Source organism: Bidens hawaiensis, unplaced genomic scaffold, assembly GCF_021521415.1.
Source record: "Bidens hawaiensis isolate Kalapana, Puna unplaced genomic scaffold, B.hawaiensis_p1.1 tig00032165_1, whole genome shotgun sequence".
Lineage (NCBI taxonomy): Eukaryota > Viridiplantae > Streptophyta > Magnoliopsida > Asterales > Asteraceae > Bidens > Bidens hawaiensis.
In genome coordinates, this window is record NW_027495470.1 from 184,481 (window position 1) to 252,357 (window position 67,877).

Consider the following 67,877-nt stretch of genomic DNA (forward strand, 5'->3'; position numbering starts at 1 on the left):
TAACGGGTACATGGTAAAATGCTTCAAGGAATAAAAACAAACCATCTTAGAAAAAAGAATATATTGATTTAGTTCAGGTTAAAACAGGTTTTGACAAAAATTTAACAGTAAGCAAAGACGACTAGTAATTGATGACTACGGACAATAGTTGTGGGTGATTTCGGCTCATTTAAAAACTTTTTTAAGTTAATAATTTGTCTAAGGGCACTTTAATTTTTTTAAACATTTAATAATTTGTCTAAGGGCACTTTAATTTTTTTAAACATTTAATAATTTGAGTTGACTTATAATAAGCCCATATATAACTTTCTTAATTTCTTGAAGAATTGGTTAAGATGTTCATTCAAATAATCAAATTTTCAAGCTTTATTAATTATAGCATTATAGCACATAAGCACTAGTTGATAACTATAAGAATAGTTGATGTGGCATCATTTATTTTTCCATATCATATCATGTTTCACGAATACCCTAGCATTTTCTTGCTTCATTTTATTTTTTAAATGTGAAAATGATTTTTAAATACTAATTATATTTACGTACGTGGATCTGAACAAACCAGCAAAGCACAAACTCCCATGATAATCACATCCTACCTATTCTCCTGTGAACACATATGTTCGTTCGGATCTAAACAAGATGTTGCAAATGTCATCATTGTTAAGATCCACATCATCAAGATTAACAATCTAGACTTTTGTATGAGGTGTTTGCTTATATTCTTAAATTAATTCTGGTACTCTCCAATGCCTTGATCATATAATTGATGATGTCCCACATAGGCTCCCCAATCTTAAAGATAAGGGGATATAGAACAATTCTAGAGTCACATATTGTCACAACCCACCATGACAATGATATTTCTTGTTCATTGATTTGCACTTGACGGCCTTCTAAGAAATTTCTATTGTGTCTCTTATCCTGACAATACTCGCACCTGGTCGTACACTATGGAATTCTAATGACTCCAAATGTATGTCGAGTCTAGTGAGGTGATGCATTCCGTTAACCCATCACATCGCATGTCTATAGTAAGCTTTGTTCCTAGCGACGAAACAAGAATTTCTCAGTTGGTCATCTATAATTTTAGACTCCATGTCTAGAAATACAATACAACTTATATAACTGAACATTTCTTTTGTCTAGAAAGATAATACACATTATATAACTTGATTTGCATTTGGCGACCTTCTGAGAAACTTCTACTGTGTCCCTTATTCTGGTAGTGCTTGCACGTGGCCGCACACTATGAAATTTTGATGATTCCAAAAGTATGTCAAGTCTAGTGAGGTGTTGCCTTCTGTTAACCCATCACATCGCAAGTCTATAGTAAGCTTTGTTCCTAGCGATGAAACAGTAACTTCTCATTCGGTCATCTATAATGCTAGTACCATATTCTAAGCATGTTACGGAGTTATGATGGGATGAAATATGCTTATGGTCCCAAAAAACTTCATGTTTAGGAAGATAATACACATTATATAGCCTGACATTTCTTTTGTCTACCGTCAACATTACATTCATTTAAGGTGTTACAAATTAATATCTTGACATACTAGTTAACTGGATTGTGTTCGGGTCATGTTATATGAACCAACCAACCCAAGCATGGTGTGTACTGCCACCCTTACTGCTATTTCTTTCGTCTACCGATAACATTAAATTCATTTAAGGTGTTACAAATTAATATCTTGACAAACTAGTTAACTGTTCGGGTCATGTTATATAAACCGACCAACCCAAGCATGGTGTGTATTGCCACCCTTACTGCTATTGGGATTCATGTGTTAGTTATAGGGATATCATTGAGTATGACGTTGGATGCGATGGTGTTGTATATATATACTAGGATACCAACCTGTGTTACACACGAGCTGAAAATATTTCAAACGTTATATATATGTCGATATCATAAGAATTTTTTACCTTTTTCTTTGCAAACCACAAATGTAGGAAAAAAATGTATAAATGGTGGAATGAGAATCTATTATACAAATCATTGAATTGCTAAAATAATAGTCATACTAAAAAATAAACACAAAATCAGTTATAAATAATTAATTGTGATCAAAATCGGTTTTTAAATCACTTGAAAGGAAGTGGTTGGTTATGACTATATAAACATTAATTAGTGAGGTTATGATTCTAGAAAACATTAATTAGTGAATTATGTGACAATTCTATAAATGAAAATCAGATGAGTAGGAAGCCTATGTAAATATGCTAATTGAAGGCCATTTGGATATCTTGTAATACTTTAATAGTATAGTAAGATGATTTTATCAAAGGTGTGAGTATTTGATATGGTTTCTAAGGAAGTGAAATGGTGTCTACAAAACGATTCCATCTAATATGTCTTAGACCATATGGAAGCATGATCCCATCAATATATTTTATAACTATGTAAACCATGAAGCCATCTTGTAAGTCTAGGTCCCATATCCATTTGTCTATATCACTATACATCACCACACTTTGAATGTCGTTTATAAGACTTTGCGACGTATGATATACCCCCCCCCCCCCCCCAAATAAAATGTTGTCGTGTCTATTTCCAACCCTAATTAGACCAACGACCTTTAATACAACATTCCTTTTGAATATTAAGATTATAGAACCTTGGATATCAGGTATATAGAGGATATGAGCTTAATCATAAATCATGCCAAAAAAGGTAGATTCACCGATACCAACATTTTTTTCTCAACGAGAAACATGGATTAAAACCTTGATTATTAAGATACGTACGAGAAACTATAGATTTATCCTTTCATCCACAATCATTGTGCATAAAACTCATTGATGATATTTATAGTGAGATACTAGTTGTGAACCCAACATCTCTTCTTTTCCTGGTGATGTGGAATTTTCTAAGGATTTTACAATCACCCCTCTAAATGGACCCACGATGAGGTTTACTATATTATCCCAATCATGAATGTGGTTTGCCTGCGGCATCCCTATGTCACAGCCCCCGAACCCATACCCCAGGAGGGGAGCCGTGAACGCGAGTGGTGGTATCGGTGTTTATTATTTAGCAGCGGAAAAATTCATCAGGACCGTAGTTAGGAAATTTATCAGAGTGTAAAACACCATGATTTTCATTTCATCTGGTTGGATAAAACCCATTTATATCCTTACAAATGTTTTATAGGGAATAAACCCTATTTTACAACAAAAACATGTTTTTTTATTCTGGTGATAAGCCACTTATTTAAGCTGGAAGGCCCGCAGACACCATCCCTTTATCTTTTATCATCTCACCTGAAACATGTTTTAAAATATTTGATCAGCGGAAAATACCGGTGAGTACATTAATTTATAATGACACATATACAATTACAGCATTAAGATGTTTTTACATCTGCCTGCTTACAAATTACCGAAAGGTACTTGTCACTCGACCGTATCTATGATTGTGGTTATATTACTTATTGGCTAACACCTGTCCAATAAGTAACGTGTAATAGCCCACTAGGCAAGCCTTGTATACAAAACCCCACAATACCAGTAGTAACCATCTCGTTAGTCTATAGAGACTTAATCACTATAATGTATTTAAAATACTTTTAAAAATATATTTGAAACCATTTAGACCATCTATCATGAGTTTTATAGGTTTTGAAATCATCATGACAGTGTCAGAAAAATAGTTGTCTCACGTAAATGTGAGTGGTACAAAAACTCGAATGTCTCACCTTGCAAGTTTACGGTTTATGAGCTTCCTAGTATTAAGCACCTAGGTTAAAGACCATGTAGTTATAGCTAAGTTAATATAAACCCATAATCATAACGATAATCACGAGATTAGAAACTTTACACGATGACACAATGTCTTACCTTATTCAGGTAGAGCTTTTGGATTCGTGTATAAAAAGCTTCTTTCGATCGGATAGGATATCGTTACGACCACTCGGGTATTATACCAACATCCTTAAGAAAATTTGAGAGAGAGAAAATTTTGAGCAGCGAATGAAGGCTAATTCTGCCCCTTTTTATAGCTGGTTTTCTGACCCATCGCGTATCGCGATGGGTTCAATAAGCGGGTATCGCGTATCGCGATGGGTTGATGAGTCATCCCCATTTCTGACGTGTGTCAGGTGACGTGGCACCTCTGCGTAACTTCCACGTCGCGTATCGCGACGGGTCACATTGGGAGTTCATCGCGTATCACGATGGACACGTAAGCTTCTGGATAAGCTACACGTCATCGCGTAACGCGATGAGGCTGACTAACCCCGTCGGGTATCGTGATGGGTGGATTTATAAAAATTTTAATTTTTCACAAAAATACTAAGGCGGCCCTTGGCGATGCGAGCGTGCCAAGTGCAAAGTACGCCACAAAGCGCCACATTGCCCCATCGCACTTTGCCCGAGCCCGTGCCTGTTCGGGTGCGTAAAGCACCCTCTGCTAGGACCACTTAAGAGTGACCTATCATATAAGAATATTATTATGAAAACTCATTTTCTTATAAAGAGCTTCCAATTTTTTTCAAGTTTCCATGTGAGATCAAATTTCATTCCATATTTATTCCCATGTGGAAATTCCATATTTTTCCACCTTTCAATGTGGGATAAACCCGTCCTTTCATTTATTTAAAGTGGGGTATTTCCATTTTCTTATATTATATTTTCCATTATATGTTTTGGAAAATTTGGAAATGTTACACCCTATGAACACCTTGGGGGCTCATCATCCTTGTTATGGTTTTCCCGAACGACATGAAAGTGACTCTGATACCATTTTTCATGAATCGTCTTCTGAGGCCCGGTGGACGCTCTTGATTACTTGAGGGCCATTCTCTCTCATTGGATCTGTCCTACCATGGAGAGGCCATTTGTACCATGTGTAACATCCGGTCTTTGATACCATATTTAATATTTGGTCTCTCATACCATAAATAGTCGGTTTCGTCCATAAGTATATCACATCTTTGTTTTTTGTTTGAGAAAACAACCTTTAAAACTTTAAGACAATAAGAGAAATGATTTCATATTTATAAAACAATGTCTATGGAACTTGCAATACAGTTCATAATAAATAAACAAAGATTGTTTATGCCACGATGTTATATTAAAACTTAAGGAATATATATTTACAGCCAATCAAATAAATTATAAATATAAATTTGGATTCATCTTGTGGAAAGTCCTCAAGTATCAACCAATTAAAATACATATAAAAGAGAAATTAAAGTTAATGAGTGGCGCCAAGCTGCCAACGCCATTGTGATAGAGGTATGCAATGTAAAAACTTTTATTTAATTTCATTGACTAGTCTTGGGGTCCAACTCTTTTGGTCACATTACTGCATCTCTTGCCTTAAAGGTTTCACTGCTCTAACTAGGGTATCCCGCAGAAAGAAGTTAACTAGAAGGCAAAATCCACCTAGTCAAAATGGCAGTTACGGACTAATGTACTTGAGCCTATTTTCTCGATCGAGAAATGGCATTCTTTTATGCGCTTTATCGCTAACAAGCCAAGCAGTCCCTAGCGGGCTATCCGTCATGAACTCGAAGAAGTGCAACAAGACCAGATTGCCTCTCTTTTAATCTACGGAAGTTACTTTGTATCCCTTTCTAATGCAATATCTTCAATCAGATCTGTACGAGTGACAGGAAGAAGTCAGCTAGTTGCCATCCGCTCTGTCCCAATCTCCGGTCAATGATTGAGTCCGAACTCACCTAAAACGGCGTAGAAGGGCAAATCTATCTAGTCAAAACTCTTGTTTAGGAGCCCCTGAATTCAAGCTTCCTCGCCTTCACCCTATGAGTTCAGGGTGCTTTCCTGGCTCGCCTTCACTCATATCATAGGGTTGTGTTTAGTACAAAGTATTAGTTTAGTAATCCCTATGGTATAAAACCAAACATGTTTTTGAATTATAATCGAACGAAATGATAGACGATTAAACAAAATATACCATAATTGAACTTGATATTGATTTATAATCAAACCATAATTGAACTTATTGATCGAGAATCATAATCATAAATCACTTAAACCATAAAAAATAAATAAATAAATTAAGATTGTGTTTAGTCATAAATCGAAAACATAAATAAAAAAAAGTTGATCTATAACAAGTAGAACGGGAACAGTCGATCTGTGCCAGATTCTAATGACCCTAGCCGCTAAGACTTAGCCTATTACACCTAAATATATATGATTAATATTAAAACTAAATGTTAATTCAAGTTGACCCGAGTCCAGTACATCATATTCAAGAAACAACCCGAATTACTTTGGTTCCGATTCATGTTACTCTATACACAAGTCAAGTTTTAGTTAAAAGTGACACCACTATTCATATGTAACATCTTTCTTAAGGTCACTTATATTTATATCAAAATTATTTATATGTGGCTTTATTTATAGAAATCATATGCTCAATGTATGAAAACAACAATTCAATTGTAAGATAATCTACTAACTAGATAGTGGTCCATTGACAAAGACAAAGCCTTTAAATAGTTGAGTTTGGATGAATGAGATATTGGGTTCAGTTCTCACAAAAGATAAAATTAATACAAAATTTTTTGTTAATAAAATATTGTAACACAATCATGGTATATTAATAATACATAATACATTTTCTTCTAAAAGATTTTATACAAACAAGTAGAGTAGATAATTTGTTTATAAGAAGAAATATATGAAAGGAAACAACTTTCAAAAGTTGGATGGTACAAACAATGGTAAAAGGACGAAAGCCTACCGAATACAACCATTTGAAAGAAACACAACTAACAAGACGAGCATGCATAAATGACTTGAATGATACCTTTGAGTTCGCTTCATAGTTAAAGACAAAAACGAACAGCTAAACATATTGCCGTAAAGTCCTTCTAGTTGACCAAGTCGCACTCGATACTTCTCTACAAGTAGGGTGTTTTTCAGGCCAGTTTTGGTTTATTCGTAATTGCGATAAGATGTAAATTATATGCTTGAATCAAATTACAGGGGAAATAAAATAAATAACACGGTATGTATGTCATAAAAAATAAATAAAAATTATATATGTAAACCAAGTATGAGGAAACATTGAAGGTAATTATAGTACTTAAGGGGAGAGTAATTAATTAATTAATTAATGATTATTGAGATTAGAAGTTTACATTAACAAAAGAACAAACAACATGTTGGATGGTGAAGTCTCTTTCACTTTGGATGGTAACATCCTAAAAATCTACCTACGACAACGAGTCATACAATAACAATACTTCCCTTGCACATCACAAAATGTTTACTTTGACACAAATGTTGATTTCACTTTCAAAGTGAAAGTGACTTTACATTGATGCTTATGCATCTTCTTATATTTCAAATAAACAATCCTTTTTTAAGAAGAGCGTTCACATTAAAATAGAAAGGAAAAAGCCTACTAGTTGCACCGCTAGTTTTTTAAATAGTAAGTAGACCCGCAACCTCAAGCGTAAAAAAAGTATAGACACGTGTTAATTGTCAAAACATATTTTCTTATGCTTGGTCACCGTGAAAAAAATACTCCTCAAACTCACAAGAGGGAAAACCTGTATGATCTCCTTAGATAGACCAGTCGGACAAGAACCACACACAGTTGGTTTGGTTTACCAAGTAGTGGTGGTTGAACCGGTCCTCATTCATAAGTTTTTTCATCTTGAAATTTTTTTTAGCATATGCTTGGTATTGTGTAATCGAATAGACGAGGTACTGGAAGGAATCACACTATTTCATTGTTATGTTTGATTGACCTATAGAAATGAAATGAATCATTACTTTATATTGTTTGGTAGACACAAAAAAAATGTGCGAATGAAGTACTAATGACAAAAATACATCTATCTCAAACTATAGAAACTTTATCAAAATAAAAAAATGGCAATGGTGATGGTGGTGGTGGCCATGCAGTGAAGGTAGTGGTGGTGGCAAGGATGAAGGTGGTGGTGGTGGCCATGGTGATTGTAGTGGCGAAGAAGGTGATGGCGATGGTGTGGTTGTAATGGTGGGGGCCAAGTGATGGTGAGGACAAGGTGGTTGTGGTGACGTCAGGTGGTGGTGCAGACAAAGTAAGGTTAAAGTAGTAACATGTTCAAAATTTTCATCCTGTTTGATTTCGAAAGATAAAAAAACCAAACCAGTTGGGTTGGGTGGGTCGGTTTAGATGGTTGAATTTACCGGTTTAACGGATTGGATTTAAAATAAAAAAAATGGTTCATCATTGTAATATATACAAAACAACATAATCCAAATAAGAAGAAAAAAAAGTGAATAATAAAGGTTAAAGGCCCCGCAAACCGAACCGTTTGAATCTTACACCGGACAATCTGCCCAATTTGCTTCAGTTTGAAAGATTCGATCAATTCTAACGCTTTACAAACACCCCTAATATTTAAGGGTCTACTGCTTATGGCGTTTTCTAACTCGACACAAACAACTAGCAAATAACTTGTTCAAAATTAAACAGTTTTAAAAATAGTTTGTCATCACTACATGATTCAAAATTACAAATGCATTATTAACTTAACTCATCTATCGAAGTATCTAACTAGCTTTGACTTGTCTCAAAAACATGACCGGGCTGGGCCTTAAAACCGGCCCTAAAAGGTGAATAAGATAAACTTTTTATTCGAACCTAGCTCTAAATTTTATGGATACTATTTAGTCATAAGTAGGTATCTTGAGCCCACAAAGTGTACATTACATGACTGACCCGAGTTGACAATGTGACCCACAAAGTGCACTTAATAATACTTAGATGGAGACCCACAAGGCTTCCTTAACCAACCAAATTAGTTAGCCATGGCTGTTATGTCAATATATGAATATAACAACTTGACTTGTAAAACAACTTTATATAATTTTAGATGCTTTATTAGTCTAATGACGACAGAGATGTATAATCCAAATAAACAAGACCTTCGACTTAGTCAACTAACGATTATTCACTTTTATCAATCGGACTGAATTATTAAGAACAAAAAGTTATGCTAACTTTATTTGGAATGATATTAGTGGCATGTCCTATTGCATCTTTTCTTTAAGAGGTGACATAACAAGGGGACCAGCAAGGTTTAGTAATGGGTCAAAACGGGTTAGGCTGACCCGAAACTCTTTTTGTCTAGATATTTTTTTATAGAGTGAATTATATAAATAGTTCATGTGGTTTGGCTTGGCCTTTAAACGAATCGAGCGTTTAGTAAACTGATCGGTGGAAAGTTCGTTTATTTAATAAACAAACGAACATGAACACATGTTTCGTTCGTTCATTTATGTCCATGAACGTTCGTTTATGCATGTTTATTTATGTTCGTTTATGTATTAATAGAAAATAATTAAATATTTATCTAGATGAGTCATCACTTAAAGGTTTTATATTTGTTAATTTGTATTCATTTTAAGTGTTTTCATTTATGTCCGTTTATGTTTGTGTTCATTTACATTTGTTCATATATTTTCGTTTATTTTGTTCAGTTATGTTCGTTTAGATTTAAAACAAACGAACATACACGAACACAAATGTTCATTTGTTAAATAAATGAACATGAACATAAACACTTGTTCAATTTAGTGTTCTTGTTCATTTCATGAACATGTTCTTGTCCGTGTTCGTTCGATTCATTTACATGCTTTCATTATTCACATTGATGAATACATCGGTCTAAATCTCTAGGCTATGATGATTTTATTTGTGTACGTGAACCGTTTATAAACACATTCATTACCTTAATGAACGAACACCGAAGTAAAATCTCGTTCGGTAAGTGTTCGTGAACCGTTCGGAAACACATTATTTCCTTAACAAACGAACATGAACAAGGCCTTATTCGTGTTCCTTCGGTTCGTTTACAGCCACTTTGACCTAGTCACACCTTTGGATCATAACAACTTGCATATTTCTGTTGTATTGAAAAAACTATGTTACAACTTGAAAAAAAAAAAAACTACTTGTAATAACCCAAAAAATAACCCTCAAGGCCCATGCACACCCAAAAGTCCATGAAATATTGAACTATTCCAAATGAGATGATTTTCTGACAAGTTTCTTTGAACCCCTAAACTGAACCATCATGCACTAACCCCCTATGGTCCCAACTGGGTTAGGATTTCTAATATAGGGGAAGGACAAATATCACAACATCATTATCATCTTCGTCATGATCCATAAAAGTAATGAATTCATTGATCGAGAATTTTAAACTGGGTTAGGATTTCTAATATAGGGAAAGGACAAATATCACAACATCATTATCATCTTCGTCATGATCCATAAAAGTAATAAATTCATTGATCGAGAATTTTAACTCGATCATTAAATATTCATTAAAGTGTTGTAAAAATCGGTATTAGTCATTGATTAATCGCTAATCGGTGAGTGACCAATTCGATTTCAGCTAATATGACCCAATAACTGGTAGCAGTCAAAGCCAATCAAATTTTGGTCAAAATCCATCAATACATGTCAAAAATTTTGAAGTATTTGAAAAAATTATAATTATTAATTCAATTCGATTAATAAGTTTGAAAAACAATATATAAACTTTTGAAAAATTACATATAATATTCCAATAATAGCACCAAGCGAGTCTTACTAGTCTACGACATTGAATCAAAGTATGGGTGCAAAAAAGTTGAGCCACTCACGAGCTACTCGAGATCGATCTGTAAAAAGCTCAAAATGAGATGGGCCTTATCGAGCTTGAGCCGAACCCAAGCCTCAAATAAAGCTCGTTTAGTTATCGAGCTCGAGCTTTGTAAGGGAAGATCGTTTAGGCTCGTCGAGCTTTGTTTATTTTTAAGTTTGAACTATTTCGATCTTTTATGTATTAACTTCAAATTACACAGTCGAGCTCAAGGTTAGGCTCGTTTAAGGGTTTCTTAAAATATATAAAAATAATTCAAAACGTATGAAATTAATTAACAAATAATAAGCCTAGCCGAGGCCGAGCTTTAGAAACTCGAAACAAACCGAGCTCGAGCTCTCGTAAGTCAAAATCAGCTGACCTCGAGCTTAAATAAGCTCTGGCTCGGCTAGTCTGTTTACACCCGTACATCAAAGTACACAAATTGCAATGAATTAAACATTAATATAATAACACATATTAAATGCGTATTGAACACCATTATGCAAGTAATGTGATATTGTAAACACTTTAACCTTTAAAATTGTTCAATAGCCCGATGGATTGAACCGAGACTATTAATTTTCTTTTGAGCCCAACCCAATGTGTTCATTTTCTGTTTTCTGGTATTAAATTATTCTTTAGCATTTTATGTAAGAGTTTTAGTTAGATGTTTAAAATAGCTTAACGGTATCAACTCTCTTTACTAACGGATGATGCAATAATTTAACTATTTTTAGGCATGGTTGTTTTTAAAAATCGTTAAAGCTTTTGGGTCGCAAGAAAATATTTTGGGCTCAAGTAAAATGTGTTTTCTTAACAATTAAATTTTTAAATGTGCTTATTGAGTTATGATTTGGCTTCTGGAATGTTTTTTTTATAGAAATGGGATTGAGTGAATTGGTTATATGTGTTTAGACGTTATAAATGCATTTTTTTTCAAAAAATTGTATATGCATAATTTTTTATTAAAAAAAATAAGGGACAACTGGGACGATCATGCAGGGAGTCTTCACCCTCCCCGAATTTCAAGTAGAAGCAATTATATAAGTAGACTAGAAAAGGAAATACGTGAAAGTCCATTAACATGAAAAAATTTATTCTCTAGGTTTTAATTGAATAAAATAGAACACGTTAGTCAAAGTAAACACATAACCGTTACTTCAGACCCTTATATAAGTAGAAACAATTAATCTTTGAACATCTTTATATAGTATTTCACAATAAATTATGTTGTTACTTACAATTTTTTTTTTAATTTACAAAAAAATGTAAAACTTTTCAATATATATATATATATATTCGGAAATAATTGATAAATTTACAAATGATTGTTGGATTCTAATAATCTCTATTTATTGGTATTGAACGATAATAATCCATATTCATTTAATTGTCACTGGCGGTCTCAAATTTAAAAAATTGCCCCCTAATGCCCCCCGCTAAAAAGACCTTAACGGTGTTATACTTTTTTCCGAATTTTAAACTAATGTTTTAGAGCTTTTGATCGGAATGTGGATACGAGTCGATTAAACATGTAACCGTTACATCATACTCTTATATAAGTAGAAGCAATTAATCTTTGAACATCTTTAAATAGTATTTCACAATAAATTATATTGCTACCTACCTAATTGTCTTTTTAATTAAACAAAAAATGTAAAACGTTTCAATTTATATCTATATATATATATATATTGGAAATAATTGATGATTTTACAAATCATTTTATTGTCACTAGCGGTCTCAAATTTAAACTAGATGGCCTGCAATCCCCCCCCCCCCTCCCTCGGGTAAAAAAGGACTTATCGACGTTATATTTTTTTCCGAATTTCAAGTAGAAGCAATTATATAAGTAGACTAGAAAAGGAAATACGTGAAAGTCCATTAACATGAAAAAATTTATTAGCTAGGTTTTAAGTGAATAAAATAGGACACATTAGTCAAAGTAAACACATAACCGTTACTTCAGACTCTTATATAAGTAGAAGCGATTAATCTTTGAACATCTTTATATAGTATTTTACAATAAATTATTTTGCTACCTAGCTAATTTTCTGTTTTTAATTTGCAAAAAATGTAAAACTTTTCAATATATATATATAGGGAAGGGTTATACTAAAAAGAAGTACTTTCTTAGAAAGACTATGAATAAATCATAGCCCTTGGAGAATCTCAATCAATGGTTGAGATCTAAAATTACTAAAAACCAAAATAGTTTCCAAGAATTACTCTTTCACCACTATAACCGACATAGTTTTTTAGAATTGTATTTCATCGTATGTTGTAATGCCACTTGTCAAAAATCTATTGGTTCGTACCATTCTTACGAAACTCTTTCTTTTTATTTGAACCCTATATATATATATATATATATATATATATATATATATATATATATATATATATATATATATATATATATATATATATATATATATTTGGAAATAATTTATAATTTTACAAATGATTATTGGATTTTAATAATTTCTATTTGTTGGCATTGGCCGTTAATAATCCATATTTATTTAATTTCCACTGACGGTCTCAAATTTAAAAAGTCCCCCCCCCCCCCCAATGCCCCTGTTAAAAAGAACTTAACGGTGTTATACTTTTTTTCCGAATTTCAAACTAATGTTTTAGGACTTTAGATCGGAATGTGGATACGATTCGATTACTGTAAAACATAGTTCAAAACGATACTGCAAAATGTCTTTCGCCGGCTTTCACCGGAATAAAATGGATGAATTGGTCAAATTAAACACGTAACCGTTACGTAAGACTCTTTATTATATAAGTATTGGAGCAATTAATCTTTGATCATCTTTATAAAGTATTTCACATTAATTTATATTGATGCCTGCCTAATTTTCTTTTTAATTAAATAAAATATTTTAAACCATTCAACTTTTAAATTATTTTTAAGAATAATTGATGATTTTACAAAACAAAAATAAGGCATATCAAGAGATTACAAGTGCAAGAACAAATAAGGCATTTAGGCACTGTAAAACTAAAAAAAACAATAACATATCAGTAACATCAATATAAGTTTGTAGATTTATTATTCACATACCCAAAGTTACCACCATCCATAATTACCATAAAAAATCAAAAGAAATGTAACATCACTCACATATAACACAAAACATTACAATCAAGCCCCGACTAGAGTAGCTAACTACGCATTCACTTTCACCTTGGTCGGACGTCCTCTTCCACGTCGTTCACCACTCGTCGGCAGTGTAGCTTTTGCTTTAGACCTCCCCGCCTTTGGTGGACGTCCACGTCCTCGTTTTCGTCCAATAAAATCTTGTCCCGCAATCGTCGAAGCTGAACATGCCCTCCTTTTTGTAGGACGACCACGTTGCTTCGACGACGATGCTGCCACCAACGTAACGGGATCTTTAGCCTTTGGTGGGCGGCCACGACCACGGTTTGGAGGGACATCTGCACGGGGAATAACATAAGTTATTCCTAACCATAATAAGTTGGCCAGCATCTTTCATAAAAAGTTAGGCTGGATTAAGTTGATAAGCTTCATAAACATATATATATATAAGTGTTCAATTAACAGATTCCGGTTGAGATTTGTAAGCTTAATATAATATCTATTGTGGAGAAATGGTAATAGAAGTTTCAATTATTTAACCTCTGGGTAGTTGGCAACCATTGTAAGAGTAAGTTCTGTTTTATCCATGGAGGTTTCGTTGACAGAGAAAATAAATTAAGGAGAAGAACAAGAAGATGGTGAATAGAAAATGAAGTGTGGGAAGCTATTTATAGAGAGTGAATTGATCATAGGTGAAATGAAAATATAATAATAAAACAAAGAGAAAATCAACAAAATGATAACTTTGACTTTACAACTTTAACATAACGATGAATGAGCATTTACATATATCTCCTTTTTGACTTCTCTTATTACATATTTATCCAATGCTATACATTTAATTACATATTTTCCCTCTCTAAACCTCATATATTACATATCTCCTCATTTCATTAAAATTAACCAAATAAATGATCATTCTACCCTTAATAAACTAATTCACATATATCCCCTTGTTGTGGATGCTGGGAGTTTCAGTTTCCAATGGAGCGATTGGGTCCCGAAAAAATGTAATATTTTTATGTGGAGGGCCGTTCTGGATAGTCTTCCAACCAAGCAGGCTTTAGCTAGACGTCATTTGCATTGTGATGATCATAGTTGCGCTTTATGTGAGAGTAATGAGGAATCGCTCGAGCACTTGTTAACCGGGTGTTTCATTTCTATGGCCGTTTGGAATGCGATTGGTTCATGGTGCAACATCCCTAGATCTTTTGTTTTTCATGTCAATGATTTGGTGGAAGTGCATAAGGTTTGTGGTGCGACGGGGAACAAGAGATTGATTATTCATGGAATTGTCATCATTACTTGTTGAAGGATTTGGCGGGCTAGGAATGAAAAGATTTTTTCGGGCAAGAACACTAAGGTGGCAGAAATGGTTGCGGATATAAAATCTTTGGGTTTTCTTTGGTACAAAAATAGATCTAAGATAGGGGTAGTGGATTGGAAAAGATGGTGTTTATTTGATGTAACGTGATTGTTGTTTTTGGTTTTTGGATTTCAGCGTCTTTCTCCGTCTTGGTGATAGTCGTTGGTTGTGTTTGTTTTTAATGAAAGTCAATTTTCAAAAAAAAAATATATCCCCTTGTTAATAGTAATAATTACATGTATCCCCAATTTAAACCCAAACCAAGTTGATTTTAAAATGAACATATTGAAGCTATTAAATTTTGTTGGAGTCGAATTTTCTAATCATTAGCAAATATAAAAAGAAAATATTTCTTTACATAGCTTATAGGATAAATATTTCTAACATTCTAACGTGGGCGACATATCAACAAATTACTGGTTAGAGAGCCCGCGCATCACTTTGTGTTTGTTAGATTTTGGAGAGCCACACCTGCTTCCAAGATACAAATATAAACCAAAGTAGCTTCCATATTACTATTTAAAGTTTCAGAGTTTCCAAAAAGCCATACAAAATTGGTATTTTTACTTATATGTTCAAACCATTAATATAAGACATATATATATATATGGGATATATATATATATAGGAGATGGTTAACGTACAATAATAGGTTATCGTACATTAGGTACGCGAGAACCTGCACCACCCGATCCTAATTGCAACTAAAACTACGCGGTGGCATGATTGTAATTAAATCAAAAAATACTTCTCGCACAACAGATCGTCATTTGCTGCAAGCCTTCAACCATAATCAAATCATCCACAAAACTAAAAGCATAATCAAAATCGATAAACCCATTATCGCTATAGTTTAATAATCTTCAAATTGATAAAAAAATTGTTGATTTAATCAATTGAATTGATGTGTAAGAGGCTTTAGAATCATCAATCGATTATGAAATTGTAGAATAATACAATTAATTGAGCTATGATTAAAGTTCATGTTTAAACGTTCTGCACAAAACTTAAAACGTTCTGGACTTTTTGTACAGAACTTCTAAACTTTTTGTACAGAACTTCTAAATTTTTGTCTAGAACTTCTAAAGTAAAAAGTTTAGACCAAAATGAACACCAAAAATGAACAAAAAGTTTAAACGTTCTGGCCAAAATGAACACTAAAATGAACAAAAAGTTTAAACGTTCAACTAATACGTTCTGACCAAAACTACAAATTTAAAAGTTCTGACCAAAATGAACACTAAAATGAACAAAAAGTTTAAACGTTCAACTAATATGTTCTGACCAAAACCACAAGTTTAAACGTTTTGACCAAAATGAACACCAAAATGACACAAAAAGTTTAAACATTCAACTAATACGTTCTGACCAAAACCACAAGTTTAAACGTTCTGACCAAAATGAACTAACACGTTCAAATAATTAATCGATTGAAGCTTTAAATTGATGATCAATTAGATCAATTTTAAGGTTAATTGATCAATTAGTGTAAGGCCGCGTTACCGGTGCCTCATATTTGGACGTTGGATTTACTCATTAACATAGTTCTAATAATCAGAGTGAATAAAAGCATTCACGGTATATAAAAACTTTCAATAAAACATACATATTAATCCATAACTTGTCTTAATAAACATATTGTTTTTAAAACATAAACTATTAAACGTCTTGGGTCTTCCAATGCCAGCCTCTTATTCAATGCCACGTGTTCCCCTCAAGCGAGCCGCCTCATCCTACTCACCTGCGTGCATACTAAAAGTCAGCTACGCTGAGTGAGTTCTAGTTAATCATACAACATACAATACATTCATACTTTCGTACTTTCATTCATTCATTCTTTCATTTATACTTTCATACTTTCAATCATACTTATTTACATTCATATCTTACGTTATAAAGAGAATCGCCCTACATTCCTCAAGTATTATTAGGGCTCGGTACCCTCCTTCCTCGAGTATTATTAGGGCTCGGTACCCTCCTTCCTCGAGTATTAATAGGGCTCGGTACCCTCCTTCATCGAGTATTATTAGGGCTCGGTACCCTCTTTCCTCGAATATTAGTAGGGTTCGGTTCCCTAGTTCTCGAATATTAGAAGGGTTCGATTCCCTCTTCGTTACCATACAACCATATCTTTCCTCGAATATTATTAGGGTTCGTTTTCCCTCTTCGTTACCATACAACCATACATTAACCTTCTTTTATTAACTTTATTACTTCCATCCATATAAGCATACATATAATACTTACATTGTACATAGCATTACAACCTGACAGTACGTGCAATATCCGAAGGTCGTTCACGCATCGTCAAGCAACCATTCATACATTTCACATCATCACATAAGGCATACACTTATCACTTAGGATAAGTGTATTAACAAACACATCGAGTATGCACACAACCCCGAAAACATAACAAGAAATGGGGCTAGAAACTCACCTGGATCCTGTTGCGCTCGCCGTTTATCGTAATTCCTTTCTTTAACTGAGCTAGGCTAACTATAATATATATATTTTGTTAATTAACCTTCTACTTGATTAAGTTGGTATTTTAGTTAGCCATCATATCTCTAAGTTGGGTTTGTTTATTTAGATGGGCTATGGGCTTAAGGTTTGTGGATTTAGTTAGGCGAGGCCCAACTGTTTATTAGAGCATCTAGGCCCAGCTGGATACAGCCCAAGACCCAACAGAAGACATGGTCAGCCGAGAACCCTGTAGACCGAGAACCATCACTTGACCGAGAACTCTGTGGCCAAGAACCCTTGTTTTGACTGAGTACCTAGTCACCTAGAATTCTTTTTGACCGAGAACTCGTAATGACCGAGTTCTCGCGTTGACCGAAAACCCCATACGGAGGCTCAGGTCACCGAGACCCTTGGTCTAATGCGTTCAGCTCAGGTTCCTACCTTTAAATCCATTCTAAAACGGCTAACGGTCTATGATTATACTTTTAACCATCTATAACCCATTCTCCTTAACCGTTTTTCATTCGTTATCAACCCGTTAACCTCACGACTCCAAGATCTATCCCGTTTTGGACATAAAGCTTAAACCTTTATAGTGTTAAAACGTTATAGGCTAGATCTAAGGTTCACCTATGAGCCGTATTCTACCATATGACCACTAGGTTCATTTTAATCATCAAGTTTGCATTTTTAGGAAATATCTAAACCCGATCCACTCTAGGGTCAAGTTTCATGACAAAACGTTCATAAAAATGTAACCTTTAATCATAAAGAACATATCTTTCGATGTTTCTAGGCTACGACTAGCTAGATACTTGACCTTGGACTTGCTATTTAGCTTGTAAGATCGAAGATCCAACGTTACTATGATCGGTTTAAGGGGTTGGATGGCGGCCGGCGGCTAAGGAGGTGTTTTTTGGCTTAAGTGTGTGTGTTTTAAGGTGTGTAAGGAATATTATGGAAAAGATGGATGGAAATGGAAAGATTTAGGGTTTAATGGGGTATTTATACTCCCTTAAGCCCATGAACCTAAGGCACATCTTTCCCTTTTAGTCCATGATTATTTCCCTTTAATTAGCCTACTTATCTTCCTTTTAATATTTTATTATTTCTTTGTCAAATCAAGTAAACTCGTTTATCATGAGAAATAATATAAAATATTATTACTTGAAATCTGGGATGTTACAATTAGGTTTATGTAAACTGATCAATTCTCATTGATTTTGATTATCATATACAAGTATCTGATGTTTTGTGTGAAACCCTGTGAAACAACAGATGATGGCTGTGAATGAAATTTGATTATGTTTCTGATCTTAGTCTGCAATTTAGGAGTCGATGTATGATCGTGGTTGATGAGCGAAAGATTTAATTAGGACATAATAGGATTTGAAGAAAATTACAATCTTGCCATCGTGTATTCATAAATCGACGATCCAGACACTTGCGTACCTATTGTACGATAAGGGATTATTGTATTGGATCCTTTATCTATCTATATATATATATGTGGTTAGTATCCTTTAAAAACTCTAAAAAAGTTAAGAACTATTAGGAACTCTAAACAACCAAACATTTTAGTTATATATATATATAGAAAATGGTTCAAATAAAAAGAAATTGTTTCCTAGGAATGGTAAGAACCAATAGAATTTTGACATTTGGCATTAAAACCTATGGTGAAAGAATAATTCTAGAAAACTATATCGGTTATAACGTTGAAAGAGTAATTCTATGAAACTATGACGGTTTTTGGTATTTTTAAATCTCAACCATTGATTGATATGATTCAATGGCTATGATTTATTCTTAGTTTTCCTAGAAAACTATTTCTTTTTATTATAACCCACCCCTATATATATATATATATATATATATATATATATATATATATATATATATATATATATATATATATATATATATATATTATACACAAGAAATCTATGCATTTTTCCTCGTTTCCTCTTAATTGTTGAGGCTTGATCTTGAGATGCTGCATTTTTGCATGTCTCTTTTACGTTACCAATTCAAAATCATGGTCATTCAAAAGCTACAAGATCCATCTCCTTATTATGTGAGATTAAATGTAGAATCCGTAAGGACTATTATTCTATTTAAATTGAGTTGAATTCCTATTTTGCGAAAAGACATATCCCCTTCTCATTCGTTCATCAAGTGACGAGACCGTAAGTAAACCCTCTCATGAAATTGTTTTGATTTTTGTCCGATTTGGGTTCTAATCGAGGAAAGACCCATCCCACTTGAGGATTTGATCCAATTTTGACCCATTCTCATCCAATTGACCTAATTTTCTGGAACGCCATTTGCATAACCGGAATCGCGATCCAAGGCGTTCCCAGATCATGTTCGTATCGCATTTTGGTACGGACGATCTGGAACAAAAATCGTGGGTAGTTGAGTGATCCATGTTACTATGCTTCAGTCCTAACACATAAGGTTGAGTAAGAACAAAAGCAACTCCTCCATGCCTGCTATTAACAAGTGAATGTAAATCCTTGATAATCTTTGAGGTGGACCTGCTATTAACAAGTGAATGTAAATCCTTGATAATCCTCCTTCTCGTACCTTAACAATAACGTTAGTAATGGTTTTTAAATCGAAACCAAACCGTTGAAATTTGAAGCTGACCGAACCAAACTGTTAGTAACGATTTGGTTTCATGGTTTGGGATTAACCATTATAAAAGTTTTCAACTAGGACAGTATGTACATAAGTTTTTTCTACTGTTACAAAACATTATTTGACATTTTAAAACATTAAAAAAAAACTTTGTGAAATCTTTGTGTAACTCAGTGAAGTTCTCACCATCCATAAGCTATTTTACAACCACATAAATTGTAAAGTAAGCCATATCAAGAAACGTACCCATCAAAGCTATCGATGATAGAGCCATCTTTGAGTACTTCTACAATATTTTTGTGTGATTTTCACTCCAAAGAAGAATCGTACACGAAACTGTGACTTCCACCACAGATAAAAGAACATCATCACTGGACAAGGAATTACCATCATCGGTGGCTCAAACGAATTAAATTAATGTTATAATTTACAAATGAACAAACACAATAAAAAGAATTGAAGAGGGTAAATGGGTACTTTGATACTAAAAGGGGAAATATGTAATTAAGGTTTAAGAAGGCCGGAGATATATGTAAAAATCCCAATAATAAATATATACTTCTTTTTTGTAAAAATATCTTTTATTTTATTATTATTTTTTTTGTATTTAGTTAAAAAGGTTATTTCTGTCACTTAGAAGATTAAGTATGTCACACGCATGCCGTGCTAGGTCTACATCTGTTGCATCAACATTGAAATCTATTGTGCACCGAAACCATGTTCTACTAGCTTTTTCTTTAACAATTAGGTTACTTCAAGGTCCTCTTTCTGTTACATGAGTGTTGGTAGTCATGATTTTTAATTTTCTTTATGGATGGTAATGTTGGGTTTAGAGGACGATTAAGGGCTGGGATTGTACGTTTCAGGGATGATTTCGAGTGAGATGGTGTTGGCTTCAACCAATAAACAACGGTGATGGTTTCGACGAGTAAATTATATAGGTCCCTAGCCGGATCCGACAAGCGAACGGATTTGTTTTAGATAAAAGATCGAGACGGGTGCGGTGAAATCAAATGATCGAATAAAAAATAAACGGATAATATAATAATAAACGATCTCGTTATCGGTTTAAAAGATTTATAATATTAAACGAAATGAACCGACCCCACCCAAGGAGAGTTCTCCTTGGGTGGGTGAAAACAACATAAGAACACATAGATACATATGACTATTATTCCCTATTAGTAGCCAAACAAAAATAATCTAAAGGCTTTTCTCCGTTAAAGCTAAACGCGTGCACTGAAGCTCTCATCTCGTATCTGGATCTCTAGCCCACTTTATTTATTATCTTGACCATAAATATATGACGATATATATGACGAGTTTCGCCATATATATATCGCAAAGTCACAAATTATTGGGCTTACAATCAGCCCCTTGACTTGTGATATCAACTTTGTCAAACTGTGTCTCGCATTTTCACAAATCACCCAATAAACCGAAGCCTCTACATTTCAGTTCACATACTCAAGGTATGACCCATCTAACTTCATTCAAGAAGAAGTTCTCGCTTCTTTATCCATTCTCTCAGATTCTAAGCAATATAGGTTGAGATGAGCTCGAATATCCACAAATCAATCTCGAATTCCCAGTTTCATCGATCAAATGATTGAGAGTACGTTTAGCCTAACTCGTTTGTTAGCTAGCTATACATAAAGAAAAGGAAATACATAAAAGTCCATTCACATGAAAAATGTTATTAGCAAGGTTTTAATTGAATAAAATAGGACACATTAGTCAAAGTAAACACGTAACTGTTACGTCAGACTCTTATACAAGTAGAAGCAATTAATGTTTGAACATCTTTATATAGTATTTCACAATAAATTATTTTGCTACCTACCTAATTTTCTTTTTTAATTAAACAAAAATTGTAAAACTTTTCAATTCATATATATATATATATGGAAATAATTGATGATTTTACAAAGTATTGTTGGATTTTAAATCCGTATTAAATGATATTGGCCGATAATAATCCTTATTCATTTTATTGCCACTAGCGGTCTCAAATTTAAAATAATTTGGCCCCCAATGCCCCCGTTAAAAAACAAATTAACGGTGTTATACTTTTTTTTCGAATTTCAAACTAATGTTTTAAGGTTTCTGATCAGAATGTGGATACGAGTCAATTAATGTAAAACTTAGTTTGAAACTACACTGCGAAATGTTTTTCACCGGGTTTCAATGGAATAAAAAGGATGCATCAGTCAAAGTAAACACGTAACCGTTACCTCAGACTCTTTATTATTTAAGTATTGGAGCAATTAATCTTTGATCATCTTTATAAAGTATTTCACAATAAATTATTTCAGTGCCTACCAAACTTTCTTTTTAATTAAACAAAAAAATTTAAGCTTTTCATTTTTTATATTTTTTTTTGGAAATAATTGATGATTTTACAAAACAAAAACAAGACATATCAAGAGATTATGAATATAAGAACAAATAAGCCATTTAGGCATCCTAAAACTAACAAAGCAATAACATAACAGTAACACCAATCTAAGTTTATAGATTTATTATCCACATAGCCAAAATTACCACCATCCATCATTACCATAAAAATAACAAAATATTGAAACAAATGTAACATAACATATAACACAAAACATATAACAAACTTCATTACAATCAGGCCCCAACCGGAGTAGATAAATACACTTCCACTTTCACCTTGGCCGGGCGTCCTCTTCCACGGCGTCCACCACTCGTCGGCGGTGTAGCTTTTGCTTTAGACATCCCCGCCTTTGGTGGACGTCCACGTCCTCGTTTTCGTCCACTTAAATTTGGTGGTGCAGTCGTCGAAGTAGAAGAGGCACTCATTTTTGAATTTAAGATTATAAATAATAATAAAAAAAAGTTAAGCGAGATTAAGTTGATAAGTTTCATTAACACATATATAAGTGTTCAATTAACAGATTCCCATTGAGATTTGTAAGCTTAACATAATATCTATTGTGAAGAAAAGGTAACAGAAGCTTCAATTATTTAACCTCTGGGTAGTTGGTAACCATTGTAAGAGTAAGTTCTCTTTTAGCCATGGAGGTTTCTTTGACAGAGAAAATAAACTAAGGAGAAGAACAAGAATATGGTGAATAGAAAATGAAATGTGGGAAGCTATTTATAGAGAGTGAATGGATCGTAGTTGAAAATGAAAATATAATAATAAAACAAATTAAATGATAACTTTTACTTTACAAGTTTAATAAAATAATAAATGGCATTCATATATCTGCTTCCTAACTTTTCTTATTACATATTTCCTAAATGCTAAACATTTAATTACATATTTTCCCTCCATGTACCTCATATATTACATATCTCCCCATTTAATTAAAATTAACCAAACAAATGACCATTTTACCCTTAATGAACTAATTCACATATATCCCCTTGTTAATTGTAATAATTACATATATCCCCAATTTTAACCCAATCCAAGTTGATTTTAAAATGAACATACTGAAGCCATTAAATTCAGTTGGGGTAGAATTTTGGCGTTGGATTTACTCATAAACACAGTTCTAAATATCAGAGTGAATTAAAACTTTTACGGAATAATAAAAGTCAACCATTCATTACAAACATTCATAACTTGTCTTTAAAACATAACATAAAATATAGTATCAGGTCATCATGACAAATCTTCAAATGCCAACCTCTTCAATCCTACCATGTGCCCCCTCAAGCCAGCTGTCTCAGTCTATTTACTCGTGTGCATACTAAAACTCAGCTACGTTGAGTGAATTCTAGTTAATTAGGCAACATACAATACATTCACATACTTACATATATACGTATCCGAGGATACATATTACATACTTAGCATGTTACCTTTCTTTCATTCATACATACATGCTTCCTTTCTTCTTTCACACTTTCATGTCTTCTTGTCTTAGCTTACTTATACATACGTAATTATCTCTACGTTTTAAATAGCATTATGCCCTGTAACCTACGCACATATTATTAGGGTATGCAACCATGTATCCTTCGCATATATTATTAGGGTATGCAACTCTGTAACCTTCGCATATATTACTAGGGTATGCAGCCATGTAACCTTCGCATATATTATTAGGGTATGCAACCCTGTAACCTTCGCATATATAATTAGGGTATGCAACCCTGTAACCTTTGCAGATATTATTATGGTCTGCAACCCTTTAAGCATACCTCCGTACAACCATGCATTATCTTTTTTATGTTTAAATTTATGTACTTTCACACATACACTTAATCTTTTCCATAACTTTCATATATCATTCATACATCATTCGTAAAACAATAACATATCACACTATTACCTGGCAGTACATGCAATATCCGAAGATCGTTCACATACCGTCAAACATTCATTCATACATAAAATCATAGTAGGCATACACTTACCACTTAAGGTAAGTGTATTAACTAATCACATCGAGTATGCACACAACCCTGAAACATAACAAGGAAATGGGGCTAGAAACTCACCTGAACTCGGTTCCTTTCAGAGTTAATGGTAACTCCTTTTTTTAACTGAGCACGGCTAACTGTATAACAATTACACGTATCAATTAACTATCATTACCCATTTCATATTTCTAGTTTAATATAACCCTCAACGAACGGGAGTCCGGGGGCAGCGCCCCTTGCGGGGTCCAAGGGGTAGGGCCCCTGGCTGGGGTTAAGCTGTCAGGTCAGCTTGAAAAAATTTTATTTTCATTAACTGTCTTAACACAATTTTCATTTGAATTCTTAAATTATTTTATTACTTGCTATCCCATTCGTTATAACGAATGGTCTCTGGTTAAGCCTCATTCGCTATCTCATTCGTTATGACGAATGGTTCCATTCGTTATCTCATTCGGATGAATCAGTGTATAACGAATGAGTAGGCTATTCGTGCTTTCTTTGAGACGAATGAGAGGTTCATTCGTTACGAATGCATGAAATTGTATCCTATAGCGAATGGATTGATTCACTGTCTTACATGACGAATGGAGGATAACGAATGACAAATGCCATTCGTTATTTCTGTAAGACGAATGAGACGCTCATTCATTACAAGACATGCAAATGTGCCTTATTCATTATGACTTTTTAACGAATGACCAGCGATTCGTTTGACATAACGAATGAGTATCGGTCCTTGTCCTTATCCTATCCTTGACCTGATTCGTCAAAGTCAAAATTGATATGAACTGTAAATAGTCAACGGCCACCAGATCTGCAATAAACCTTCGAATCTCGATGAAACAACAAGATTTTGGTATCAACATGCTCGGAATCATAGCGCCTACTAACCCTAATCTTCCAATCATTTAAACATGGGGTTTTAATGGTGCATTTGATCGTTATAATTACACGGCTCATTATTAGATTGATTAACAAGTTCAATGTTAACGAGAACCAACAAGAATTGTTGCGTTTGATTCGTTTTTACCACTTATGTATAGATCTAGTAAAACAAAACGAGCCGAACAAGTTATCATTAATGAACGTACCTTAAACGAGTCGGTTTACGAACACGATCTAGTCTTGATGTAGGTTGTGTTCATCACGACGTTCTAGCAATATCTAGCTCGGGTTCTCACCTTCGGATCTTGGTTCGGGATAAAGGAACGTGTGTGTGTTTTTGAAGGTGTAGGCTATGGTGTAGAGATAGATGAAAATGGAAAGGATTAGGGTTTAAGGGGTATTTATACTCCCTTAGGCCCATGGACCTAAGGCCCATTCCATCTTTTATTTCATCTTCTAAAGTCCAAGCTCACCCTCTTATAGCTTATTTATCTAAACCGATACACGACACGCTATTGAATAAACGAAATTTCTTTTATTTATCATCAAAAGTAGTATGTTACAGGTCATATAAAATGCCATGCACAAGCTCATGGGAAGCCCAACTCACATATTTGTTTTGTTTTAGTATGCTAACAAGTTAGGAAAATAAAATGTCATAGGAAGCTCATGGGAAACCCAACGCATCGAAGAACATTCGTTTATTCATTTCTTTGTTTGCTTACATGATTTCAATGGAACAACAACTTATGATTTGATTTATTTACTCAATTACTCAATTATATTTGAATCAAGATTTAGTGATTCAATCTATTCACATACTCAAAAACATTTTAATTCCCATGATTGAGCACAAATCATTCACTCATCAAGACTCAGTCACTACAAATCGATTGAAACAATTAACATTTTTTTGAATTGGTTATTCTCACATCTATCTAGTCACATTCAGAAGTTATCAAAGAATAATTGATATTTTATTTTGGTTTTCTCAAACACATCTCATCATATTATCAAACTATCAAATAAACTAGAAATAATTATTATACATTTTACTATTCAAATGGTATTCTCATACTCATATTATCACACTTTCAACTATCAAATATATCTCAAATAACTCAGCACCTTCATAAACTATCAAACGTATTTCGAATTTATCATCCTAAAATTTTAATTTTTAACATTTTAATTTGACATGCTTTAATAAATCTCATTTACTCATTAAATTATCTCATTGATTATATCACTTAAATTCTAACTTATCCTTAAGTTATGAACAAACGCTAGCACAACTTATCTAAATTTCACTTTTTCCTCAATAACTCATATGAAATTTACACAGCTTATCAATCCTCTCATGAAATCTCAACTTATTTAATCATAGAATGTTTTCTTAAGACACCATCGTTGTAATCAAAAAATTACTCATCAGTGTTTCTTTAACCGTCGTATGACCACTCGTATAGTTAAGGAGATAGCTCCTGTGATCTCTAGAAAATAAACTCAATTTCAAAAGGTTAATGCAAATTCAATCTTGTCCATTAACTTCCTTGCTGATAATTTCAATTCATAAACTCCTACTCATCCTAACAACAACAACAAGCTCATGTTTACCAAACTTGCTCTAATTAGACTTTGTTTTTGCAACCCGTTCAAGTTCAACCTAGTAAAGCAATCTCAAATCAATTAACCTCAATTATTCAAGTTTTTAAAAATTCAATTAATTAAGGTGTTTTAAATCAGTTGAATCAAATCATTCGTAATTAAGTTTCTCAAAGAAGACTTTTATTGTTTTCGTCTTTATTTTTATCTAAACATATTTTGTCTTTTCAATCATACACCATAGCAATTCTTTGTTTGATTTTGGTTTTGGAACAATTACAATTTGAATAACCTATCAATTTTAAGTGTTTTATCTCATACAATAAAATTTATCTTACTTTTCCAAATGCAATCATTTATGATACCGTACTTCTCACATAATATGTTTATTCTCGTTCATCCTAACCCATCTTAATATCAACTATAAGGAATCATTTCATTTTCAACTTTCAAGATTTATGTACTATTATCAAAAGATGTTTTAAAAACTTTAATATTTTATTAAAAATAATTCAAGAGTTCAATTCATTTGTAGCCAACCAATTTTTACCCAATCCATTTTGTGCCCCCGTAGCAAACATTTTTGGATCTGTCACTGACACTCACCATCAACATGTGTACATGCAGTCAACAATAACATAGTATTTTTCTTTTGTTTTTTTTTTTGAACAGCTAATTTTATTGAATGAAAGTGAACAAAGCTAGCAAGAAGCTAGACAAGATACAAACAACACACCCACAACGTTTCCACCATTACATTACATTTCTTAAAAAGAAAACAAACACCATTTCTCCCAATCTAACTCCGTCATTTTCCCCCTATTTTTTACCCAAAGAAAACTATGCCTTTTGATGTCTTCTTTGAGTTGATTAATCGATACCTTTCTTCCTTCAAAGATTGCCAAATTTCTATTCTTCCAAATACACTAACTGGCCGTGAGTACTATTGATTGAATGGCTTTTCGCTTAGTTTCTTGAACCCCATTGTAAGATGTATCGTTAGAAGATCCCGAAATTCAAAAGCGAAAACCGGTGGGATCCCACACCAAGAGCTTACAAATTGCCATATTATCGTTGCAACATAGCAAGATAAGAATATATGATCAACCGACTCCCTTTCATCCTCACAAAGCGGGCACCACTTTATTTCATCTATGGCATTTCTTTGGAAAAGGGCATCCGATGTGGCGAGTCTACCCATTTCCGCTTTCCACTCGAAGAGGTTAACTTTCAAAGGGACCCAAGTATTCCAATCCATAACATAAATTGGATGTGAATGTGACTTCTTTGCACATTGCTCTCGGCAAGATTTAGTCGTGAAACGTCCATCCCCTTCGAGGCCCCATTTCCATTTATCAGTTCTATCCTCCAGAACTCGACCCGGTAGCACCTCCAAACAGTCCCAAAGTTCTTGTAATTCGATCAGGGTAAACGGGTCAGCCGACCATGTCCAGTTCCAACCATACATCGATGACCCAGCCACTGTTTTGTCCCTTACCGAACACCGTTTACGTCTTTCTAACCTGAATAAAGAAGGAAATTGGCAACATAAGGGTTTATCGCCAACCCATGTGTCGAGCCAAAATAATGTGTTTTTTCCGTCGCCTACATCTCCTTTGATTATTCTTTTAGTTGCACATTTTTTTCTAATAAAGTCTCATCAATCTTGGAGACATTGTTCCATACACCTGTTAAGATACTTTTGGAAGGAATCGGTTTAATGCCCTGCACATTGAAATGAATCCCTGTAACAACTCTTCGCCAAAGCCATTCTGGTTCAGTTTTAAAGCGCCACCACCATTTGGCTAATAGGCTTAAATTGATCTCTCAACGAACCAAGCCCGAGACCACCGAGTTTTTTTACCCGCGATTGCCCGGTCCCATTTCACCCAATGAATTTTCCTTTTTCCACTGTACTACCCCATAAAAAGTCACGACGAATTCTTTCTAATCTTTCAATAACTTCAATCGGTGCCTTGTAGAGTGAAAATAAGTATATAGGTAGCGCGTCAAGCACCGATTTTATCAATATGATACGACCACCCATTGATAACCTCGAAGCCTTCCACATTGATAGTCGTTTTTCAAAGATCTCTACCACCGGATTCCAACTACTTATTAAATTCATATTTTCACCGACCCGGAGACCAAGGTAAGAACATGGGAAATTACCATTTTACAATGCAGTTGGTTCTCCATATTCTCAACTTCTCCCACTGATACATTAATACCAAAGAGGTCACTTTTCTTTAGATTGATTCGTAGCCCGGAGATAAGATAAAAACATTGAAGTAACCGTGCTACGTTCAACAAATTAGTTTCTAACCATCTTCCCAATAAAGAAGAATCATCGGCAAATAATAAGTGTGAAAGTCTCGGGCCACCATTAGGGATATCGATCGGTTGCAAGAGATTACCTGCCACCGCTCGGTTGAAGATATAAGAGAACTATTCCTTAGATAAAATAAATAGGAAAGGCGATAGAGGATCCCCTTGCCGAATGCCCCTGTGACATTGAAATTCCCATGTAGGGGATCCATTAACGAGAACCGAGGCACGTGCCGATCGTAGAATTCCGTTGACCCAAAGTCTCCATCTATCTGGGAAATTCATAATTTCAAGAACCGAGTCGATGAAAGACCAACAAATCGAATCAAAGGCCTTATTCAGATCTATTTTAAAAAAGAAAGCCGGGTGATTTGATTTTTTTAACCACGATAGTAACTCATTTAGGATAAGTGGACCATCTAAGATGCTTCTCCCAGCCACATACGCCATTTGGGGGTCCGAAATTATCGATCCAATAATCCCCTTTAATCGATTTGCAAGTACTTTGGAAATTACCTTGCTAATGCACCCGATGAGGCTAATGGGACGAAATTCCGAAAAGGATTGTGGATCATTGTTTTTTGGGATGAGGTGAATGAATGATGAGCCACACCCTTTGCTGATCTGCCCAGTTTCATAAAACCCCATAAAAACTTGGTAGAAGTTATTGCCTAAAAGGTCCCAAAAATTTTTTATGAAGGCAAAATTAAACCCATCTGGACCCGGTGCACGATCACCGCCACAATCCCAAACAGCCATCTTTATCTCTTCCATTGAAAATTGCCGAATATAATGTACTTAATTTATCAAAGTGAATTACGTAAAAGCAAATACCATTTAATTTCAATATAATGTACTTAATTTCTGAAGAACTTTTAAAATACTTTCTCATCTGCGGAATTTGTCTTTTATATTGCTACAAGTAGGGTTGTGCATGAAGCTGAAAAAACCAAACTGTTATAACGGAACCAAAAAAACAGACTGGTTGGTTTTATGTTTTTTGTAAAACCGAACATTCGGTTTCGTCTAGTTTTTGTTGTTACCCATATATACAAGCAACTTACGATGAGAAGTAAATTGCTTTGTTTCATGTGATGATTATTGTTACTCATACAAGCAATTTACGGCTGTAGATTAATAAAAAGATTCTAAAAGCCATATAGTTTTAAATAAAAAAATTTTACAGACATATTATTTTAACATTTGCTATATATTATTTAACAATTTCTGGTATGCACACAAAATCACTGCTTCTTTTAAATTAGCTTAAATCTCATGTACCTTGGGCTTCATTGTTTGTAACTTATTTCTTATCTTTCACGACGCCCAAACATCAACCATAACACTTGGTCTTATAACTTACATTACAAAGTATGCAATTAAAAATAAACTTAACGAAATAAAAATGAACATCAAGAGAAGAAACATACCACAAATTCCAACAATCTTTACATACTCTTTTCAAGTGTAAGTTCGAGTTTGTTGGTCATGTTAGTACAACGAACTTCCTTTTTGTAGTATCCTGGAAACGGTTCGTGTCCAGTAAAGAACGTTTTAAGTGTGCCGTGTCAAACACACGAGTAACGTTTTGATACGTTCAAAATTAGCAGGTGAAGATACAACAACAAACATACCCAAAAAAATTAATTCCACCAATAGCAAAGCTATTAGCAGGTGAAGGTATCGTTGCTAGTACTGGTTTAAAGCCCCGTGCCGTTATTAAACATGTATGTCATACTTTATTATAATCTGTTTTATACTAATATACTGATTCATAAGATAAAGGGTGTATGAGTCAAATGAATTAATTCACTTTTGTACAAAAAAATAAAAATGCAACAATCAACTAATCTATGACATAACTCTTTAGTCTTTATCCCTCAACTGCCATAAGGATATGATACTAAACATGCAAAACTTGAACTTGGTGTGGATGGTTAGCACACGTTCTAGTGGTACCGCCTGGCACTGACAGACGTAGTTGCAGTGGTGGTGGTGGTGGTGGTTGATTTTGAAGAGCGAGAATTTGTCCGGCTGGAATATTTCCTTGTTGAAGATAACGGACTAGACGGTCTACCTGGTCTTCGGTTTTTTATACTCTGGTACCCTGGTGTGGTTGGTTCGTCTAGTGAGCCCACGTTCTTTGATAGCATCACTGCCACCTTGCGCATTGTGGGTCGTAGCTTTGGGTCAGATTGCGTGCATAGTAATCCGATTTGTATACAAGCCGCCACCTGGTCAGGGTCCGCCGTTGTGGCTAGTGTTGGATCCATAATTTCTACACTTTTACCTTTTTCATATAGCTTATACACCTACAAAAATATTGATGTTTGAGCTACAAATCAAGACTGTATTGTAGTTGACTTTGAAAGTCAAACATACTCCACTTTGACTTGCAGTTTGACACAACTATGAGAACTTGTGAACCAAAATTGTAATACTACAATAGGTTTTTTAGTAGATAATAATAATAATAATAATAATAATAATAATAATAATAATAATAATAATAGTAGCAAATTGACTTGGTGGTAGCTTTGTTAAAGAAACTATGTATGATTCTGATTGATAATTGTTACATTTGACTTCAAAAGTCAAAGTACACGTAAACGATAAAACAGACCAAATTCTTACCCAATCAAGTAGATTTTGACACTCCGGATCAAGATTAAATGTAGAGTTCTTGTGACCACTAATGAGTTCTAGGACCACTACACCATAACTATATACGTCTGCCTTCACTGATAAATTACCATGCAATGCATACTCTGGTGCCATATATCCGCTATATTTACGGATAAAAAAGGAAAAGTTAATAAATAAATCTTGAATGTAAAAATTCAAATGATATTCTGATAAAATTGTGACAATCTTTAAGTCATCAACTTTAATGAGTTTTCAAATTAAAAAAAAAAAAAAAAACTAAATTTGAGTTGGGAGTACATACTCGGTGCCGGCTACACGCGTGCTGACATGAGTTTTATCTTCGGGGTAGAGTCGGGCCATGCCAAAATCAGCAATCTTGGGTCTCCATTTATTATCTAACAAAATATTGCTCGCTTTTATATCTCTATGAATTATACGATCACGCGAGTCCTCGTGAAGATAAACCAGGCCTTGCGCTACACCAACGATAATGGAATATCTTCGTTTCCAGTCGAGTACATCCCTCTTCGCCGATTCTAAGACAATAAAGATACAAAAAAAATTAAAATATTTTTTTAAAAAGATTTAGAGAAACGAAACGACGGAGAAGAGACCGTACTGAAAAGAAGCTTATCGAGGCTCTCGTTAACGACATATTCATACACCAAAAGCTTCTCTGGGTACGCGCAATACCCTAACAAACTAACAACATTACGATGTTGTATGCAAGCTAATAATTTGGCTTCATTTGTAAATTCTCTTTTCCCTTGTTTTGAAGTCTCTGAAAGCTTCTTCACAGCAATCTCTCTTCCATCCTGCAATTTCCCCTGCATATACAAATAATATATTCATAATAATAATAATCAACATTTGATTATTAATCATCATGAAAAGTACTATTTCTCTTCATTTGAAAATCAGTTTAGAAAATAATAATAATAATAACAATTTGTACCTAATAAATAAATTACTGCTCACCGCCACATGTTACAATTATGTGAGCCTAATCTACTTTTTTTTCCGCTTCTCTTATTTCACCTTTCAGTCATTCGCAACATATAAAGAAAATTTATTTATATTTGAAACAAAATTCATCTCACAATCTATCTTTTAATCATATCTTATCTTAAAATAACGTTTTATCGTTCTTAAATCATCATTTCTAAGTACTTAAAGTTTCTTTTATTTAATCGTGTATTCCACTTGTTCTAACCGAGTAATAATAATAATAAAAGACAGACGAAGCCCTTCGAATCAAACCTTGTAAACAGGGCCAAAACCTCCTTGTCCAAGCTTATTTTCCAAATTATTTGTAGCAGACATTAAAGTTTGAAATGTGAAAATCTTCTGTTCTTGAGGTACAGCAACTTTTTTCAAATCTTCTGGTGTACCTTTTCATCAAAAATTGTCAAATAATCAACAATTTAGCATATCAAAAAACTATATATTAAAAACCCTGTTACAGAAACAAGTAAAATTAAGCATTGAATGCAATCTTTAACTAGAGATGTACAAAAAAAACCGGTTTACCTTGCCCACTTCACAAAAAAATAAGTTTGAACCCGAACCAATCTAACCCACCAGTACATATATCAATTTGTAGTCGCATTCACTGTAACTGGTTTTCGACGTCCCAATCCGATTTGAAAAACATACAAAAAAACGCTTTTTTTTGCGCCAAACCGGTTTATAACCTGAACCAATCCGATTTGCTAGGTTCGAACATTTTTCCTCCTAAACTGGTTTTCAGCGTCCCAACCCAATTTGAAAAACATCAAACACACACACACACTATTTTTGCGCCAAACCGGTTTATAACCTGAACCAATCCGATTTGCTAGATTTAAACATTTTTCCTCCTAAACTGGTTTTCAGCATCCCAACCCAATTTGAAAAACATAAAAAAAAAACACACACACACACACACTATTTTTGCGCCAAACCGGAATCCAATTTGCTAGATTCAAACATTTTTCCTCCTAAACTGGTTTTCGACGTCCCAACCTGATTTGAAAAACATGCAAAAAAAAGAAACTTTTTTTTGCGCCAAACCGGTTTATAACCTGAACCAATCCAATTTGCCAGGTTCAAACATTTTTCCTCCTAAACTGGTTTTCGACGTCCCAACCCAATTTGAAAAACATGCAAAAAAAAACATTTTTTTTGCGCAAACCAGTTTGTAACCTGAACCAATCCGATTTGCTAGGTTCAAACATTTTTCCTCCTAAACTGGTTTATAACCGAACCGGCTTTTTTACAAACCGACTTTTATCACCTCTTGACCAACGCGGTTCAGTTTATAACCCAAACTTAACTTGGTATCAAGATTGTTACCTGTACAACTAGAGTCACAAGATTTGATGATTGTGCAGCAAAAGTACTTGAATTTGATCATGCTGGTTACAAGCTACAAAAAAAACCCATGAATTTTAATGTACAAAAAGAAAGAAAAAACTTGACAAAAATGTGTGAAATATGTTGTATATAATGCAACATTTGCATTGTGTCTTTTCTATTTGTTGTCTTGTTAACTTTGCTGTTTAAAATATATTTTTCTACAAATTAAAACAAACACAAAGATCACTGAATATGTCATCTTGTATTAAATTATATGTCATGTTATTGTTGACCTTTTCTTCCTTATGTTGGTTTCCAAACAAGACTTTGTTTCACATTGCATCACATTAATATTCTGGTTTAGATTTTATATAATTATTATTTATCAATATAGTACATTATTTTAAGATATTAGTAGGAATAGAAAAGGTCAATATATATTTTTTTATTGTTTTATTCTTGATCATAACCAGTGGCGGACCTAGGTGTATAGGTTATGGGTCAGCCGCACATAAAAAAAAATTATTTTCCTTTAGTGTATACGTGATTTAATCTCGAGTGACCCCAAAAAATTTTGGACACCGACCCATGAATGAAGAGAGGGTAGTTTAGATTAAAAGAGAAGAATGGTTGTGAATATCGGAATTTTTTTCTGATCGCTGGAGGCTGGAGCTACGACGGTTTGAGCAAACATGTCACTATTTTCACGAACCTTATCATCAAAAGCTCAGTTGTGCGGGGTGAAACTTGAAAATACACAAGGCTCATTGAAGCCTGGCTAGCTTAAACGAGCTTCTCATACAAGGCCTAAGCTTGGGCTCAATACTAAACGACCTTTATTTGAGGCTTGGGTTTGGCTAGAGATCGAAAAATCCCGGCTCGTTTTAAGTTTTTTATCGATCTGAGTTCGAGCAGCTCGCGAGCAGCTCGGCTCGTTTGCAGTTGATGGAGAGTATGGAGGTTTTCGGAGAATGATAATAAAAGGAAAAACATAGAAAAAAAAGAAATTTTACGTTGACATATTTATATTATATTATTAATATTTTAAAAGGTAAAAAAGATGTTTTATGTTAAAACTGTTCAAAAAAAAGATCAAGTGAACGTTAAAATAATCAGCCGAAGTCATCATGTTAACATCTGCAGTCCAGATACTTTTTATTATATTAACTAAAAAAAGGATATTAAAAAAAATCAAAACTAAGCATATTTTATTTTATAAAAAAGCCATGTACGTAACTTTTAATTAAACAAAATTGAAAATTCTATGTTAGCTTAACTAATGAATATAGTCAGGGTCGTCTTGTGGGTAAGCTAAATGAGACAATGGCTTTAGGTCTCCATATTTATAGGACATTCATCTTAAATAAGAGTTATGTATTATAAGATTTTAAAAGTAGAGTTCTTTTAGAATTAGTAACTCAATGATGAGCCACAAGCTAAGAATGATTGCTTCGTATCCATTATCACGGTATATAATCCATATTCTATAACTCTTCTATACTCTCTAGCGCTATACGCATAAAGAAAGAAAATAAAAGGCCTCAACATTTTAGTTAGTTTTAGGCCTCCGAGGACGTTGAGACGGGCCTGAATATAGTACGTCACATCTCCAAATTTACATGTATAGAATAGGTGTCAAGTTTTAAAAGTGTTTTAATTAAGTCACTCAACTTTAAAAAGTGTTTCAATTATGTCACTCAACTTTCATATTTTATTAAATTAAAGGTTTTAACATGTTTTTTAACGTTTTTATTTTTTGTTTCACATATGAAATCTTTTTATCTTTTTTTTTTATGTTGACGTTGAGTGGCGACGTGGATCCTATTTTTTGTTTTTGAATTTTAATATAATTAACGTTTTTTTTGTTTTTTTTAAATATAACTACATATATTGCAAATCCCGACCCCCACATCTTATCCTTCATTTCTTTCTTAACAAACAAATAAATTTGTGAGGCTCGATTTGAAGATTTAGTGACTCGATTTGAGAAAAATACGCATGAGTGACCTAATTGGGACGCCTTTTAAAATAGGTTACTATTCTATAAGATATTTCCTATTTATTTTATAACACTGACCTTATATTGTTCCAAGTTTGTAGCCCAGTAACAAAGACAAAGTCTATTGACTTCCTCTACATGACCGCTATGATTCTATGAATCTTTTAGTATTGGGTTGACAGTTCTGTAATAAAATTTTTCATTACCGTAACTAACAAGATCTCAACAAGATTCATCTTTGAAATAAGAAAAAAAAAAGTTAAAATAACCTTAAATAAAAATAATATAGCAAAAAAACCTCTACGTGCCACGTTGTGGGCGTTTTTCACGACCACCATGGATGCTCTCACGTATACATGCACAAATCGGTTATCTGAGCTCGAGTAGCTCGCGAGCAGCTCGACTCGTTTGCCGTTGATGGAGAGTATGAAGGTTTTTGGAGAATGTTAAGAAAAGGAAAAACATAGAAAAAAAAGTGTTACGTTGCCGACTCCGAAAAGACGAAATATTTTTTGGGCCAAAGGCGAAAATTTTTTGGGCCTTAAGTAAAAGAAACATTTTTTTGGGGGTTTAAACAATTTAATTTTAAGTGGGCTTACTTACTACTTAATTATGATTTGAGTCGTGTAAAACACTTGTGTATAAAATAACATAAAAATGTCTTAACTAAAACTAGAACCCACAACCTCTTTGTTAGATGACATACCTCTTTACCACTAGACCAAGCTAGTGGTTATGAAATTATATTGAAACATTGATTATACATAAATTTTTTTTGATAAAATACATAAAAAAAATTCTAAAATTATTTTTTCGGGCCTGTGGCCATCGACTACCCGGCCACACCCCTAGGCCGGCCCTGCGTTGACATATTTATATTATATTATTATTATTAATATTAATTGAAAAGGTGAAAAATATGTGTTATGTTAAAACTATTCAAAAAAAATCAAGAGAACGTTAAAATAATCAGCCGAAGTCATCATGTTAACGTCTGCAATCCAGATACTTTTTATTATATTAACTAAAAAAAGGATATTAAAAAAATCAAAACTAAGCATATTTTATTTTATAAAACAGCCATGTACGTAACTTTTAATTAAACAAAATTGAAAATTCTATGTTAGCTTAACTAATGAATATAGTACGTCCCATCTCCAAATTGACATAATTACAAAATTAGTTTTTTTAAAATAAACTAGGACAATATCAACTATAATCGTAAATAAACTAACAATGATATTATTTTATAACATTGACTTTATATTGTTTTCAGTTTGTAACTCAGTAGTAAAGACAAAGTCTCTATTGGCTTACATTCTCTGCATGGCCGCTATGATCCTATGAATCCTTTTGTTATCGGGTTGACAGTTATGTTATAAAAACTTTTCATACCGTCTTGAAACTAACAAGATCTTAACAAGATTCATCTTTAAAATAAGAAATAAAAAGGTTAAAAGTAACCTTAAATAAAAAATAATATAGCAAAAAAGCCTCTACGTGCCTTCCTACATGACGGTTACGTTGTGGGCGTTTTTCACGACCACCATGGATGCTCTCACGTATACATGCACAAATCGGTTATTTGAAAACCAGTTAATTTAATAACAGGTTATTGGTCAACGATCAATTAATCGATTAGACCAGTTAATCGGGTCAGGTACTACCCGGTTTTCAAGCACAAAAACCCTAACCGATATAACTTGTTTTGAGTATAACTGAACAGGTTCACTGGTAAATAACATGTGCTAAGAAAATAATTTAAAAACCTAAAATTGGTTTCTAGTTAATCGGTTGAGGGTCAAATGAAAAACCGGTTAGTAACTGTCCATTTTTTATGGGTAGAAACCGGTTAAAGAATCAGTTAGAAACTGGTTAGTGACCGATTGACCCGGTTGTAATGTCCACTTGAGCTCAAGATTTGGACATTTTTCTTCTTTGAATTTGGACTAACTCATAGGAGCCCTTTAAGTACAACCATTACCTACATGAGAGTGGCCCAAAAGAGAAGCTATTCATTCCCACCAAATCCAAAGCGACAACTTATTTTTTATTACTTACATGCTCTTTATTAAATCAACTAATTTTTTTTTCCTAGAACTAGCAATTTATACCATATGCATGTGTGCATGGCAAATAACTATAATAAATGATAACACAAAACACCATTTTACATACTAACAATTGTCAATTTACACTTTAATTGGTCAAGAATAGGCCCATCTCCTTGGCTTAACACACTACATATTTATGAAATAAAAAAAGTAACAAAGAAAAATATAATAATAAAAAAAGAAAAAGAAAACATAAAAAGAGATCCTACACCTAACTCCCTACAAACAAACATACACATGCATTCACCATCCACCTTTTCCCCTCAAAAAGGTGGGGTAAATTTGCACCTAACTCTCAAGAAAATTTGGTCTAAAAATAATGATTCTCTAACATGTACATGAAGTATTAATTGGTGTATATTATTCTTAAATTAACTGCTAGCTTTTAGGTTGTTTGGAAAACAAGATAATGACAAGGACTGGACAAAACCAAGCCAAGAAAAGAACAAAAGTTTGGTAGCTTAGCCTTCTAAATGTGATCACTTCATTCAATTGATGGATGGATGGATGGATGGATGGATGGATGCCCTCACTTCATTTAAGCCAAGTCTCCATTTTTCACACTTCATTAAATCGATAGATGCTCAATCAATTAATTTAAATCAAGTCCCCATTTTCACCTATAGAATGAAGAAACAAATTAAATGAATGATAAATTACAATATTACTTGGGAATTTATAATTATTAGTGATATAAAAATGGATTCACTCAATACTCTTGGTGGTATCGAGTCAATCCATATTTATTGAATGGAATTCTGAATAAGAGAAAAAAATGATTGTTTATGGTTATACCGTAGAGGGTCTTGTAGACGATCATACTAGAGTTCCATCAGTGAAACTTTGTGCTCGAAGATCTACGTTTTTAAGATCGCGTAGATGTTGCAAAATTTCTTGAAGAAGTTTCATTCCTTTATCGCCTTTCTTTAATGATCCAACGCAGTGTTTTAAAAACTCTCTATCCGCTTCTATAGCTTGTAACATTACATAAAGTTGATCAACTTCCTCTTCAATGTCGATCCTCCTCTTTTGCAACTCAAACATTGTGACCGCGGTGTTTTCCACCTTGTTGGAATGGAATCCGTTTCCATTCCCGTTTGGCATGATCACACCGTCATCACTCTCGGTTTCAAGTCTCCCGAATTGAGGAGAAGGTCTATTTCTCATTGAACCACTGACTCTTCGATCTTGATAATCTATCTCGAGAGGTTCGTGTGGAAACCCGTTTGCCATACCGTTGACTTCTTGACCATCATGCCCGTAATCCCTGTTTAGATGTTTTCCATTCTCTTCAAAGTAATCCTCTATTTCCTTTAACTCGCCAAAATGTCGATCTTCTTCGTCACTCAAAGTGAAGAGCTTTTCCTCTAAAACCTTAAGTTGGGCAAGAATCGACAATCTTTCATCCTCAAAGTCTACAAACGACGAGTCTGGATCCAAGAAGGTGTCAACAGGCGGACTTTGATTCCCATTCCCGCTTTCTTGATTCCCATAATTGATTCCCTCTTCTTTTGAATCATGATTCACATCAACCGACATTCCATCCCCATCATCGGAATGGCTACATGAACCCGAACACGTCACACTTTTCACACTACTCGTTGAAAACTGCATCCTCTCCTTTGCCTCATATTCCAACACCTTCTTTCGATACAATTCCAATTCCTTATCTTTCTTCACCATAAGTTCATTAAGTAGTTGCAAAGCTTCTTGATCATATTCGGATTGTTCCTCCATCATTCGTTGATAATGCAACGCCTCCATCTGCATTGCGGCTTTCTCTTCTTGAAGACGGTTTATCATAGCCATTGTCTCGCTAGCAGCAACCGCAGAAGCACTTCTCTCTTCTTCTAACTCGGTATACAATGCCTGCAATACCTTCCTCTCGGCTCTCAATGCCAATTTTAGCTTCTCGGTTGTGTTACTCGAATCCCCACCGTCCATTTCACCTTCATCTAAAGATTCATCCGCCATTGATTCCTTTCTTTCAATCTCATTCAAGTTCAAATCCTCTGTTTTTTCATCTTCTCGAGCTTCTCCGAACCCTATAACAACATATTCACAATTTCTTGAATTGAAATCTATTAAGAAAAACAAGATTGCATTAAATTGAATGATTAATTGATTACCATTTTCAAGAGTAAACTCCAAATCATGAGAACTCGTCAAAGGTTCTTCGTGTGATGACGAATACAAATCGAAATTATCTTGAGCTTTCTTCTCATCAATTGAATCCAATACCGGAATCTCTGTACCAATTGAACCCTCTGCTCCTTCATCCTCTGCATAATCACATTCCATTTAACATCATTTAACATAATTAATATTAAAATTACTGAAAATCAACAAAATCAAAGCTTTAATATTAATACCTGAATTACCCTCCTCTGTTTCTTGAACTATTTGGCTCGGTTCCAAAACAGAACTGCTTGAATTCACATGAAACACGAGCGAATTTTCGGTTTCTTCAAATTCCATTGAATCCAACTCTGCGAATTTGGATGAATCCCCTGTTTTCTCAGTCACACAAACAAATTCTTCAGTGATTATTTCGGGTTCGGTTTTCAATTCCGACACAATTTGAGCTTCTTGAAAATCCCCAAATTCTTGATCTTCATCAATTGGATCAATTGATTCAATAGAGACCAACTGATTCCCACTGTAATCTAAAAAGAATTCAAGATCTTGAGTCAATTTCTCACAATTTAAATCTTCTTTCTTTAATAATTCAACCTCTGTTTCCCCTGTTTCCTCTGTTTCTTTCCCCTGTTTTTGAACTTCATCCGATCCGATTAGATCGATAACCGAATCACAATTAGTTAACCGATTAATCACAAAATCAACCCCACAGCAAGAACACTTCAACCCCACTTCATCTTCACCATCAAATTCAACCGAACACACGAATTTATTCGACGAGCAATCCGGACACATACCATGTGATTCTGCTAACCTTTTATGCTTTAAACACAACCCAAGTTGTGAAATTTCTTTAGAGTGAACCTCACATAAAAGATCTCTATGTGAATTCTTGTTTTCGGGTTCGAAAAGACGAGTGCACCATATGCAGGGTGGTTTTAAACCAAAGAATTTAGTGAATTTGATGATGAAGTGTTGGAAGATTGAGTTGAGAAAAAGTAGGAGTATTAGTGTCCATTCAAGAAGTGCATAGATAAGAACAAGTGTGATCTTGTTTGTGTTGTTATGTACCATTGTTGCAAATTTGTTTGGCGCCATTGTTGCATTTACACAAAGAGATCAGAGAGAAAGAAAAGAATGTTTTTGGTTGAGGTTTTAAGCAAGTTATTATGAAATGGGAAAGAGTGTAAACTATTAGACTATTCTTAATGTTTTTTTTTATTTATTAGTTAGGTGCTTAGGTTAACAAATCAAAAAGAAACTGCTAGATTGTTCTTTATTTTTTAAATCAGTAATTGGTTTTAAAGCATGAGATTCATCATCATCATCGTACTCAGTATATCCCACCAATAGCAAAGCTATGATAGGGTCTGAGGAGGGTAAGATGTAGGCAGCCTTACCTCTACCCCATTGGGATAGAGAGGCTGCTTCCGGTGAGACCCCCGGCTCGATAGTAGTTTTGCATCAAGCCTTGGACATAAGGCACATAGCACTCAATCATCGGGACACCGGCTGATCGGTGCATGTACCCTTATCTTTCAGCTATCAACGCCACTACATGATGCATGATTAACCGTCCGTCACTTTTAACATTATTTTCACGAGATTAGTAAAATAACGTCAAAATTAGTGCAATTTCACTTTTGCCCACCCGAGGGTTCACACATATATACATCATATGAGATTCCTTAAGCAAATTTAATTTGGGTGATGTCGTTATTACTCTGCTGACTAATGAAATTAGATAAATTATAATTTGTGTTGGACATGTGGCTTAAAAGATTATGCTAACGAAAAGCTATATAAGAACACAATATCTTTGTTTGAGGAAGTTCGGTGCTTACTATTTCAATATAAATGTTAAGAAAAAGAAACGATTGTATTGAGTATAATATCACTACTCCTAGTAGTAGGTATTTGTAGGGTATGTAGAGGAATAGAGGATGTGATGGAATTAAACCTTAGGTGCTTGGGGCGATCTCGGTTTGGGGCGCTGGCTTCATCGGGTTGCTTGGCAACACCACCACAACTACCTCGGTTTTGAAATTCGGCTAGTGAAATCAGTTTGGTGAAACCGAATTGAAGTGAAGGGTGATGGATGATCTGCTTGCTCGGCTTACGCCTCTAGTACATTCAGGTAGTTTTGAAAGTGATGACGAATTATTAGGTGGCATGCGGTTTATAACCGAACACCCTTGCTCTATACGAGAGGATAGAGAGATTGATTATTAAAGAAAATTTGTTTTAAATTAAGCACTAATGAGAATATATTTATTTGGTTTTTTGTTATATTTTCATGGACAATTTACATATTGGTGGACTAAATCAATTTACATTATGTATTTCACTTTTCTATTCTACATATTTTCTAATAAATACAAAACTAGTTTTGTGGACACATTTGTTCTCAAGGGAATTAATTTGCATATCTAATAAAAGACAAATGGGCATTTGTTACTAAATTAAATAATATCAACTATAATTATTTTGTAATTGTTAATTAATTTAATAATTTAATAATTTAAATTCTTTTAAATTAGCTATTCTAAAATTAAAAAATAAACAAATATTGTTTTCTAAGGATGAAATTGGCAACTAATAACAATTTTGCTAAAAGAAATGGGTTGTTGCGAATCTTTTCCAAGTTCTATAATTTGCCGACCAACTTATTGTCATATTTGTTGTGTGTTCAAAATTATTTTAGATTTTTATTTTATTTGTTCATTTGTGACCAATAATCTTTTTATTTCACAAGTGCCCAGAGTGAATTATATATATATATGGGATGGTTCAAGAGAGAAATGATATTATTGCAAGAAGTATGAGAAATTGATCTTAGCCATTGATTATGTTTGATCTATAGCTTACATTCAAAATGGCAATATTGTAATATTTATATTCCTTTTTTTAATGTATTTAATGTTAAAAGGGTATATTGGGATTTTATATTTTAGAAGTTTAAACTAAAACGTGCATGTATTAATCACACTCCAAATATATGACCTATATTATCACATTCCATATTTGTGGCTTATTTTATTAGGGACTTAATTTATAGTGTTAATTAAATCAATTTTTGTATCTGTTACAAATTATTACGTAAGACACATTTCTTTAGATTTTATTTGTTATTAATTATTATCTTCTCTTAAATTTACGACAAATTTTGAGATTTTTATATGAATAACTTTTATTATATAACTTAGTGGAAGTATATGATACTTTCGTGTAGGTTTTGAATTATAAAGAATTGGAATGGATATTTATACCTACACACTTTGAACAAAGGATATACATTTAATATTTACATGTAGGGTTATTACCTACCCACTTTGAACAAAGCCTTCAAATTTAATATTTGTATGTAGGATTATTACCTAAACACTTTGCACAAAGCCTACACATTTAATATTTTTATGTAGGGTTACTAGTATTTATGTAGGCATAAAAATGTATGTGTAGGATAATAATAATTCATGTGTAGGATGTTAAATGAATATAACTTAAATAATAATAATAATAATAATAATAATAATAATGTGTAGGGTTATTAATACATATGTAGGCATAACAATAATTATGAAGCGAGATATATATAAATAGAGTAGTAACATATATTACATGAAGAGATCAAAAGCTACATGTACAAAAGGATAAGCTCACACAGATTCTTTATACATACAACTTGATGAAAGTGCTAGTGAGTTGCTTAAAACATTTTTTGTTAACTGAAAAATTGTCAAATTAAATTTAGAATGATAACTATTGAACAAATAAAATAATATAAAAAATATAAAAGAAAAAATAGCAATAAATTGAAACTTCCTAAAAAGTATATTATTTACCAAAAATAAAAACCAAAAATTTGACCAATATAATATACAAATAAACATAAAATTATTATTTGAAACTCTTGGTATATTTATTAGTTGCCTAAAATCAAAAGATTGAAAGTTTACTAATATGTCCACCTATTTATTTAAACATAAAATTAAAAAGAAATTATGTGATTGGTTAGAAACATTTCTTCCACTTTTGCACTAATATCATTTCTCTCATGAACTTAAACCTATATATATATATATATATATATTTATTATCATCGCTAAGATTTGATATTGATTTATAATCTTTCTACATATGATTTTATTCACTAACCTATCACCTTCATAATATATTTGTGAAAAGATGTATAACTGGCCAACTAGGTAAGCTAAACCCCTATTAGTTGTACTGTTATATTAAACTTTTATTATTTTATGACATATCAAACATTTAGAATTTCATATGAATAATAACACATGAAATAATATTAATGATTCTTGAAATGATTTTCGTCTTTACCAACTTTACATTTCATGTTTTTGTGTTAAATGGGACTAGTAAATTATTAACATAAATGCAGACTATTTAACCATCATCGAATGTGTATGATGAATATGCAGTCAGTTCGTTTAAAGATTGTGTAAAACTAATTCTTTTCATTCTATTAGATCTCGAACACTATATGAACTATAACGTATCACAAATTTCATTAATATAAATAACAATATCAAGAAGCACGATTGATGATACTAGTGATCAAAACTCGAAAACATATCAAATAAACAAAAGGGTTTATCATTTAGGCTTAAACATGTTTGTTTGATTTGTTTGAATAATAATAGATACACTTAAACATAATTATAGTATATGAATTACTCATCAAAAATAGTCAGGAGATCAAAAATAAGGTGATCGATCGATCCACTGCAGCGCAGTGGTGAAACCTATCTCGGTGAGGGCTTGGCCCGGGCTTTATCCCGGGTTCGAGACGGAGGGGGGGCGCGGTTTTATCTATTCCATGGGGTTTCTGCGCATCTGGGGTGGGCCGGCCATGGCAGTCCCGATTGTGAGAATTTTACCAGTACCACGTTTGGTTGCTTGGTTGGTCATTAAAAAAAAAAAGATCCAAAAAAATAACTTAAGATATATAGTCATACTTTATTAGTCATGTCACCAATTATTTTATTTACTTAGGTAAGGGTGTTAAACTTAATATAAGATGTAAGTAATACTTAAAAGTTTAAAACCCAACTAGGCCTTATGATTTGAGACACACACTTGGTTATTTTTGTCGATGGGATCAAATGGAGGGACCTAGAAACAACACAATATTACGTAGGTGGACCACATACAAAGTAAGGTGTGGGTCTCACCATGGATGGCATACGTTGGACCTAATCATACTTGTCTACCTTTTACTTTTTCTTATTTTTGGTCAATAATCACCATGGTATACCGATGCTATCACTTCATTCTTGGTTATTTCTCAATAATCATCTAGAAATAAAACAATATATATCTTTATTGAAAACCCGTAAGACCCGTCAATACTTGCTAACAACGGAATCAGGTAAATTGTTTGTGTTCGGCATATGATTTTTAAAAGATTATTATAGAAAACTAGTGAAAACAAGATTTAAATATGAAAATACTGATAGAGTAAAGTCAGGTGATTACAAGTCGAGTTTTTTTTTATTATAGGATACGGAGATATCAAATGGGCAACATCTTAATATATGTTAGGATTCATATATTTGAGTTTGATAGACTGATTTTTATAAAAACTACCATGTTTTGAGATGTTCTTAATTTTTTATAAGTACAAGTTTTAGCATGTAAATTGTCACACCATTTAAAGTTTTTGTTAATAAAAGTTTAAGAATACTTTTATCATTATAAATATATTTTCTTGCCATAATCGGCATGAATGAAAGACTAAATTGCAACCTTGTTCTTTTTAATATTCAATATTATGGAATGGGTTTATTTATCGAAATGATTTTCAGTAACTCTCTATTTTATGGATATTTACATCGTTTTTAGTCATTTACAGTAACTGATATCATCACAACTTTTATAAAATTTAAATATTTAGACGACATCATTTACTAAGTTTGTAACTAACACTTTTAACCTCAATTTTCGTTTTTTATATCTATAGTACTACTAACTAATCTGAATGCTACTTAGGGGGTGTTTGAGATTGTTTCTTAAAAATGTTTTTTGCTTTTTGGAGAGGCAAAATGTATAAAAATGCCCCTCTAAAAAGCATTTTTAAAAATCAATCCCAAACACTTAGGCTATCCTCTATAGTGAGGAACTTCAAAGCTCCTTCACTGTGACACGTCAGCGCCACGTAAGCACCGCGGGCATCGAAGCCCCAACCAAAGGCGCCCCACTATGGTTCAATGCCCAAAGGCGCCCATATATATATATATATATGCATATGTATGTATGTATGTGTGTGTGAGAGAGTGGGGCTTCAACCGCGCCGGCCATTCAAACGAACCCACCCTCGCCGCCCAGCCTTCAACGGCGCCCCTCTGTGGTGTTTGCCGCGCACCGCGCCCCAAAAAACCCACCATCCGCGCCCCATAGCGGATGCCTTATTATTAACCATTTGATTTATATCTTGTGCAAATAATTATTTGATTTTGAGTGAAAAGCATTTGCACATTGTTAAGACATGTTATGTGACATGATTGCGATACACAATTATTCAAATTCAGTAATTCAGTCACACATGCACGAAAATTTTAATAATTTATATTAAAATATAAAAAATGAATTTTAAATTGGCTGATAATTCCTCAAATACTTACAAACAAATTACATTTTATACCACAATATTTAACACTTGATATTTTTGTAAATTAAAAAAAATATATTAAAACTTTAGACTAAGACTTATGTATATGGGAAAATAACAAGTAATCAGGGTTTTTTTTAATGTAATAAAATAATGGGATAAGACAAAAGAAAGGTTGTTTGAAATATATCGAAGTGAGATGTTTCAAACCTTGTGGGCAATGTTCTAAAACAAACTGCAATAAATATTATTATTCATTTTTAATAATAATAATAACTTTAAACATTGTTATTTTCACATGTTTTTAGAAACTAGTTTCTTCAATTCAAAGAACAGTTTAGTTTAGAGAACAAAATCATTCATGTTGACTTAAAAAATATTATATAATTAGAGAAACAAGATCAAATACATTTTATTCTTAACATGAAAACGGTGAGAACCAATTTACTGTTATTATTAAGTTTATTTTTATAGATGTTTGCTGTTATATTTTTGTTCGTATTTGCTAATTTTTGATTCTTTATAAGTATTTGGTGATTTATATTTTGTTTTTATTATTAGATGTTTTCTTTTGTTGTTATAAGTATTTGTTGGTATATGCTGGTATTATTTTGTTCTTGATTTTGATTCTTTTGTTGTAATTTTTAGGTTATTTTCTTTGTTGTTATTAATTATTGTTTATGCAGATTGATATTGCAGTTGGTATTGTTTTTTACCTTCTCATTTTTTTATAAATTGACATTATTTCCTACGTTCTCATGTTAAGATTAAAATTATTTCTTCATAATTATCTGTTATTTCAAATCCCCCCCCCCCCCCCTCTTTTAGAACGGCTATGTATTATAAACAAGTTAACAAACTCAATAAAAGACGTTAAAAGGACCAAACAATGAGAGGGAAACAACTTACAACAATGTTAAAAAGGAAAACAGTTACAACATTATATGGCGATTCTCTCTAACCCCTAACCAAAGTTCATCATCCTCCTTGATCTTTTTTAAAATCATAACATTCCGTCATCACTTCTTATAAAAAATCAGATCGAGTCTATAATTTCAGATGGTCCACATGATAATAAGGAAGATCGCTCGAATCACCTTTCTCTTCTCAGGATTCACTGCATGAACAACCCCAAAATCTATCATTTCCCTAGTCAAACTCACCTCCATCGGGTTTGGAATAACTATCCATGAACAAACATGGCTCCAAATCAATTTAGCCAATGGAAATAAAATTAATAAATCGTCACCCAATTCAAAATAATAGTGGCACGTAACACACCCTCTTTCCGCCAAATTTATACATCTCTTAGTTGGAATTCTATCCAAAACAACAAAGTAGAACACTTTTAACGGAACCCAATTATTTCAAGGGTAACTTGAAAAAAAAAAATTATTAATAAAAGAGGAATTGATTACACTTTAAATATTTGATTAATCAGATTTTTTTTAATTGGATTCTTTTAAACATTAAGAATTGTTCTATAATAACAAAGAGGTCTTAAGCTTTCCCACAAAAACTATTTTTATCTTATATGATTTTTAGGTAATTAAATATGTTAAAATATTTATAAAAATAATAAAGTGTGAAGTAAAAAAGGTTATGAGATCCAAGAGCCTCTTCAGACGATTTATAAAGTAGCATTACAGCTTATTAGATACCTTTGTTTTTGCTTTTTCTTTATTTTTATTTATCCTCAACTTTATTTTATATGAAAAAGAAACACCGAAGATAAGAATCTATTACGCGCTCTAATGGTACTCTGATAACTTTCTCTAACGATGATCATTCAAGACAAAATGCTTTAAGCGAACCAAGGTGACAAGGTGTTACTACAATTGGCCTTCGGGATATGGGTTTCCCCTAGAATTAATGACGGCCTATGTCATCAGTATTGCATGTAGAAGCGGGCGTGGGTGACCTTTATAATAAAAAAAACTTATAATGCTATACAAATAGTCAAATACCACCCCGAACGCATATACTAGGTTTGTTATTACATCATACGGGACATATGAAGTCATATAAAATTATCATACAAGTCAATAAGCCATATCTGATATGACTTTATCAGTGGTCACATTGATCATTTACGTGTCTATTAATCGCGCTATATGAACTGAATTATTTGCGTATCATAGGACCCATAACATCATCTCTTTTTTTTTATTATTCAACCTATAATTTTTAAAAAACATTTTTGTATCTGATTCTTATGTATTTAGTGTTAGCTTTTGAACACACAATATATTCAACAATGACACCTTACCACCCACTAAAGTTAAAAATAAATAAATAAATAATAAATAAATAAATAATCTAAAATGTTCCAAGTCTGAATTTACCCAAAATGATTCTATAACTCACTTTAAATCTTTATAAGGACAAAAAAAATTCCAACATTCATTACTGTGGATAAAGACATCAAAACATCATTGTGTTCTACAAGATTCTTCCTTTGATCTATAAACATTAAAAAGATTGCAAACACTATCAACAATGCAGCATCCTATGAGTCAATCTAGGAAACTGGTCAAGATAATAAACAAACAAACATGAAACATGTTTTCATGTTTTTCTACTATTACTTCCTTAACAACTTCTAACTACGAAAACACGTGGACGAGTCGAACGATACTATGAACACGAAAATAAACAAAATGTTTACAAGCCAAATCACATGACCATATTATCAAATATCAACCACGGGCCGTTCATGTTCATTACAACTACACCTACATTGAAAAAAAAAATCATACCTAGCAAGAATATCGAATCATGTATTTTGATATACACCAACGGACTCTCGGTTGATGTATGTATGTTCACAATTGTATTATATTATCATAATAAGGTTGTTCCAAAAGGGTTGGTGGTTTGGGGATGATTGTTATTAGTGTCGACTGGAAATGGGCCGAAGCCTGAATCGAGAAAAGGGTTTGGTGGGGCCATCATAAGATTCTGGGGCGGCTGTGGAGGTCCATAGGCGGGGGTGGGTTGGTATGGACCGAAAGGGTTAGCTGCTTGATATGTTGGTGGGATTTGGTTATGGACTGGTGGGCCCGATATGGAAAACGGGTCGGCTACTTCAAAAGGGTTTGGTGCTGGAGATCCGTATACGGGCTGCTGAGCGGCTCTATATGCTCCTTCATCGTACAAGCTGTTGAGTGTGAGTGAGTCCAAACCGCCAGCCTGCCAACAAAATTTTATCAAAATAGAAAATAAAAATAAACATAAAAATCTGAATTTAGCAGCAATTACGGGTCTCAATTTGGCTCGCTCGATCGGCTCGTTTATCTGACTTGTTGCCTCGTTTAAACAACATCCCAAATTATATAATATATAAACTATAACACAACAGTGTAAACTACACAACTTATATAAATTATAAATATGTAGTTTATTAGTTATGCATTACGTTTATCTTAAAAATATTATTTTTTTCGTTTTTATATTTATCAATATGTGTAAATATATAAAATTAATCTTTTTTTAAAATATATACAAGCTGGCTCGAGCTCAACATTTTAGCCCGTTAAGATAAACAAACCGAGCTGGGCCAAGGTAAGCTTGACTCGTTAGGCTTCGCTTAAATTAAAGCCCATGTGCTAATATATATACATTTTAACCCAAATTTTAAGCTATATAAATTACAAATTTAGTAGTTTATTAATTATGCATTATGTGTATCTTAAATATATTATTCTTTTCCTTTTATACATACCAATATGTCTAAGAATATAAAATTAAATTTTGTTAAAAATAAACAAGCCAGCTGAAGCTTTATACAAAGCCGAGCTCAAGCTCACCAATTCAGCATGCTAAGATAAACGAGCCCAAGCCCAACCTGGCTCGGCTCAGCTCATTTACAACCCTAACTAAAAGAGACATGTTTCAATCCGAACCCGTTTTGAGTTGTTACCCAACCCGCCTGACCATCCAAGCAAGAATCATCAGTGTCGTGAAAAGACGATTTTGACAATTATTACCAGATGCCGGTCCTGAACGGAAGAGATATCGGTGCTAGGAGTGCTGACTAACGCGAGTTCCCAGCCCGTTGGATCAAAATCTTTAGCTTGAAAGCCCAATCCAGAAGACGTAGTATCTTAAACAACAAACATCAAGAGATTGTTTTAGTAACAACAAAATGACCAAAATACCCTTTTAGCTAAAATAAAATCTTAAAAGCATATTTACCAGATGAAACAATGGCAAGAGCCAACGCATTGCTTTCCTCAATAGCCGACCCGCTAGGTGCATCGAAATTTAGTCCCTAAACGTAAATCAATGAGAAAAAGGATTTATTTTCAATAATAATGAATAACAAATATATTACCAATAAAAATATATTCGAGAAAAAGGTTTTTTGGTTAATTTAATATGTAAAAAATAAATTCCAATTAAAAATTATTTGATAAAAAGGTTTTATTTTTATTATTAATAAGTAAAAACTAAACTACCCATATAAAAAGATTTTATTTTTAATATTAACAAGTAATTTAGAAATTACCAATAAATCATCGGGGTCCCGGCTGTTAAAAGTTGGTGGGGGTGGCACTTGTGTGGGTTCATGAACACCGTTGGAGTCAACAAAGTCAACTGTAGGCGGTGGTTTAGGTTCATCAGCGGGTGATACCGTCTCTTCTTCATGAGGTGCATCATCATCCTCTTCTGGTTTATAAGTCAACATAAGTCTTTCCGGAAATTCCTGAAAATAAAATAATTTTAAACATTATTAAAGGAAATGAATATTCATTGGTCTTTCGAAGTGTGGTTATCGAATCAAAAGGTCAACACTCACTAGTGGCTGTGTGGGTCCCTCAACCAACCGTGGGGCCTCTCTTATGTACTCTTCCATTGTTGCAAGAAAAGACTGTGGAGGCTGAAGCAAATAACAGAATTCAGACACCAGCTTGTAAATTACCATAATACCCCTTTTGTAAATTACCATAATACCTCTCGGAGAACCGGAAACTGAAAATTTCTAGCAAGCTCCAATCCTTTGCAAACTTCATAAAAGTCGGATAGACTTCCGGCCTGCATAAAATAATTAAAAAATGATGACATGCCAACGATAGTTAAAAAAAAGTTACAACATTTCAATTATACTCTAAATCTTTTAAAAAATGAGTTACAACGTTTAACGTTATATGCATAAAAATACACTTTGGCCGACTTTTGACTCGTTTGACACATTTAACCGCATTTCCTTTTAAATCCAACTTTTTTGATTTTACCCGTTTGACCCTTTTACACTTTTCGTCCTCTACGTATATAGCAAATTTCACTTTTCGTAGTTAAACTAAAGAACATTTTACAGTTTTTGTCCATTACAAGATAAAACATGGAACAAATGACGAAACTGCCCACAAGTACAAGGCACATGACTGGACTTAACAGAAATAACTAACACGTGGAAATGAAGAAAAGTGTGACAATGTTTAAGGAGGACAAGTGAAATTTGCTATATACCTAAAGATCGAAACGTGTAATATGTTCTAAACTAAATATACCAAATTGACCTATTTGTTACCTGCTGACAGGCTCTTTTGTAAATATCCAATGCTTTAATAGCTTCATGCCTCGGCATCTCAAAAAACTGGTAACCGAAAAAAACAAAAAATAAATAAAAAGAAATAACATAAATAAAAACTAGTATACTGTTTTACGAATAAATAGTAATGACCTTATCAATAAGGTTGATAATTCCATCATTCACGGCACAATAAATTTTGAAACTCTCTTTAAGTACCAAAGCCAGGGCATATTGTATCAAATAATTACCAACAGCTGCACCTTCAGGCTGCACAAAAAAACAAAAAATAAAAGGAGATAATTTTAACTGATTAAAACAATTTTAAAGAAATATAATATTAACTTACCCTGCATCCCATAAGACGATACAATAGCTGCTGCAACGAAGGCAGTTGTTCCAATAACTGTTCGCTTTCTAGATCCCTTGTTCTGCTATAACCCTGCAATTACAAAAAAATTGACCTAATAAAAAAAATTATATATTCATTAACATGAATCAACAGAAAAATAGTCGATTTAACTAAATCTTCCAATAACCTCAGTTTGAAAAAGAAAATCAAATAACCAAACGATCACTGATTTAACGAAAAAACACTAACCGAATTAACCAAACTAACTGAAAAACCGATGGTTCGATTATGGTTTTTTAAATTACCAATTATAGTGGTTAGGTTTCAGTTACACACATATACACACGCACATACAAATAACTGCCTTAGCCACAATATACAAACAAAAAACAGACCAAACCTGCCAAAAAATGTCCACAATTTCAAAATATTGGCTAACCGGTAAAACCAAGCAAAAAAAATGAACCACCATTTGAAATTAGATAACCAACTATCTTTAAACTGAAACCGATTGGTTTCGGGTGCCTGATAACCAAAGTGTTCGGTTATGGCTCGGTTTGAGGCAATAATCGACCCATGCTGACCCATGTTCGCCCCTACAAATATTTTGTAATACCCAAACATTCTTGAATATAGTTTATAAAAGTACTAAACTTGAAAGATTTAAATTCAAGAAACTACATATTTCTTGCCAAATAAATGTGACTAATATTCAATCTAACAGTTATCTCCATATTTTCTTTAACAGATATACAAAAAAAAAGTCTTATGCAAATAATCCTCATATTTCAACTTGAAAATTCTACGATAATATAACAAATGATTTAATTTAATTTCAGTCATTTAACTTCTTCTAAAATCATCAAGAATGTGATAATTATTTTGTTTAATAATGTTTATAGTCCAAGACCCTTATCATAACATCAACTGTTTAGTAACAATATATTTTTCATACCTTGTTATCTTCGCCTGGTGTAGGTCTCGGGATTCTTTCGGCTTCAATATCATATCTCAAAACTTTAAAGCATTCGAGTCGTTCTTCTAAAAAAAGCCCATACGTACGCACCCAAGCAGAACAATCCCAAGCTGGTAACAAAAAATTACACAAAAACATTATACACCTATTAATTAAAACTATCATGCAATCAAGATTAGGGTTTGAACAAGAACCGATAGGGCTTGAATCATCTTTGAAATTAGCTAACTGAAGAACTCGCGCTCGTTGTTGGAAATTCAAAAGTTCTTCTCGGAAAGTAGGATCGCCCTCCCTTAATAACCTATGAATAACTATAAGAGTCTTTAATGCCACCTGTTGATTTCAAATACCGAAAGTACAAGAAAACAGATTAAAGATTGAATTTTTATCCTAAATTGACTCAACAAATGACACAAATCAATTGAATTACGGGTAAACAGTACCGTCCAGTTACGGGTCTTTTCCAGTCTCCTTGCTAAAGCATGTAAGCAATACTGCACATCTGCCCGAGGCCGAATCGCAGACGAATATGCCAAGATTTCTACAAAAGAAACCACACATTCCATTAATTCCAACAATTTTGAAACTTTTAACAATTTCAACTAGGTGTGCTTGAAATAGAAAAAAACGAACCAAAGGAAAACCGGTGGTTTGGTTTTATGTTTTTGTAGAAACCAAACTTAAGGTTCGGTTTTGGTTTTGCATATAAAAAAACTGAAAAAACCCGAATTTATAAATTTTTATTTTTTAATTTTTTTTACTTTGATTAGTTTATAAGAATCCAATATTTAATAATTATTTAATTATTAATAGACATGCAACTCAAATAAGAACAAATGTTCAATAATTAATTAGTTATTAATTAACAAAATGATTTTCACCCAAATTCATTATTTTGGGACAATTTTTCGGCCCAAAAATCTAATGCAAAAGCAAACCCACACCAAAAACCGAGAGCCCCGAAACCGAACCCAAAAATCTTGTTTTAAAAAATTCAAAAACCGAAGTTTCTGTCATTGGTTCGATTTTAGCTCATGACCAACCAAAGCCGAAGTTTGATTTTGCATGTAATAAACACCACATAAACCAAACCGGACCAAATTTATAGATTTTCATTTCTTTGATTTTTTTTACTTGTAAATTATAAGAACTCAATAAATATTTTAAAAAAATTTTAAAGCAAATAGCTATTAACTAACAAAATGATTTAGGCCCAAATTCATTTTTTTGGGCCAAATTTTTTTTCCTCCCCAAAATTTTCAAGTAAAAAAGAAAAAACCAAAATCATTTTCAAAAATCCAAAAACCAAAGTTTCTATCTTTGTTTCAGTTTTCGCCCAAAACCGACCCAAACCGAACCCTGCACACCCCTAGTTAGAGAATTGATCAAATTTACCAAAAAAATAATAATAAATGAACTCACTTCTGATGTGTCTTTCTTTGGGTGGACACTCAACATGATTAGTAGCTTTAACAATCGCCACATCAACTTCCTGCATATACCAAAACCCTAACCCTAATTACCAAAATTCGCTTAATTGGATGAAAATACAAGAGGGAAAAAACCTTGAAATCGCTATTGACGTGTGCCAGTCCGACTGTGGTCTGATCTTTCAACGCGCCGTAAGCTTTTCGCCATGTTTGCATAGTAGCCATTGGATTGATCGATCGATCGATTATTGTTATTATTATTATGTAAAGGAATCCAAAGAAGACAACTGCTCACAGCAAATGGAGTCTGGGGTTGGTTGGTTTCTTGTGATTGAGGGCTTTTGCTATATTCTTGATTATTATTATTATATTATTATTGTTATTATTATATTGGTATATTTATATATTTCTAAATTTAGTGATTGTGGTCAACTTGGTAGGCTATGACGGCCATAATATCCACGTCATCTAGAAATAGAAATGGTCCATTTTTACTTTTTTTTATTTTGACTTTTTTTATTTAAAAAATTGTTGAGTATAAGAAATATTACTCTTATTTTAACTCTTTATTATTTTATTACGTGTTAGTTGAGGGTGGGTGGGGTATACTCTACTCGGCCCCACTCAATACTGGTTAGCAAGGATTATTGGTGTTCGTGGTTCGGTTTAAAACCATGAAATCGTCCGAACTATTTATTGGTTTGACTTTATAGTCGGTTTTTTCTCCTTTACTTTCGGTTGGTCAATTTCAAAATTTTCAAATAATTAGTAATGGTTCAGTTTTAGATGTCAACGGTTGGGTTTAGGTTTTGATATAATAAACCATTACTAACGTTTCGGTTCATGGTTCGATCTGAAATCTTCAAAACCAGACCGTAAACACCCCTAGCAATGATGGTATATTGCCCATCTAACAATAAATTGAATTCACCGAACTGAAGCATTAACCGAAGGTTACTTTCTTATTCTTTTGAAAAACTGAATTTTTGGTTTCGGTTATCCATTTAAAAAAATGAAAATAACCGAAGAACTGAAAACCGATAAGTTTATATATTCAAAAAACCAATGACTTCGGTTTCAGTTTGGTTTCGCCTAATAACCGAACCGTGCTTAACCCTAGCCATTCTGAAGCGAGTATGAGGATTGAGTAAGGATGGAGGATAGTAAAACTCGGAGCTAAATGGTGGGTTTGTTATCATTCAATAGGTAATTAATATTGTTGTTAGGTTTTAAGAAGAAATATAATATTGTCATATTCGAGGTCAAATTGGAATTTTCAATCATTGTGTTAAAAGGCGAATTCAATGATAGTTATAGCCTTATAGGGTTATCGTGTTAATTATGTAAACTTGAATGGTTTTCGTAAGAGAACACACGCTAGGCAAAGCTTTCACAAAAATAGAGAAACCAAGTTTGTGTATGCTTCTTGGGTATACACGAAGGAGAACAAATCATGCATCGATTAAAGTAACGGTTTATTTATGGTTAAGTCTTCGCTTTTTTTTTTATAGGATTTTAGTCTCAATTAACCATGAAAAGCAAGCATGGGTAACTAGCTTACAAACATAAATATGATTATTAGAATATATTGGTTAGGTTTAATTTGATCATCTAACCTAACCAAGATTTTGTACATGTGAAGGAGATGGAATTAAATTATAAATGCACTATGAGTGATGATGGACCACCATCACCACCATTCATCATAATAAGTAGAATTGAGTGGCCTACATTTTGAATCATGTCACTCTCCCTCCACCTTATTCAATCGTAAACACGAATCTTCTTAACCAACCCGATATGACATGTATAAAAGTTGCTTCTTTAACTCGATACAACTAGAAACCAGGTTTAATTGGAATTTAAGGATAGTTGAAACATTACCTTTAGGTTTGAAATTCGAAGCGCTGTATTTCTAAAGACTCCAAAGTTAGAAGGAATAAGCCCCTAGACCAATAGAGATTACCGCTGTGTTCCGAGTTCAATTAAGAAGAGAAAGGAATGGAATAGAAAGTTTTCATTTCCTTTCTTTTCTTTAATTTCACCATTCTCTTTTCATTTCCTTTCTTTCCACTTTCTTTTTAAATTGGAAGGAAAACTTTTCCTTCTATTTTCTTCTTTCTTTCTCATCTTTTCCTTTTCCTTTCTTCTCTAAAATGAATCTCTGGAACACAACTTATTCTGATTTTCCTTTCCTTTCCTTTCCTTTCTTTCCAAAAAAACTTAGGAACACAACTCACATTTTATCTTATTTCCTTTCTTTTCCTTTCCTCTCTTAAATGAGACTTGGGAACACTGCCTACAACTTGTGATACCTTTAACACATCAGACTCACGTGGTTATCTTTCAAGTAACACTTCAGAGTTTCTTAGGCTAAAAATACCAACCACGTTACCACATACAAGGATTGCCCCTCTCATGGCCAGATGGAACCTTAAAAAGTACCCCCCCCCCCTCTTAAAAAAAAGAAGCCATTGGAGCTGCGTAGAAGATTTTCCTTCTTATATCAATTCACTTAGTGATCGAAATGAGGAAAAAAACCACAGAGGGGAAAAGAATATAATGGTTGAAGTTTAGACGAAAATGACCAGACCACAAAAACGAATATTATATATAGTTTTACTCATTATTTACAGGGGTATAATAAGAAGTCACAATTGTTGATCACTTTTATTCCGTTTTCCACCATTTTTTAAGACGCTCATGACATGTTTATACGCTATTATTTAAAAAACAACTGAAACCATAAAATCAAGTTTTTTGGTGTTTAACTCAAGTATAGTGTTGTTATATTAAAAAAATAATGATGTTGAACTAATTATTACATACGTATATAATATGACATATTACATATATGTAATATTTCATGTTATAATACATACGCAGTATGACATCTTACAAATATGTTTTAACCCGAAACCGTTATCCAACACATCTTATAACATATGATTTGCTAGAATCAATCATGCTAGATATACACAACATCATAAAATTGCAACAACCCAAACGATTGCTAACAAACCAAAAAGTGAACTTTGTTAACAAGGAAACTTCAAAATTTTCATGTGGATCCAAAATGTGCTATTTTGTTTTGATTTCATTCGTCCGAGGCTATTCGATCAAACTAAAAGTATCGTTCATCAATTTGAGATTCTTCAGGAGTTCAGGTCACCTAAGTTTGTAGTACTTGTTTGATCTTTCACTGAAGACATAATTTTCTTCGTTTAACCTAGGAGACACGTTTTGGTACAATGTTAAGAATATTTCTACGAAGACCCTTAACCCCTTACAAAGTGTGTGCAATTTTGAAGGGAACCCAGCTTTAATATATGCAACACAAAGTGAGGACTTGGAAGGTGATGATTGGTTTATTAAGCATGCAAATGAGTTGGCTTATATGCTATGTAAAAGAGGGACATCTTTAATCATTCGCTACACATATTATTTTTATTGCCCCATTTTTTCGTAGTTTAATCATCATTGGCAGGATAAAAAAATTAGATGTATTTGTATACATATGATTACAATAATGCATCTGTATGGAAGATGGTTTGAAACGAATGAAGATTGTTGATTGATGGGTTATTAATCAGGAAGTATTTCTAACTTGAAATAAAAATATTTTAATTACATGCATGCTTAATTGTTTCCAAAATACGGTATACCCTTACTTATAATAGGTATATATCTATCCTTTTTTTAGTTTTAATCACTATAATAATATGATCCTTGATTACTTTGAAACCTTATCTTTACACTATCAAAGTTTAGTAACGTTTTAAAGTTAATTTTCTTAGCCAATAAGAGTTTTATAGCTAGACAAGCTTCCCCTATATATGCGAGGAAGCTAAAAACACGAAGAACACGGATTTTAGGTCGACAGGAAGAAAAAACCAAGTAGCATCAAAGACTAGTCTATCTATCTGCCGATTCTAAGATGCCAAGTAGCATCTTGACATATATGTAACCGAGTAATTTTATTAAGATATCAAATTTCGTTCTGGTATTTTTTTATTGTTACGAATATTGTTAAGTTTTATCAATGATTTCCAAAATTAAAATGATTTAATCTACCAAATATACTCTTTAAATTACATATCCCTTGACTTATGTAAATTACATCATTTCCACAAATAGATTAGTTAAATGATAAGTACAAGAATAATAGCAATATCATTATCTAATATTTTGTTTTAATGTTAGATATCCTCATATCATGTTAATTATCTTATACTTCAAAATCTTTCATAATCATTGGAAATTTACTTAATTTGTTCTCTATTTAAAAAGATCACATAAATCATCACATATTTCATATTAGTTTTCAACATTTGAATCATGAATCACACAGCCTTAGACATCAAAGTATTAACAAACCCTAGTACCTTCAACAATGACAAACATGTCTACACGGTCGTATCGATTTCGGGCAGATCCGGGAAGGTTCAAAAGATCAAAACCACATGGAACAAACCGATTAAGTTTAAGGTTAATGAGGCGGAATGTGTTCGGAATGAGGTGACACTTGTTGTAAAGATCAAGGCTAAGAGGATGTTTGTTGATAAGAAGTTGGGAGAAGTTAGTGTGATGGTTAAAGAGCTTATGGAAGGTGTGGCAACTGAAGGGAAGAGTACTACGGTGAGTTATCCGGTTAAAGGGCGGTTGGGTGAGTCTAAAGGAGATATTACATTTTGTTATGAATTTGGGAAACTAGTTTCGGGTGAGGGTAAGAAGTTAGTCATTGCGTGTCCATCGCAAAAGGCGGTAAGCAGCTCTAGTTTAGGGTATCCACCTGGAAAGGCGCGTGGTGGTGGTGGGATTCGTAAGAAGAGAAGCTCTAGTTTAGGGTATCCACTGGTGGCGGTTGGTGGTGGGATCGGTCAGAAGGGCAGCTCTAGTTTAGAGAATGGGAACGATTCTCTAGTCGGGATGTTGGCCGTTGTTACTGCTAACAATGGTGGCGGGTGTGGCGGTGGTCTTTGAAGGAACATTGTGAAAAATATATGAATTTTCGGTACCTAACTATATGGTTACGGTTAAGTGTTAGTGATTTTGGCGTATTGTTGGATTCTTGCGTGTAGCCATTTATGTTTCTTTTTTTTTCATATTTATGTATATACATTTTTTTAATAGCTAAATGTTACACTCTACATAAATTAAATCACTAATCTTCTATTATATATTCTAATTACCTTACCAGCCTATCAAAATAGCTTGAGACACAATGTATTGCATGAGTAATTAATTAAAATGTAACATTTGCTAATTAAGCAAAATATCATACAAAATAAAATTATCATATATTGTTAATAAATAGACATTTGTTATGCTATTAGCCCTAAATATAACAAACTTATTAGAATAATATATGAACTTGGAGTTAACAAGAAACAAGAAAATATGAGAATATGAGAATTTTTACTGGATACATTAAATCGATCAAGATACATAGTATTTATAATATCAAAACACTGTTTATAATCACTATTTAGGGGGACAAGATTATATAATTGGTTTGACAAATGAAAAGTGTGTCATACACACAAAGTGTCGGTGGTTCACAACACTCCCCCTTGGATGACACCTTTTCAAAAAACTTTGGGGTCTTGAAGTACCGCCTCATTAAAAACCTTGCTAAAGGAAAACCCAATGGGAAAAAACTTTAGCTAAGGGAAAAAGAGTGCAGTATATAGCTCCCCCTCAAATTGCAGGTCGTTACATTGTTCGTACATGGCGCATGCCAATATCATGAACATGTTTCCTGAATGTTGCTGTGGGAAGTGATTTAGTGAAAAGATCAGCTGAGTTGTTGCTGGACTGGACATATCTCATTTCAACCTGATTGTCTTTAATAAGGTCTCGAGTATACTCAAAGTATCTTGGTGGTATATGCTTTGTTCTGTCACTTTTGATATATCCTTCCTTCATTTGCGAGACACAAGCTGCATTATCTTCATAGATAGGAGTTGGAATTCGATCTTTCTCTAGTCCACAAGAAATCAATATGTGTCGCGACATAGATCTTAACCATACACATTCTCTTGAAGCTTCATGCAATGCAATGACTTCAGCATGATTTGAAGATGTTGCAATGAGTGTTTGTTTCTGAGAACGCCATGAAATCGCAGTTCCTCCATTCTTAAATACGTATCCAGTTTGAGATTTTGCTTTATGGGGATCAGATAAATAACCTGCATCTGCATAACCAACTAACCATTCTTTTGAATCGTTAGGATAAAATAAACCTAAATCAACAGTTCCTTTTAAATACCGAAAAATATGTTTAATGCCATTCCAATGTCTTTTAGTAGGGGATGAACTGAATCTTGCCAATAAATTAACTGCAAAAGAAATGTCAGGTATTGTACAGTTAGTAAGATACATAAGTGCTCCAATTGCACTGAGGTATGGTACTTCGGGACCAAGAATCTCTTCATTATCTTCGCAAGGACGAAATGGATCATTGTCAACATTGAGTGATCTAACAACCATCGGTGTGCTTAAAGGATTTGCTTTGTCCATATTGAAACGTTTTAAGAGTTTCTCAGTATAAGTTGACTGATGCACAAGTATCCCATTATGCATATGCTTAATTTGTAAACCAAGACAATATTTGGTTTTTCCAAGGTCTTTCATTTCGAATTCTTTCTTTAAAAGAGCAATTGCTTCATTAATTTCTTTTTGTGTCCCAATTAAATTTAGATCGTCAACATACACAGCTATGATCACATATCCTGATGTTGTTTTCTTGATGAAGAGACATGGACAAATAAGATTATTTGTGTATCCTTTGCTTATCAAATAATCACTCAAACGATTGTACCACATCCTTCCAGATTGTTTCAGTCCATACAAGGATCTTTGTAATTTGATGGAATACATTTCCTTAGGCTTTGAGCTTATTGCATCGGGGAGTTTAAATCCTTCGGGAATTTTCATATAGATGTCACTATCTAGTGATCCATACAAGTAAGCTGTGACAACATCCATAAGGCGCATCTCTAAATTTTTAGAGACTGCTAAGCTGATTAAATATCTAAACGTAATAGCATCCATGACAGGAGAATACGTTTCTTCATAGTCAATTTCTGGCCTCTGAGAAAAACCTTGAGCTACAAGTCTTGCTTTATATCTTGTAACTTCATTTTTCTCATTTCGTTTTCTCACAAAAACCCATTTATATCCTACAGGTTTCATTGACTTTGGTGTAATGACAATAGGTCCAAAAACCTTTCGATTGTTTAGTGAGTTTAATTCAGCTTGCATAGCATCTTTCCATTTGTTCCAATCTTGTCGATTTTTACAATCATCTACAGATTTTGGTTCAGGGTCATCATTTTCTTCCATGATATCGCTTGCCACAGAATAAGAAAATATATCATCAATATTTTTCATTTCATCTCGATCCCACATTATATGTGATTTACCATAGTTTATTGACAATTCTTTATTGGAATCATTTATTTCTTCCTGAGGAAATGTTATATCATTTATTCTTTCCTGAGGGAAGGTTTTGTCAATCATTTCTTCCTTAGGGTCAGTATCCTTCTTAGAACCCTTTCTTTTTCGAGGATTTTTATCCTTTGAACCGATTGGCCTTCCACGTTTTAAACGTTTTTGAGATTCATGAGGTGCATTATTATGGTTTTGCTTGCTTGGAATCTCAACTCGAGCTGGAGCATTAGCAGCTGGTATATGAGATTTAGTGACCCTGTTTATATCAGTAAATGCATCAGGTAACTGATTTGCAATTTCTTGTAGATGTATTATTTTTTGAACCTCTGTCTCACTTTGTTTTGATCTTGGGTCTAGGTGTAACAATGATGGCACATACCATGATATATCTCTTTCTTGCTTTTTCATTTCTCTCCCTAATGTCGGGAACATTGTCTCGTTAAAATGACAATCAGCAAAACGTGCTGTAAATACATCACCTGTTAAAGGTTCAAGGTATCTTATGATGGAAGATGTTTCATATCCAACATATATTCCCAACCTTCTTTGGGGACCCATTTTTGTGCGTTGTGGTGGTGCAATAGGAACATACACAGCACAACCAAAAATTCTAAGATGAGAGATATTTGGCTCATTTCCAGAAACAAGTTGTGTGGGAGAGTATTTATGATTTGCACTTGGTCTCACGCGGATTAATGATCCAGCATGCATAATTGCATGACCCCAAATAGAAACAGGGAGTTTTGTCCTCATTATTAATGGTCTAGCTATTAGCTGTAGGCGTTTGATCAACGACTCGGCTAAGCCATTTTGTGTGTGTACATGAGCAACAGGGTGTTCTACAACAATCCCCACAGACATGCAATAATCATCAAAAGCATGTGATGTAAATTCTCCCGCATTATCAAGCCTTACTCTTTTAATGGTATAATCCGGAAAATGTGCACGTAATTTGATAATTTGAGCAAGAAATTTTGCAAAAGCAACATTACGAGTCGATAATAAAGAGATATTAGACCATCTGCTGGATGCGTCTATTAAGACCATGAAGTATCTAAATGGTCCACATGGTGGATGAATTGGTCCACATATGTCACCTTGAATTCTTTAAAGAAACATTGGTGTTTCTTTATCGACTTTTAATGGCGAAGGCCTTGTAATTAATTTTCCAAGAGAACAAGATGTACATTGAGGCATTTTATCTATTTTGTAGATCTTTTGACCTTTCAGTGGATGCCCATGTGTATTTTCAATGATCCTTTTCATCATTGTGGATCCTGGATGGCCTAATCTGTCATGCCATAAGTTTATGATACCAGAATCGCAACAATTTTCTTTGACTGCCATATGTGCTTGAGGCACATTTATATATGTATAATGCAAACCAGAATGGAGCATTGGCAATTTTTCCAATATTTGATCTTTGCTTATGATATGCAAATATTTTTCATTACTAACAGTCCTTGACTGAGTATCATATCCATTATGATATATGTTTCTGAAACTCAACAAATTTCTTGTTGATTTTGGGGAAAATAAAGCATTTTCTATTTTGAGCTTTGTACCATTTGGTAATGCTAAATTAGCCTTTCCCACTCCTTCTATCAAGTTTGTAGGACCTGATATTGTATTGATGATCCCTTTTGTTGGTTTCAGTTTATAAAAATATTTTTTAAATCTAAGTATAGTATGCGTGGCTCCACTATCCGCTATACATATATCTTCTTCATTTGTTTGATCTTGTGCTCCGGTGATTTTCATTTTAAATCTTGAAAAATATTAAGAAAAAAAAATAAGTGTATAACGAAGACATATGATATTTTATTAAGAACTTTATTTAATTGAAACACAAGTAATACATGAAAGAGGAACTACATAATTAAAGATAATGAGAACACAGTTAATAATTGCATCTAATTATAGTAGTCAAGCAACTTTGTTTCAAAGTTCCACCCCAAAGTCTTCAACGCTCAGCTCAGCATTGATATTATTAAAGTTATCAACATGGTTCACTTCTTTCTCTTTTCCTTTTAGAGAGGCTTGGTACAGTTCACACAGATGTGGAGCTGTGCGACAAGCCTTTGCCCAGTGGTTTGTACTTCCACATCTAAAACATGAAGTGCCATTGTTTTCGGACCTACCAGCTTCATTCCATTTATTTTGGTGGTTGGAATTGGTATTGTGTGGGACATGATAATTATTGGCTCTCTGGTTACGACCACGACCACGGCCACGACCACGACCGTAAGAGTTATTGTTCCATTTGAATGGATGCTTACGATCATTAAAATGCCTTTTGTCAAAATGACCACATCCACGTCCACGGCCTCGTCCTCGACTTTGTTCCCATTTATGATCAGAATTTTTATGAGAACTTTTGTGAGCAACATGTGCTTCTGGTATTGCTAATGAACCCGTGGGACGAGATTGATGATTTTTCATCAATAATTCATTATTTTTCTCTGCTACAAGGAGTAATGCATTTAGATCAGAGTATCTCCTAAAATTCTGCAAACGATAATGTGTTTGCAAGTTTATATTTGATGCATGAAACGTGGAGAAAGTTTTCTCTAACTTTTCTTCCTCTGTTACGGGATACCCACAAAATTCTAGCTATGAACAAATTCGGTATAAAGCAGAGGTGTAATCATTTACCCTCTTAAACTCTTGGAACCTAAGACTGTTCCATTCATCTCTAGAAGTAGGAAGTAAAACTTCCCTTAGATGACCGAATCTGCTTTTCAAATCTTCCCATATCATATATGGGTTATCATAATTAAAATACTCATGCTGTAATAATTCATCAATATGTTTATGGATGAAAACATCAGCTCTTGCTTTATCCTGGTCAAAGCAATCATTGTATTCTTGGATTGTGTCTAACACATCCATAGATTTTAAATGTCTTTTGACATTTGCTGTCCAAGACATATAATTTTCTCCAGAAATGTTGAGTGCAGGGAATTCGAGTTTTGCTATATTTGACATTTTGTTGCTAAACATAATAGAGCAAATAATAAGATAAATATTAGAATCCATATATATCAATCAACAATGAGATACAATAAATTGGTAGAGCTATAAACATATAAAGAAAAAGAAAATGCCGAAATATTCAGATGGGAGATTAAAAATTAGAATGAGAAGTAGTATAAGCATTATAGTGACCAACAGTAAAACCGGGTGAATCATTTTGAGAACTTTATCTTGGATAAATTTAATAAGAAGAATGTTTGTTGTAAATGAAATGGGGTTAATGATTGGTTATTTATAGTGAAAATTTATAACCTTTTTACAACGGTTATATTACCGTTTTATAACGGTAACATTACCGTTTGTATGTGTGTGTATATTAATTATTTTAAAGTAAGATAATAAATAAGATGTTAAATACAGTTTATTTTATAAAATATATAATTAGTATGCACAATAATAAGAATAGAATTGTTAATGTAAATAAATCTAACTTCTAAATGAGATATTAGTGTGCGTATATAAATAAAAGTTAAAATAGTTATCAAATTTTAATAACAATGTTTATACACATTATTGCTATTACTTAGTATATTAGTTAGTATATGTATATACATAGATATATATCTAATGTACATAATTAAAGAAGTGTTTATGATGCTTATGTAGATACCTTTGTGTCTATTACCTTTCTTGGTTAGGATATAAGCGGCTCGTGCTGATAACGTGTTATGATATTAGCCCTAAATATAACAAGCTTATTAGAATAATATATGAACTTGGAGTTAACAAGAAACAAGGAAATATGAGAATATGAGAATTTTTACTGGATACATTAAATCGATCAAGATACATAGTATTTATAATATCAAAACACTGTTTATAATCACTATTTAGGGGGACAAGATTATATCATTGGTTTGACAAATGAAAAGTGTGTCATACACAAAAAGTGTCGGTGGTTCACAACAACATTACATTTAAGAATTGTTACCTCTACAGGATAGATATATAATAATACTTTTAATGGAGCCCGAGCTTCTTCATTTAATACAAATATACAATATCAGCAATCATTGTAAAAAAGTTTACAAAATATGTTAATAAACATTTTAGTGCATGTGAAAATAAATAAACAAACTCACACTATAAAAATTTGTAACTTTTGGTTTAACAATTTGACAATTTTCTATCATGTGTTATATCCGGGATATCACTATATAAGCAAGACCTAGGGATGGCAATGGGTCGGGTTTAGGTATCCCCCAAACCCATACCCGGTTATGAAAGTCCGTCTCAAACCCGTCGGGTTTTAATCGGGTAACTACCCGCCGGTTTCGGGTTTTCCCATCGGGTTTCGGGTTCCTTATCGGATTTTAATAAACTACATGTGGGGTATACCCGGCTCAAAACCCGCTAGGTTTCTACCGGGTTTTGACAAAATATAACTAATCGATTACAAAGATGGTTATCATAAATATAAAATATCTCAAATAATTTACATAAATAAGTTTCGACAAATAATATATATGTAATATAGTATATATATAATATAATAAGCTATATCGGGTACATTGGGTATATAATCGGGTAAATGAGTTTATGTTATCTGGTAATCGGGTCGGGTAATCAGGTATATTAGAAATCCCAAACCCGTCCCAAACCCGCAAAAAATTTCAAAACTAATCACAAACACGTCCCAAACCCTAATGGGTCGGGTATTACCCGTTCCATTTATGTCGGCTTTCGGGTTTTTCCATCGGGTTCAGGTTTCATTTCCATCCCTAGCAAGACCAAAGGCAAACCAAAACCCAAAAGATCAAAACCGAATGGATTTGATAAACTCAAAAAACTGAATTTCCGTTTTTTTTTCTTTGGTTTGAGC

At 33.3% G+C, this 67,877-nt stretch overlaps 4 protein-coding genes across 4 annotated transcripts; 1 reads left to right on the forward strand and 3 right to left on the reverse strand.

The window, feature by feature from the left end:
- Positions 1 to 31,280: 31,280 nt before the first annotated feature.
- LOC143583199 (cysteine-rich receptor-like protein kinase 43) lies at positions 31,281 to 34,466 on the reverse strand. Its single transcript, XM_077065573.1, has 6 exons — positions 34,385 to 34,466; positions 33,311 to 33,441; positions 32,670 to 32,877; positions 32,352 to 32,586; positions 32,039 to 32,189; positions 31,281 to 31,716 (listed from the first exon to the last, which is right to left on the reverse strand). Exons 1-6 carry the CDS (start codon positions 34,443 to 34,445, stop codon positions 31,354 to 31,356), a joined length of 1,149 nt encoding a protein of 382 aa, XP_076921688.1. The 5' UTR covers positions 34,446 to 34,466; the 3' UTR covers positions 31,281 to 31,353.
- Positions 34,467 to 39,026: 4,560 nt separating this feature from the next.
- Positions 39,027 to 41,759, reverse strand: LOC143583186 (myosin-binding protein 2-like). Its single transcript, XM_077065565.1, has 4 exons — positions 40,873 to 41,759; positions 40,630 to 40,782; positions 39,296 to 40,545; positions 39,027 to 39,120 (listed from the first exon to the last, which is right to left on the reverse strand). The coding sequence occupies exons 1-3, from the start codon at positions 41,735 to 41,737 to the stop codon at positions 39,317 to 39,319; spliced, it is 2,247 nt and encodes a 748-aa protein (XP_076921680.1). The 5' UTR covers positions 41,738 to 41,759; the 3' UTR covers positions 39,027 to 39,120; positions 39,296 to 39,316.
- Positions 41,760 to 50,024: 8,265 nt separating this feature from the next.
- LOC143583187 (putative clathrin assembly protein At2g01600) lies at positions 50,025 to 55,948 on the reverse strand. Its single transcript, XM_077065566.1, has 14 exons — positions 55,700 to 55,948; positions 55,557 to 55,626; positions 54,578 to 54,675; positions 54,329 to 54,467; positions 54,114 to 54,244; positions 53,156 to 53,248; positions 52,960 to 53,076; positions 52,807 to 52,872; positions 52,230 to 52,310; positions 52,075 to 52,155; positions 51,784 to 51,981; positions 51,471 to 51,546; positions 51,263 to 51,378; positions 50,025 to 50,465 (listed from the first exon to the last, which is right to left on the reverse strand). The coding sequence occupies exons 1-14, from the start codon at positions 55,787 to 55,789 to the stop codon at positions 50,118 to 50,120; spliced, it is 1,704 nt and encodes a 567-aa protein (XP_076921681.1). The 5' UTR covers positions 55,790 to 55,948; the 3' UTR covers positions 50,025 to 50,117.
- A 3,954-nt stretch (positions 55,949 to 59,902) lies between these two features.
- On the forward strand, positions 59,903 to 60,547 carry LOC143583191 (protein SRC2-like). Its single transcript, XM_077065569.1, has one exon. The coding sequence runs from the start codon at positions 59,903 to 59,905 to the stop codon at positions 60,545 to 60,547; it is 645 nt and encodes a 214-aa protein (XP_076921684.1).
- The last annotated feature ends 7,330 nt before the right edge of the window (positions 60,548 to 67,877 follow it).

Excerpts from the sequence above, each read along its gene's own strand:
- LOC143583199 (XM_077065573.1), bottom strand. The coding sequence starts at position 34,445 with ATGATCAAATTCAAGTACTTTTGCTGCACAATCATCAAATCTTGTGAC. Across the intron at positions 32,190-32,351 it reads ACGCGTGTAGCCGGCACCGA|CGGATATATGGCACCAGAGT; the intron begins GTATGTACTCCC and ends CCGTAAATATAG. Across the intron at positions 31,717-32,038 it reads GTCAAAATCTACTTGATTGG|GTGTATAAGCTATATGAAAA; the intron begins GTAAGAATTTGG and ends ATATTTTTGTAG.
- LOC143583187 (XM_077065566.1), bottom strand. The coding sequence starts at position 55,789 with ATGGCTACTATGCAAACATGGCGAAAAGCTTACGGCGCGTTGAAAGAT. Across the intron at positions 54,468-54,577 it reads AAAAGACCCGTAACTGGACG|GTGGCATTAAAGACTCTTAT; the intron begins GTACTGTTTACC and ends TGAAATCAACAG. Across the intron at positions 52,311-52,806 it reads ACAAAAGAGCCTGTCAGCAG|GCCGGAAGTCTATCCGACTT; the intron begins GTAACAAATAGG and ends TATTTTATGCAG.
- LOC143583191 (XM_077065569.1), top strand. The coding sequence starts at position 59,903 with ATGAATCACACAGCCTTAGACATCAAAGTATTAACAAACCCTAGTACC.
- LOC143583186 (XM_077065565.1), bottom strand. The coding sequence starts at position 41,737 with ATGGCGCCAAACAAATTTGCAACAATGGTACATAACAACACAAACAAG. Across the intron at positions 40,783-40,872 it reads AACAGAGGAGGGTAATTCAG|AGGATGAAGGAGCAGAGGGT; the intron begins GTATTAATATTA and ends GTGATTATGCAG. Across the intron at positions 40,546-40,629 it reads GGAGTTTACTCTTGAAAATG|GGTTCGGAGAAGCTCGAGAA; the intron begins GTAATCAATTAA and ends ATGTTGTTATAG.